At 48.2% G+C, this 71,598-nt stretch overlaps 2 protein-coding genes across 3 annotated transcripts; one reads left to right on the top strand and one right to left on the bottom strand.

Moving 5' to 3' along the window:
- Positions 1 to 5,731: 5,731 nt before the first annotated feature.
- On the bottom strand, positions 5,732 to 23,445 carry LOC114675912 (uncharacterized). Of its 2 annotated transcripts, XM_077958962.1 has the most exons (4): positions 22,746 to 23,445; positions 22,266 to 22,344; positions 17,832 to 17,953; positions 5,732 to 13,594 (listed from the first exon to the last, which is right to left on the bottom strand). In XM_077958962.1, exons 1-4 carry the CDS (start codon positions 22,893 to 22,895, stop codon positions 13,583 to 13,585), a joined length of 363 nt encoding a protein of 120 aa, XP_077815088.1. In that variant the 5' UTR covers positions 22,896 to 23,445; the 3' UTR covers positions 5,732 to 13,582. The 2 variants fall into 2 exon arrangements, with proteins under 2 accessions (XP_077815088.1, XP_077815087.1); XM_077958961.1 differs by lacking the exon at positions 5,732 to 13,594 and having other exon boundaries at positions 15,269 to 17,953.
- A 6,999-nt stretch (positions 23,446 to 30,444) lies between these two features.
- LOC144333635 (uncharacterized) lies at positions 30,445 to 36,572 on the top strand. The gene is made up of 3 exons (XM_077958752.1): positions 30,445 to 34,071; positions 34,678 to 35,492; positions 36,480 to 36,572. The coding sequence occupies exons 1-3, from the start codon at positions 33,216 to 33,218 to the stop codon at positions 36,570 to 36,572; spliced, it is 1,764 nt and encodes a 587-aa protein (XP_077814878.1). The 5' UTR covers positions 30,445 to 33,215.
- Positions 36,573 to 71,598: the final 35,026 nt, after the last annotated feature.

Raw genomic sequence — 71,598 nt, forward strand, 5'->3', positions numbered from 1 at the left:
AGATGGCGCATGGCTCTGGTTGGGCTGCCACAGGCAGTTTTGTGAAAAGACAGAGATGTATTTCTCATAGTTCTGGAGTCTGGAGGTCCAAGGTCAAGGTGAGTTCAGGACTGGCTCCTCCTAAGGCATCTCTCCTTGACTGTCAGATGGCATCTTCTCTTGTGTCCTCGTGCGGTTGTCCCTCTATAGATGTCTGTGTCCTGATCTCTTCTTCTTACAAGGGCATCAGTTCTAATGACTTCGTTACCTTAATCACCTCTTTAAAAGGCCTATCTCCACATACAGACACATTCTGAGGTCCTTGGTTAGGACTACAACCTGGGAATCTTGGGGTATGCAATTAAACCTGAAGCAGATGGGGTCTTATAACCTGTGTCACCCAAGCTCATGCCAGAGCCCCATGAGGGGGCCCCCCCCTTTGATATGGTTTAGCTGTGTCCCCACCAAAATCCTGTCTTAAATTCTCATGTGTTGTGGGAGGATGGAAGTGATAATTTGACAGCAGAGAAGACAATTGCTGCCAGGGAGGGGAGAGGGGACTCCAGACCTCTGAAGGTTGGAGGGTCCCGAGCCCTGGGCAGAGCAGGCAGCCCCACCCCTGTGACATCCCTGCAGATGGCTCAGGAGTTGGAAAAGGTGGAATCATATGTAGAGGCTGGTTGGGGAGATAGGAAGTTGTTGAATGAGTTTTTAAATATTTCCATCAAAATTCTTACTGCATCCTTGGTGTTGGTGGGGACCAGTGGCTTCTCTATGTGCCTGGCTTCTTCCTGGCTCTGACTCTGGGAGCCTGGCCTGGCCTAGGGCTGCTGGTTGGATTCGTTGCTGGCAGCAGGTAGAAGGTGGAGGAGGGAGAGGAACTGTCCTCAGTCCTCTCTTACTCATGCCTGTCCACGTTAGCAGCCCCTCCCCAGGCATCCCTTGCCCATGATCTGGGGAGAGCTATTCTCACTTCCCTTGGGCCCTGCCCACCGATCTCCAAAGAATCCCGTCAGTGACTCCTTTTAATCACCTCTTTGCCTGTGACAAAGTCTTCTGGGACCTCCTGACTGATACAAGGGGAAGCCTGGCTATCTGTGCAACTTGTAAAAGTGAAGTGAGTCATTCGCACTGGCATGTATCTACAAGTCACACAGCTTTGCAACTGGAGTGACTTTAAGCTCATTTAACCAAACCTTCCATGACAGATGAGGACACCCAGAATCATAGGATAGAAGTGAGTTGCTCCCATCTGGGTCGGCCAAGCTGAGACTCAAGTGTAGAGTCTAGCAAAGCACACTTCATCCTTCCTTAGAAGGAAGATCCTACCCGCACGGCTCACCTCCACCTACCCTAGGTCTCCCCCACCCTCCCTTAGAGGGAAGCTCCTGCCAGCATGGCTCACCTCCACCTATTCTAGGTCTCCCCCACCCTCCCTTAGAGGGAAGCTCCTGCCAGCATGGCTCACCTCCACCTATTCTAGGTCTCCCCCACCCTCCCTTAGAAGGAAGGTCCTGCCAGTATGGCTCACCTCCACCTACCCTAGGTCTCCCCACCTTCCCTTAGCAGGAAGGTCTTGCTGGCATGGCTCACCTCCACGTACCCTAGGTCTCCCCACCCTCCCTTAGAAGGAAGGTCCTGCCAACATGGCTCACCTCCACCTATTCTGGGTTTCCCCCACCCTCCCTTAGAAGGAAGGTCTTAGAAGGCAGCACGGTTCACCCTCCCCTAACCTAGGTCTCCCCCACCCTCAGAGGGGAGTCTTTGGGTCAGTCACAAGACTACTCCGGACATCTGTAAGAACAAATGGTTTCCAGCACAGTCCTTTCCTGGGGTCTGCATTTTCCCTCTGGGATGCTTGGAAGTTGAAGGGGTCAGGCAATTCAAGTTCTCCCTGGTATCTCAGGGGCCACTGACACACAGGAAAATGTGCTGCTCTGCTCGCTGTTTGACTTTGATGGATGCAAATTTGTTCTAAATGAGCCTGACAATCATTAGCATGTAAGCATATGTTACTGGTGGTGGCTCGCAGGGCCACATGCTGATGGATTTTGTGGGCTGCCCCCGCCAGACATTACCAGGCTGCCTGGGTCTGTGCTGCTTCTGGCTAAGGCTCTAGATGTTTTCGTGCACTGTGAAGTAGACATTTTAGCTACAGGGTTATGTTTTTTTCCACAAAAGAAACACAGACAAATGTGTGAAAAGAACTTGAGTTTCTGTGCCAATCTACTGGAAGGAGACTCTTAGAATGTCAGCTGTTAAGTATCTGCTTTGACTCCCGGGCAGTTCACTCTGTCCTGTGGCTCAGAGACTCTGTGGGGCTGAATTATACATTTGATTCCAGTTCTGCTCAATATTTCCCCACAAGTAGTGCTGTGGATGCGACTGATGCCTTTGGAGATATCTGCAGCAGGAACAGTGCAGAGAATACAACACGCCATGCTAAAATATTTTGAGCTGAAGGCAGTTAAGCACTCTGGCCTTCCCTCTATTTTCTGAAAAGCATACAACATAATCATATTATACAAAGACAAAGGTGCCCTTTCTCCCCTCTCTGCCAGAAAGGACGCAGGTCAATCTCTGTACACAACTTCAGACTCTTATTATTCAGGAAACAGCACCAGAGGAGTTTACACAAAAATCTATCATTTATTGGCCTTCCCACAATTTGTTGCCCCCAATGACCCAAAGTCCTTTTACTTTGTCTTGGCACTTCTATAAACATTATTATCCTTGTTGAAGATGTTATATAAAAGAAAGGTCTGAGCTGTCTCTTTGAGATTCCCTCATTCCCTGTGTATCTCCCATGTATATATGAAATACACATGCTAATAAGCCTCCGTTTGCTTTTTTGGGGGTTCATCTGTCTTCTGTTATAGGAACCCCAGCCAGTGAAGCTAAGATGGGTGGAAGAAAAGATTACATTTTTCTCCCCTGTAGTAGCATTATTCTAGCAATAGCATTCTTTTTTTTTTTTTTTGTAGATTTCTGTTGAATACACACACACACACACACACACACACACACAGAGCAATGTAAAAAAAAAGAAGTGTGGGGAGTCCTGATGACATTTTAGGTCCCAGAGATACCTAAATATGTTGAGAAGTTGTCTTTCAACATTGATTTTGTTTTCCCACATTTATTCTCATATTTTTGATATTTTTTTCTTCTGAGATATCATTTCTACATTGTTTTCTCTACATTTTCTTGCAAGTCCGAGAGAGTAGGCTGGTTAGTAGTGTGTCCAATGCACCACCTCTGTCCCTGTCAGTAAAGAAATGTAGAAATTGAGAGGGATATGAGAGTCACGCTACACAGAGATAGAAACACAGATAGGAGGTAAATAAAAACACGTGAAAACCCAGCATTTCTGGAACTCTCACCTACTCCTGTGCCGATATTCATCCTTCAGCTCTGCCTCCATTCTTCCCTTCTTCCCTTCTTTTCTCATGCTATGGGGTCTGCTTTGGAGATGTTATCTACTTTCATTCTTCCAAAGTCAAGCTTCTAGCTTTGGTTGGAACTGCAGACCCATTTACTCATTCAGCAAATACTTTCTAAGCACATGGATAGTCACTGAGAATACTGTGGTTCACCAACATGACCGTGGCCCCTGCTCTCACGAACCTGCGGCCTGATGGGGAGAATGGGCACTAATGTGACAATCACTCTAATGGGTTTCTGATGAAGAATTGAGAGAAGCACACCAAAGAAAGGGAAGCGGGATTCTCTAAATTTATGCTGTAAACGAATCTGGCGTATCTTGGGATGAGAGGTAGAAAACCGATGCATTCTGGAAGGTATGATCCCCTTGCAGTCTGGAGAGAAGTAGAGGTTGATTGTTGAGGGGGGTGAAGTGTAGGGACAGCACGGTCTAAACAGAGATGGGGGTGCGTGCAGAATGCCTCTTGCAGCAGGAAACAGGCACGTTCAAGGAAGTAAACACGGGAGAAAGTGGCACAAGACAAGAATGAAGGAAGGCAGGCAGGGGCTGGGAGAGGATGGTAGATGCTTTATTCTCTTAATAACAGCAATAGGATGCTGTTGAAAGCACTTGAGGGAGGTGGGGAAGTGGGTATGACATGTTTTGTGTTTGTAAAATTATCACATTGTCTTACCAAACTCTACTCCCTATTTTTTATTTTTAAATTTTACTTTAAGTTCTTGGATACATGTGCAGGTCTGTTACATAGGTATACATGTGCCATGGTGGTTTTCTGCACCTGTCCACCCATCATCTAGGGTTTAAGCCCTGCTTGCATGAAGTATTTGTCCTAATGCTATCCCTCCTCTTGTCCCCACCCCCCAACAGGCCCCCGTGTGTGTCGTTCCCCTCCCCGTGTCCATGTGATCTCATTGTTCAACTCCCACTTATGAGTGAGAACATGTGGTGTTTGGTTTTCTGTTCCTCTTTTAGTTTGCTGAGAATGATGGCTTCCAGCTTCATCCATGTCCCTGTAAAGGACAGGAACCCATTCTTCTTTATGGTTGCATAGTATTCCGTGGTATATACATGCCACATTTTGTGTATCCAGTGTATCATTGATGGGCACGAGATATCCTCTTAATATGTGATCCAGCAATTGCACTCTTCGGTATTTATCCAAAGGAGTTGAAAACTTGTGTTCACAGAAAAACCTGCACATGGACATTTATAGAAGCTTTAATCATAATTGCTCATTTTATTCCAGCTTTATTCATAATTGCTCAAACTTGGAGGCAACGAAGAAACCAAAATGTTCTTCACTAGGTGAGTGGATAAATAAGCTGTGATACATCCAAACAATGGAATATTCTTTAGCACTGAAAGGAAGTGAGCTGTCAAGCCATGAAAAGACACGTAGGAACTTAAAAAATGCACGGCTACACAAAAGAGGCCCATCGGAAAAGACTAAATACTGTAAGCTTCCAACTAAAGGACATTCTGAAATACTGTAAGCTTCCAACTAAAGGACGTTCCGAAAAAGGCCAGACTAGGGAGTGAAAATATCCGTGGTTCCCAGGTGTTGGGAAGAGGGAGAGATGATGAGGTGAAACACGGAGATTTTTAGGATTTTAGTGCAACTGCTCTGTACGATGCTATCACGGTGGATACATGTCATGACATATTTGTTCAAACCCATAGAACCAGCACCAAGACGGAGCCCTCATGTAACCTGTGGACTCTGGGTGACAATATGTCAGCGTAGGTTCTTCAATTATTGCAAATACTCCTTCTGGGCAGGAGTGTTGTTAGTGGGGGAGGCTGTGCACGTGGGGGAAGGGAAGGCGGCATATAGAAGGACTCTCTGCACCTTTCCCTCAATTTTTCTGTGAACACGCTTATTAGAAAATAAGATTTAAAACTATCTGTATCTGCAGGTGACGTGATCACCTGTGTGGAAAATCTCCTGAAATCACAAAAAGCCACTAAAACTAATAATAATAAATTACGTACTAATAAGTGAGTTTGGAAAGTTTGCAAGACACAAGCTAAACACATAAGCAATATTTATTTCTTTACACACTGGCAAAGAAATAATTGGAAATGGAAATTTACCAAGCAATATTTTTTATAGCACATCAAAACATGAAATCCTTCAGACTAAATCTGAGAAAAGATGTGTAAGATCTATACACTGAAAAGCAGGCCGTGATGCTGAGATAAATTAAAGAGCTAAATAAATGAAGTGATATACTGTGTTCATGGATCAGCAGGCTCAATACTGTTAAGATATTGGTTCTGCCCTTGAGGATCAGAGGTTTAATGCAATTCCAATCAAAATCCCAGCATGATTTTATTTATTTATTTTTTTTCAGTAGAAATGAACTAGCGGATTCCAAAAGGTGTCCGGAAATTTAAAGAACCCAAAAGAGCTAAGACAACTTGGAAAAAAACGGTGGAGGACTTACCTGAACTATCAAGATAGTGTGGTATTGCTATAATAAGAGAAAACCGGGTTAATGAAACCTCCTAGAGGGTCTAGTAATAATCTCACAAACATGTTACACATACATAGTGGATTTTTGAATAAAGGTTCAGAGACATTAAATTAGAGAAAGGACGATAATGATGATAGAAGGATTAAATACCATAGGCCAAAAAGAGAAAAAAGAGCTCCTGCTAAAGATCTTCACATTGTTGGTGTCACTCATGCAACTCAATTCACATTTTGTGTGTCTAAAAGTTGAACAGACCTCTTCATTCTCTTTCCCCAATTCACTCCACAGAGATGCTGATGTCTTTCAGTGGAACTTGGAAGTTTGCTCTTCTTTTTAAAATGACTCTCTTAGATCCTGTTTATGCGAGAAGTTGTGGGACTATAACTTACAAATACTGTTCTAAACCTTGGAATCACACGTTCCCCTTTTTCTCTACTTATCGTTTCTAATCAGTTTCCCATTTCCTCTTTCTTCTTCATGTTTACACTGCATTCCTTTTAGTTCAGGCTCTTGTTACCCCACTCGATCTCTTGATGTGGTCACCTGAATGTCCTTCGTGTTCCAGCCTCCTGGAATCCTTCCTTCATGACCCTGCAGAACTTCCCTCCAGACCCGCAGGTGTGACCCGGAATCAAGGATCTCAAAGCCGAGTGGGATCCGAGAGGCTATCTAGACCAATCCTCCATTACAGACGTAAACCTTTTGATGATTTCACTTCAGAGCCCAAAATATTTGCACTGCAGGCAGAATCACCTAAATCACTTAATATGATGTTCAGTCTTCCCGTGGTATTTTCCTCTCTGCATCTCCCTACTTTCGGTCAGCCATTTCTCACTCATGACACCGAACCCTTCATTCACATCACATTATTGTTCTTCTCCACACACACTTATTTGTTTTCTGCCTGAGTTTTTTGTTACATTATTCCCTCTACTGGAAATATCATTTTCCAAGAGCTGACTACAGAATTTTAACGTATTCCTCAGAATGACTCACATATCACATATTCTACCAAATGGCTGCAGATTCTGTCACCTCCTCTCTTATCCTACGGCAACCTGGAGAACGTTCTTCTCTTAGCCAATAGGATTTATCATGGTTCTTCTTTATCTCAACAATAGTTTAGCGGGACTGAGAACTGGGAAGTAGATTTTTCTCCCAGGGGTGACAACTGTCTTAGTTTAGCAGCTCTCCCTGGGTCTCCATTCTGGTTGTAGAAAAGCAGCCCATAGGGCACGGTGGGGAGGAGAAGAAGGGGAACTAAGCTGTGTTACATGAAGATGGACAGTTTTGACCCTTACCTCCGGGGTTGGGAGTTGAGGCCCCTAGGAAGGAGAAGCTGTAAGGATGAAGACGAGGCATAAAAAGTGATGCAGGCCGGGTGCGGTGACTCACGCCTGTAATCCCAGCACATTGGGAAGCCAACGTGGATGAATCACGAGGTCAAGAGTTCAAGACCAGTCTGACCAATATTGTGAAACCCTGTCTCTACCAAAAATACAAAAATTAGCTGGGTGTGGTGGCACATACCTGTAGTCCAGCTACTCGGGAGGCTGAGGCAGGAGAATCACTTGAACCTGGGAGATGGAGGTTGCAGTGAGCCAAGATCATGACACTGCACTCCAGCCTGAGTGACAGAGCGAGACTTCATCTCAAAAAAAAAAAAAAAAAAGTGATGAATAGTAACAAGACTGCCTGAGGAGAAGAGACAATCAGCAACCTTCTCCAGGGTGGGATGGCTGCAGACCCTTTAAGAACAAAGGTGTCCACTTTCCTTCTTTAGGATGCTCTATCGTGATTTAATGAACCCTCCCAATCTACTGTATTCAGTATTTGGCATGAATCAATTTAGGGGAATTCTAGAAAACATAGCTGGCTGTTACCATCAGGTTAATGTAGATTGGGAGGTAGGGAAAAACCCCAGGAGACACGTAGGAAGGACAATACGTGAAAACAGAAGAAACTTGGAGTCAGTTCACCCTTCAAACAAAATCCAGTTTCCAGAAGACATTGTGAGGGCTGCTAGGTCTTCCTCACCTGAAGATGGGGGATTCCAGATAATTATACTTGAATCTCACAGGATGGGGTGATCACCACCAGCTCTCAAATGGGATGAGTTACAATATCTTCTATCGGGAGGTGGTAAATAAGAGGTTAGGTACATGTCTGTAGTCATCACAATTTTGTCAAGATTGCTCTTTTTACTTCCATGTCATAGATGGAGTGCCTGATGTTTGTGGAAGTGATTGGCTCAGGGTCTCACCATCAAAAGTGGCAGAGGAAAGATTCCAACATGTTTTAAAAGCTGCAAACTGACCTGACTCCCATCCATGCTGTCATACCGACTTTGAGATTTCAATCCTCCTGAAGGCAGGAAACTTATTCCATTTGCTTTTATACCCTCCATAACACTAGTGAGCAAGTTTTGCTCAAAGTAACATGGAATATTTTGCTGACTCAAGGTGAAAAAGAAGAGACTTAAATGACACCATCACAAGTCAACATTCAAGGAACAGAGACATATGTAGCATTAGCTGTCTCAGTCAAATCAACATAAACATGCACGTTTATCCTTTACATGGGGGTAAGACAGCAAACAATTGAAAAAATGAGCCAAGTGTAAAAAATTTGTCACAAAGGGATGGATTTAGACAGGAGAGCAGTGAAGTAGGTTATAAAATGGTCAGCATAATCCATTTTAATGAATTATTAGCTGAAACATGCAAAGCATTTAGGATTTCTGGGAGAAGTGTACAAACACACCAAATGTTTGTCCGACATTTTCTTCACTGCTTCTGTCTTTCCACAGGGCTGGAGATGTTGACCAACAGCCTTGGGAGGAGAGGTTGCAGCTGAGCCCACACCCTCTCAAACTCCTTCAGACTGTTTCTGTTTTTGTAGACTACTTTACCATTAACAACAAATCCTAAGATTTACTCAATCAGTACAGCAGTCGTTGGCCAGAGTTCAAATTTCTGATTCGAAGGAATCTGCCCTCTGCCTGCCAGGATCGACTATTAATGGCTTCGTCCGTAGAGGAGCTGTGTCTTTGCTCACTACGGAACAGTATTGAGGCTTCGAAAGGGGTATTTTGCTGGTCACCTCCTGGTCATCCTTCTGCTCACCAAGAACAGATACTGTTCTCAGCCCCTTACATTTACAAGGTCGTTTAATTCTCACATAGCCCTTTCAGATAGATGCGACTATTGCCCCCATTTTACAGAGGAGGAAATCGAGAGGCGGAGGACATAGGTGAATTGTCCCAGATCACAGAGCTGGCCATGGAGCTGGGACTTGCACCCAGCCAGCCTGGCTCCAGAGTTCACTGCCCTCCTCCTGTACAGCACCTGTGACCTGCAGTAATCACCACCCAAACAGGCAGGCACTGCGGATAGCCAAGTACACCTCTTCCGACTTCAGCACGGAGGACGGTTCGTTTTCATTCTGGTGTTCAGCTCAGGACTGTGTTTATCACCACAAGGACGCACAACCCAGAAAGCTCAGTCACGTGCCATTGCCTTCTACGGTCATGGTTTTCTACTTTTTGGCCCCATTTTCCTGCGCACTTGGCCTGCTGGGACGTGAATGATGCGTTACTACTTCTACAGAATGCAGGTGAGCAGGTAGCATGGCAAGGTGGGTGATTGGATAAGATTTCCCGACAGCTGGAAGCTTGGGGGAGACCCACGGTGGCCCCTTGTTATTCTTCCTGGACGAGCCTCCTCTGGGGTCGAGCGTGAGTCCCTCATCGCTGGTGCCAGGCAGTGTCACAGTTTTCAGCACCCAACAGCCAGGGCAGCTTCTCTCTGTCCAGCTCACCCCGCCCCGCCCCTCTCCTTTAGTGAGAGAAGTTCTCTGACTCTTGGGATTTTGCAGTCAGAAGAGTGATCATTACAATTTTCATTCTGAATATTGTGGCCCTGCTGGACTGCGGTGCAACAGGCTCTTTCATGAAGATTGGCAGAGATGCTGACGGCTAGGGCATCGGGACCGAGGGGAGCGAGCAGGACTCATGGGATACAGCTCATAGAGAGAGGGAGCCATAGAAATGTGAGGCTGCTCTTCACATGGCCGCACTCTCTCCTGTGTCCTCCGTGGAACCTGTGGAGGCGGCGTTAGGCGCTGGCGCTCTCCGGGGTGTGAGCTCAGTCAGCAAGAGAACATCTGCCTTCCCACCCCCATCTCTGCAGCTGGTTCCTCTTGCAGTTTTGATTTTTAGAATGAACGCAGTAACCTGCCCCATTCTGCTGATGCTGCAAAAAGGAGCTGGAAAAGAACGTGCACAGCTTCTCCAGTCTTAGCATTTGTTACCTTGTAGTTTGGGAAACTTTGCTGCCCCAGTACAAGAGTGTGCTGAGGATTCTATTATCCTGCTAGATTCTCCCGGGAGGTCAAGTTGAAAACGAGCTAGGTGCGCTCTCTCTCTCTGTTTCTCTTTCTCTTGTCTGTCTCGTCTGCCTGTTTCTCTGTTCCCCTTTTCCTCTCTTCTCTCTCCCTCCCTTCCTCCCTGGCTATTGCTGCAAAGAATATTCTTGTTGAATTTGTTTCTCCATATCTTCTGCCTTTCCTTAGAATACATTCCTAAGAGTCTACTCATTGTGAAAAGCAAACGGCCTTTAGATGTTTTCCAAATCTAACAGATGGGGGTCCTTTCAGACAGAGTTTCATTTTACACTTTTATCAAGAAGCCCGTGGCTCCCTGCTCGCCATGCTGCAGTCGCCCTCAGGAGGTTCATGGAGAGCAGAGGCCTTGGGGCTACATCAAGGGCTGTCTTTTTTCCAATGTCCGGAAGGTATACTTTGGGGGGGGGCAGTTGAAGTACGAAAGTGACATCAGCACTTCATGTATGGGATGGGTCGATCAAGTACAGTGTGCACCAGACCCCCAGACTGGCGCTGGGTGGGGACAAAGGACTCCAGTTATTACAGGGTGGGTTGGGCAGGCGGCTGCCCAGCTCTGGGGACAGATGCATCGGCTCTCAAAGCCCAGGTATCACCTGTCTGAGACTGCACAGCCCTCCTCACCCCTTCAGTTCCTGAAGGGAAAGGCCCCAGGAGACTCTGAGGTGAAGAATGCTCTCCCATTTTTAACTCACCCACCGTTAGGGTTCTGCCCCCTCTACCCTCCAGCCCCCCAACTGTGAAGTTCCCGGGGTCCCTGGCCAGTGACTTGCTGAAGCCTCCATCTCCAGGACCTCTGTAGAGAGGCACCCTACTCGAATGCTTGCTTCTCCAGGAATATTTGCTCTGGTAACAGCTGAGAAGAAAAACCCATCTCTAACAGTTTGATTGCAGGTGGGTGGCCCCGGGGCAAGTGATTTTGGGAAGGTGGGGCTGGCTGGCGCCCTGTGTCCTGACTTTTCTTCTGAGCCTTTGCAAAACCACTTTTGAGAAAATTAATCGGGGTGGGCACTCCTGGGTGGCATTTTCTTCTAAGTGAAAATCTGTAGAATTCCTGTCATTGCGGGAGCTGTGGTTTTCTGTCAAGACCCTGTGGGGTCCTGGCAGTGTGGGGCCTGTTTCTTATCCAGACTCTTCTTATCCAGAAGAGTCAGGTGCCTGGCAAGTGAACTGGCCAACTCAAATTTGTATGTCACTCATATCGACCTAAAATGAAATACAAATAAAACGTCTCATTTCTGGCATGAAAGAGACCTAGGAAGGGCAGGCTTAGGGCTGGCTGCTTCACAATCCAACTGGAAGTAGGGTAGCCGGATCCTGGCATCCATCTCTCCTGCTGGGTGAGGGCCACAGGATCTCAGCACCCAGGTGAGGCAACGATGTTGAAAGAGGCTTCAGAAGAACTGGGCCAGAACAGTGGAATCAAACGGAAAAGACTGTAAATTCAGCCAGCTTCGGGAATGACCAGAAAGCGTCTGTTGCCCCAGCAAGGATTGAAAACAAAGATTCCCAGCAACAGGGCCACAGCAAAGCTCTCTCAGCACACCTGTCCCGGACCGTCAGCTGATGAGAGCTTGTGATTGTACCATCCAAGGAGACGTAGCTATTTGGTCTTCGGCTGGTTCTGGGCACAGAGGGTCTAAGACCCTTGGAATCTTTAGAGTGTCAGAGTGCCTTTGTTTACTCAGGACAGGCCTGGGAGCTGGGGACCCTTAGGCAGCCTCAGGGTGGGTCTGGGGTTCAGAAAGACCAAGGCGGGACTAGAGGGCTGGAGCTGTCAGTCTCCAACCCAATCTCTCACCTGGAGGGAGAGGGCTGGAGCTGAGTCAATCCCCAATAGCCAAAGATGTCATCAACCATGTCTATAGTGACCCCTCTAGAAAACCCTAAATGGTGGGGGTTGGAGAGCTTGCAGGTTGGGGAAAACCTTGATGTTCTGGGAGGGCAGCATTCCCACTCCCCAGGGACAGAAGCACTTGCACTTGGAACCCGCCCCCGCCCCCCAGGCCTGGAGCAATGCACCTCTTCATCTGGCTGTTCACAGGTCCTTCATAGTGAACTGGTGACAGTAGGTAAAGGTGTTGCCCTGGGTGCCATGAGCCAGTCTGGCAAGTTATTGACCTTAAGTAGGAGGACATGGCAAGCCTGATTTTTAGGTGATCGGTCAGAAGCAAGGGAGACTTGAAACTTGCCGTTGGTGAAGCGGGGGCCGTCTCATGGGTCTGAGACCTTGACCTGTGCGGTCTGCCCTAATTTCAGATCTGAATTCAGTTGTAGAATACACAGTTGGTGTCCAGAGAGGGTGAGAGAAACCGTACACTTGGTGCTAGAAGAGGTGGAATAGGTCATAGGACCTTCCGTGTCACAGAGGGTGGCCTCATTTGTATTTGTTTCACCTGCTGTAGTTTATTAATGTGTGAGTACTTTATTCTTTGAAAGGCTGAGAATTAATAGAATAAAAGAAATCAGCTTCCTAGAATCCACACGTCTTGGTTTTTAGAAACCATTTGTTTCTAGTTTGCATTTTAAGTAATTGTAATATTTAATATCACAAATGTACTATTACATTGTAATTATAACTATTTTAAATATTACATATTACAATTACAATATTAATATTTTAGAGAATCTAGGTGTTTGAGCTTCCTGGATCTATGGTTTGGTGTCTGGCATTAATCTGAGGAAATTCAGCTATTACTGTTACAAATATTTCTTCTGTTCCTCTTTCTTCCCCCTTGTATTACCATTATGCATATTTTCTGCCTCTGTGGAAGTCCCATAGTGCTTGGATACTCTGTTCTTTTTTGCTTTTCAGTTCTGGAGGTTGGAGTTGGGTATTTCCCTTTCCCCCAGGTCAGAAGGCTCTGATAAAATCCCACCAGGTGAGTCTCTCTGGAAGGTAGACCTAGTGAAGAGTGCACCCACCTATTGAAAAATGATTCTTCTTCTCTTTCCCCTGTAGTAAGTATGAGGGGATTTTTCTCTGATATTTACACTTCGAGAACCTGGTTGAGCTTCTGATGATACAATTCACAAAAAGCATGAGACCCATAGGCACAGGCCTCCTGGAGGTTTTAACTCTCAGACGTGGCCACAGCTCACTGCAGCAATTTGTCAATTCCAGTTCAGGCTTTCCAATCCCAGCGTTGGTTCCTTGGAGCATTGTGCTCCAGTGTATGGTGATTCATCTGCTTTACCTGTCCAGCCAATCTGGCAACAGTGGCTTGCCGGTGACCTCACGTCTCTTGCAGGTTTAAGAACTGCTGATTTTTCAGTTTGCTCAGATTTTTACCTGTGAGGAAGGAGTGACAATTCTCAAGATTATCGTGTACGGAACCTGAAATTCCCCAACTCCATTATAGTGAAAAGTGTTTGCCCTTCCTCGGGCTCAAGAATTAAAACGTTTTCATTCTCTGACACGTTGTACTTTGATTCCCTAAATATTTATAATTATAGATTTAAAAACTCAGTTTTCTGCTGTATCAGCCATGTAGACTGGCACTTTCCAACAGAATTGAGAGTCCTGTTATAGAACTTGAAACCTTCCTTGTAGCCTCATATAAATATATAAACTAGTATATTTTTAACTCAAAATGCTCATACTATACTTTCGATAAGAAATACAAATAGGCCGGATGCGGTGGCTCAAGTCTGTAATCCCAGCACTTTGGGAGGCCGAGGCGGGTGGACCACGAGATCAGGAGATCGAGACCATCCTGACTAACACGGTGAAACCCCATCTCTACTAAAAATACAAAAAGTTAGCGAGACGTTGTGGCGGGTGCATGTAATCCCAGCTACTTGGGAAGCTGAGGCAGGAGAATGACATGAACGCGGGAGGCGGAGCTTGCAGTGAGCCAAGATCACGCCACTGCACTCCAGCCTGGGCGAAAGAGCAAGACTCCGTCTCAAAAAAAAAAAAAAAAATCTATCTATATATATATATAAAATATACATATATACGCAAATACAGTATTTTCTATTTTTTATAGTAACTGGCATGTCTTTCCACTTCATGTGCTCAGCCGCCGCATGTGGTGAGTGACAGAGACCACCCTGCATGGGTGTGCGCTATTTTACTGCCTTTTTCTTGACCACAGATTCTACCTCCTGTTTGTCTGTGTATGCAGTGATGATTTGCTGAATATTACACATTGTGGGTAATTTGTTGAGCACACTCAGGATCCCTAACCTTCCTCTGAAGCTTTGCAGCTCCTGTTCTAGCAGCTAGCACAGGCACTGCTGGGTCATCGTGACATGGGCAGGCTTGGTTGGATTCGCTGTTGGTGTGAATCTGTGGAGAGCTCCAATCCTGCACCCACTCCAATCTCCCCCTCCTGGACCTGGTAGGATGGCCATGCTCCGCCCACACCTGAGCTCTCGGTGCCACGATCTGCAGGTGTACTCCAGAGGACAAGTGTACTGTGGGTGCGTCTCATTCATTCATTCTGCCCTTGCCCTCAGGTTCTGGCTGGCACAGCTGTGGTCACAGACTAAAAACAGCCACCTCATTCGTTTTATGCAGCTTTACAGTTGTTTATGGCAGATGTGTGACTTCGGTCCCTGTTCCCTCATCATGGCTAGAACAAGTTTTGGCAAATTATTCCTATATCTTTACATTTGAAAACTAAAGGAAAGTTTCACCCATAGAATATTAGTGTTGCCACAATCCTAATGAGTGTTTCTCCAGAAACTACGAGCCAGGTCAGCAGCCAGTCATTTCATAGAAGATAAACTTCAAGAACATTCTCTGAAGGGCAATGAAACTGAGTAAGATCTAACCACTGTTACCAGCAACCAAGAAAACTAGGTAAGAAAATGCAGCTAAGATTTGGACCTAGTAACTACGGTAATAAACATGCAAACTATCGCTAAGCACAAAATAGGCTGGGAGTAAAAAAATTTTATGATATTGACATTTATGATTTTACAAAACTGCCCCATGTGATATCAAGAGGACTCCTGATGAAAATTTACAAAGGATGCTTTATGGTTTATATTAAAATGTTAGTCAAATAAATCCAAACATTTCACAAAAGTAACAATTCAAATATTCTTTTATATTTTGCAGACAATTAAGTTATTCATCATGCATGACCCAGTAACATTTCTCAGCGGTTGGATTCAATACGAGAAATAAGCAAATAACCGCAATGCTTCTTCCATTTCAAAGTCATTTCTCTTATAAAAAGTGGTCAAGAAAAATGCCTGTTGCCTTACATACTGGTTAGTGCCAAAAATTTGGTTTAAAATATTTCAAGTGGGTTATCCTTTTACGTCCATGTTGTTAGTTACACAAAGAACACATACAAATGCAATTTTTTTCCATAAGTTTTTGCCAATTATAAACTAAAGAAACAGGATTAAGCATTTTATTTTTTGAGATAGGGTCTAGCTCTGTTGCCCAGGCTGGAGTGCAGTGGCACGATCATGGCTCCCTGCAGCCTCAACCTCCCCCAGCCCAGGTGATTCTCCCATCCCAGCCTCCCGAGCAGCTGGGACCACAGGCACACACCACCATGCCTGGCTGATTTCTGTATGTTTTGTAGGGATGGGCTTTGGAATGTTGCCCAGGCTAGTCTCAAATGCTGGGACACAAGCAATCTGCCTGCCTTGGCTTCCCAAACTGCTGAGGTTAGAGGCATGAGCCACCATGCCTGGCCTAATCATTTCTAAAGAGTCTGTATTTATTATCGTTATTTTTTTCTAATCGAGATGGGGGTCTTGCTCTGTTGCCCCGGCTGGAGTGCAGTGGTGCCATCTCAGCTGACAGCAACCTCTGCCTCCCGGGCTCAAGTGATTCTCCCACCTCAGCCTCCCAAGTAGCTGGGACTACAGGTGCACACCACCAGGCTCGGCTGATTTTTTGTACTTTTGGTGAAGACAAGATGTACAAAAGGCATTTCTGTACAGTTTGCCATGTTGTCCAGGTTGGCCTTGAACCCTTGGGCTCAAGCCATACACCTGCCCTAGACTCTCAAATTACTGGAGCTATAGGCATGAGCTATCGTGCCCAGCCCTTAATTATGTGCTGTGGCTTCATATTAAAATAAGGAAATGGAGGAGCCCAAGGGAGCACGTTGGCAGAAAGGGCTCCCTTGTCAACAACTTGCTAGCACGGCATTCACTCCCTTGCCTGGCTGGCACTGCGTTCTTTAGATGAAGAACACGTCATGTGTCAATGAAAAACAAAAACAACATAGGAACACCCTGTCTCTACAAACACTTAAAAATTAGTTGGGTGTGGTGGCGAGCACCTGTGGTCCCAGCTGCCTGAGGTTGAAGTGGAAGGACCGCATGAGCCCAGGTGGCCGCAGCTGCAGTGAGCCAAGAGCTGCCATCATGATGCTGAATTCCAACCTTGGTGACAGAGCAAGACCTTGTCTCAAAACAAAAAGCAACGAAAACCCAAAGTGATGCACTCTAAGTTCTGCCCTTTAAATTCCAGTACCTTCATTTGTAAAGGTATGTAAAGGTGAAACTCAGGAGCTGCTTGCAGTCATGTGGACATACACTTGACCTAAGCTCTGATCTGAAGCACGTCCTTCTGTCTCACTGCTTGCCGAGACTAAGCTAAACTTCAGAAGTAAAAATACTCCCCCAAATATTGTATATGTAGCTTCAACGTGGGATGTAAGGTGATTCAGGTCCTTTGAAAGACAAGCTTGCAACAACGGCATGAATAATGTTGGAATCAAAATCACAGAAACTAAACACCAAATGGCATAGGTTCAATCCGTGTCTCTAACAAGTATCTGGATAACTAAACTTTCTGCTTTACTTGGGTGTGAAGATCATGAAATGTAGTTTATAATTATTTGGGCAGAGAAAAGAGAGAATTGGGGTAGTTACATAAAATTCAAGATTAAAGAAAAGCAGTATTATATAGCAGAAATATAAATTGGCTATTACCTTCAGTAATTTAGATCAGGGGTTGGCAGGTCCGTGCACCAAATCTGGTCCGTTTTTCTTGTAAATAAAGTTTTCTGGGTACACAGCCGTACGCATTTGCTATCACCCATGGCTGAGGGCACAGTTGAGTGGTTGTGAGAGACTTTATGGCCTGCAGGAACTAAAATACTAGCTGGCACCTTGCAGGCAAAGCTTATGACCTGATTCGGGTAGCTGCCGAAACTGTCCAATTCACTTGTTCTAAAACAATCCAACAATATAGCACACTTATCTGAAGATATGAGAACACGCATGCACCAGCCTAATCAGAAGAAAAGTCCAATTCCACCCAGAGGGTTACGAACTCTTCCCTTTTCCCTACAAGGAATTAAATGAATAAAACTGTGTGAGATTTTACTGGTATGTATCGTATGTATGAATCTTGAGGAAAACTTAAAAATGTGTATGTATACAGATACATAATGTTACTTTTCATACACTGTTTTCGGACTTCTGGTTCAGAAAATCTGCATTTCTGCACCATGACTTTGAAGGCAGAAACCCGACTACTGGGCTAGTGGTCAATTCTGAGGCACCCAGCATGTTCAGGAGGCAGCGTCGGGGAGCATGTCCCTTACCTGGAGGGGTGTAGGCGTCCATGGAGGTCTGCACGACCAGGGACCTGCGTTTGGAAGGCATAGGCACCGCCATCTTCTGCTCTTTGTGTCTGGAGCCGCCTGGACAGCTTCCGTGTGGACGTCTGAAACGGAGAGAGCTCAGTCAGTGCTCAGCTGAGATCCCAGAGGCCAAGCTGCACCCTCCTCTCTGTCCCCGCAGCACGGTTCATCCACTTTCTGAAACTCACCAACAGATGGGTGGGTGAGGAAAGAAAATCAGTGGTTACAGTTCCAGTAAAGACATTAAAATGTATTCACAGACTTTTTCATTTTAATACTTTAGAATCCATATCCGCAAGCAAACACTGGGTGTAAACTGCACTGAGATTTTTCTTTTTAGGGTGAATGGACCTTGATCTTTGGAGATTCTTTGTAGGTCACACGTTTGAGCCTCCAAATCCTTTCACTGTACCGCTGAGAGGCGTGTGCACGCCTTGCACCCCAACTCACAGCCACGGTCGCAGCTCAGCTTGACACCAGCCATGGGCCAGGACTGTGTTGGCTATGGATATGGCTTGGCTGTGTCCCCACCCAAATCTCAACTTGAATTCTACATCCCAGAATCCCCATGTGTTGTGGGAGGGACTTAGGGAGAGGTAACTGAATCATTGGGTCCCGTCTTTCCTGTGCTATTCTCGTGATAGTGAATAAGTCTCATGAGATCTGATGGTTTATCAGGGGTTTCCGCTTTTGCTTCTACCTCGTTTTCTCTTGCCGCTGACATGTAAGAAGTGCCTTTCGCCTCCCACCATGATTCTGAGGCCTCCCCAGCCATGCGGAACTGCAAGGCCAACTAAATCTTTTTCTTCCCAGTTTCGGGTATGTCTTTATCAGCAGCATGGAAATGGACTAAAACAACCATTAAGACATTTTGTGGCTATTAACCCATTACATTAATTCCACACATTCACTGAATGCCTTCTCTGTAAGTCCCTATGGGCTGGGGTCGCAGTGGTGATAAGGCAGACAGTCTCATGGCATCTCACGCAGGCCACTTGTTAAGGGATGAGACAAGTGATAGATGGGGTAGAGAATTAAAGCAGAGACAGATGCAGCAGCAACTCCAAACTGTGAAGCCAGGGAAGAACCCTCTTAACACAGAATCAGAACAACAGGAATGAAACATACCGGCTGTCAAGACGAGAATCTTCGAGACACAGGCAAAAATCCGCTCAAAGGCCCTAAACTGTCAGTGAGAACGGTGTTAGCAGAATAAAACCACCACCACCAAAAATGGCCAGCGTGAGTGAAGACGGGTTGGGACAGTTTTCTCTGAAGCTGCGAGAATGATCCCACTGAAAGGGAATCGGACGTGGCTTTCTGGCTTAAACCCCCCAAGCTGCCACCTGAGACAGGACCCAGACCCTCAGCATCACGCCCACAAGCAGCTCATCACACTGCTTGGTCTTGGTCAGCCTTTGTGCACACTTCTTTCCCTAACTAGATAAAGAGCCTAGTCATCTGGCCACTATTTCTAATTCCCAGGTCAAAAACCACTGTGTGACTGACTTGGCTCATGGCCGAAAACTGAAGGGATCAATGAGGTGACAGTCCACTCACTTCCACAAATCGCTTTTTGTTTTGCATATTCTCCGTTTTAAACTTTTTGAATGTAATTTCAAAGACACAGAAAATCTGCAAGACCAGTGTAGTGAATTCCCACATAACTTACCAGGCTCAACTTAGGCCCAACTGCTCCTATCTTACATCACTGCTTTCCCCCCTCCCCCATGAATTTTCTAAGTCAAATGAAAATAAATATCAGATACTATGTCCCCTCCATACCTAAATGTTTCAATGTATTTCCTAAACACAAGAATATGCTCTCACATTCATTTTCCTCAAGATCGGGAAATTTAACTGTCATATACGAAGTTCACTTTCAAATGCTGTCAACTGTCTCCATAATTTTCTTACTTTGTCTTCCTCTTTTACGATCCAATCCAGGATCATGAATTGTCATGTGATTTTTACCAGTCCAGCATCCAAGTTTCTCAGCTTTTGTGTTTCTTGAAATTGGAAATGTGAAAGAATACAGGTCAGTTATTTTACAGTTTGTCCTTTATTTTGCTATCTTCCGGACTAGACTCAAGAGTATGCATTTTACCCGGGACACCGCAGAAGTCTGTCCTGTGTGACAATGTTAACATCGGCAACTCAGTGAAGGTGGTGCTTAAGTGCCTCCAAAGCAAAGATGCTACTTCTCGCGTTGAAATTAAGATTTGGGAGGAGACACCCTGACACTATGTGCATATTCTGTTGTCCATGAATTCTTCACTACTAGTTTTAGCAACCACTGATTTCCTGTCATTCCTTCTAAATCATTAGATCTTCCATATTCACTGAAAAATAATTATTTTATCTTTCAGCATTCATTTACATATGTCCATATGTACTCACGGAGTCTGGCTTGGTGGGTTATGATTCATAGTTACAATGGTTTGTTCTGTTGCTCAACTGGTCCCAGATTTGACACCAGATTCCCCAGCCCTTAGGCCAGGGCTCCTTCTAGTGAAGAACGGTGTTTGGAAGCTAAGAGTGGGCACCGGGTACTGCTGGGCATTGCCGGCAAGTAGAACACACACACGCATGTACACGCATGTGCACCCACACCCATCCACAGGCACTTCTATCCCTGTCTACATCTGTCGGGAGCCACCAGCTTATACTTGTACCTCCTGCTGCAACCTAATCCCACGTGATCCATTCCAGGCTTTGGCCTTTTCTTATTTCTACCTCTTACCAAGAAAGAAACCTGGCACCTGTAGCACTCAGTATATTCACTGATTTATTAAGCTTATTTGCTTAAGCCTGGAGATAAAGAAATGCTTTCAGAATTGCTATCTAATACCACTGTGAAAAATCGATCGACTTCAGTGCTCATTTGTAATTATTGTTTTCATTGTTTTTTTGGAAGGTAGGGATTACAAAGTATACACAGTGAAATGTTCAGATCTTGCGTACACTTGGCACATTTCGATAAATGGAAATCTATTACCCTAATCAAATCTTTTGCATCCAAGTTCCCACAAGTCCCCTCCCAGTCAATCCCAGCCCTCAAGAGACAGCCACTGTTCATTCTCGAGGAGTGTTCTTGGCGCTCTTCCGTCACCCGAGACTCGCATAGATTCTCCATTGTCATATGGACTCCACGGCGTGGTGTTCACTCTCTGCTCAGTTCAAGGCACCTGGAACTCATCCCCGTTGTCTGTTTTGGTTTCAGTATTTTGTACGTTTTTCCTGCTGGGAACTAGGACAATGTATGAACATATCAGAATTTGCTCATGTTTCTCCAGATGAGAGAGAATTATGTTGTTTCCAGTTCTTGGCTATGACAATTTACTCTGGAGATAATGTGCATTCTTTTACAAGGACACACATTTTCAGCTCTCCTTGGTGAACGTCTACAGCATACCTGCTGGGCCATATGGTAAGTGTACACATTTTAAAGAAACTGCCATAGTTTGCTGAAGTGGCTGTGCCATTTTAAGTCTCCTTCAGTCTGAGATCCAGTCTGTCATATCTTCACCAACACCTGCTACTGTCCTCCCTTCTCCACTCTTGTGAAGGGGAACCTCGTGGGTTTAAGTTGTACTTACTCAATGACTCCCTGGTGAGCACCTCTCATGGGCCACCGGGCATCTGTATACATCTGTTGCGAAGAGTCCATCTTGCATGCTTGCAAAATTCACATCATTTCTGGTTGTTTGTACATTTCCTAAAATGTTCTAAATAAGGCCCTGTGTCTTCTGTACATCAAGCATCTCCCTGCTTCCAAGTCTTTATGCCTCTTAGTTCTCCTGACTCACTTCACAGACGAGGGCCCCAGTGCGCACCATGCGAACCTGAGGCACGGAGAATGGCCATGCTCCCGACACCCCTGACTGTGGGCAGAGCTCCCCGGCTGCCACCACCGAGGAGGGGGGTCAGCTCTTGTTTCTCAAGAGTGGCCTTTATCAAACGGAGAAAGTTCCCTTCTGTTCCTGATGTGATAGGAAATTCGTATAAGGACTATTAAATTTCAACAGATGTTTTCCAGTGTCTACCGAGAGGATAAAATAATGGGTTTTCTGCTTTTTTGTTAATGTGGTGAATTACATTGATTTTTGAATGATGAGCCAAATGTGCAATGCAAAACTACACATCATGAGAACAAACTCTAAGTGTTCATGGTATTCTTATCCCTTTTACATATTTCTGGGTTTGATTTAGTAAGAATTTGTTCAAAGCTTTGGCATCTGTATGTCAACAAGAGTGAAAGGGGTGAGATTTTGCCTCTCATGCAAACTAACAAAGGGAGCCAACACCAGCCTAATGCACTGATGGAGCCGGCACATTTCCGGGCCAGAAACAAAGGGCTTGTCACACACAGTGGGGGCAGCAGGACCCACTCACCCCTGTCGATATTCAGGATCACACAGTGGGGCAGCGGGACCCACTCGCCCCCGTCAATACTCAGCAACGTCCTGTATCCCTGTACAAAGACAAGATGTTATTTAGGCAAAACAAAATTAACGATCATGTAAAGAACTGCTTACATTTTTCCTTTCTGAGAAAATTTGTTTTTAGCAACCACGGCTCTCAAGGCACTCACTTGCACATTATACCTAATACTGCTCGTGGCCAAAGTCATGGTACCTTCCTATTCTTAAATAATTTACCAAGAGTTCTGAAAGGTGAGTATTTTAAAGAGAAAAGCGGTATGTGGCTTACCCCAGGCTAAGGAGTGAGTTAGTTGGACAATTCTTGTGAAATATGTGCTTTTTCTAATTAGAAAATCTGAGAACAAGGTATCAGTGTGAGTCTGTTATCTCCATGAAGGAGTGAAATGGATGCTGGGAAATTGAAGGAGCTTCAGAACGGGAATCTCACAACCTCAAATGGGGAGACCGGCAATTGGGAAAGCAGTCGCTCTGATTCATGGAGTTTTCGGAGATTCACGTCCACTCCGTGCTGCATTTGAGCGACTTTTCTTCTTGTGATGTGGACCCGATAGAAGAGAGGTCCCACGTAGACATTCGGCATTTGTGAGGGTCTGGCACCGTGACTCACTTCTACAGATTTAACATGTTTATGTATAAATTACAATGGCTCAACTATATAAAAACTGATAGCAGTTATGGATCAATTCCCTCATTTCTCACTTGGGCCACACTTCCTGTTTCTGCAAGAACATATCGCTTGGCTAGAAGACACGATGTTGACATTGAAAGGAAAAAGGACCTTGTATACAAATGATGCAGAGAATTCTTCTCAAAGGCCACTGGGACACACACTGTGTTGGTGACTAGCTGTCTACCAGCGCGGCAGCGAGAGAGACAGAGCTCCACTCGTGAGCAGTCACGGCTCCCGTGACCCACACCAAGACCCCCAGGGTGATGACAGGCCAACCAGCAGCCTTGGAACGGACACCTCCTTCCTGAAATAGCTTCCCGAAACACAACAAACAGTGATAATTGCAGGCATTTCTATGACTGGGAAGCAAGAAACCCTCCCAGTCTTGTTCCTTCTACACCATCCAGAACAGGCGTACACCCGGTGTAGAAAGCTCCCAAGGCCTGAACAGATCATTTGAATCTACCTCAGACTGACCTAATCTCTGCAGTGCAGTCCTACAAACAGACTTTCAAAAAGTTACCGAACCACTACCTCAGACCTCATGCTTTCTCTGTTTGGAAAGAGGACATGTGGCTCGGTTGATACGGCCACCAGAACACACACAGGGTATTATGTTATTGTCCTTCGGTGCCAAGAAGAATCCTGTGGTCTCTCACGGTAAAAACAAAACCACAACCACCACAACCCAGCTTTTCACGTTGCAGGGAGTTTTACAGCCTCTTTCTATGTCGTCTTCCTTTTTGCCCCAAACTGGATATTCTTTTTACTTTCTCCTTATTTCCTGAATATAATTTGATCAATATAATCAAAGTGCTTGTGTTAGAAGCAACTTTACTTAAAAAGAATGGAAAGAACTACATGAAAATATTAAGAGTAGCCATTTCAGGATGACAAGGGAACAATATATTGTTTTTGCTCATTCTTTTCAACATTTGCAAAGTTTTTTGCCTTGAGTGCAGTCACTTTTGCAATCAGAGGTTACAGTGCTTGATGAAATGAGGCCATGAAGCACACACACCACCGAGTTTCTAACACAGAGCAATCTATGAGGAAGGATAGAGACACAGGAAAGGTTCATTTTAAAGCAATGCAGGTGTTTTTTCCATAAAGGCAAAAGACATTCTTAAAAATGTTTGCACCATACACAAGTCTGCTAAATTTAGTCAAAAAACAGAGAAAACAGTAACAGAAGAACACTTTAGCCCACAAGGAGACCAGCACACCCAGCACGAGGCCACTCCAGATGAGTAGAGAGTGGTTTCCTCACAGCTGACCCACAGGATTGGGTAACACGAGCAGGAGGGAAACATGGGGACCACAGAGATGTCAGACTGTGGACTGCACAGCAAGAGACAGCAACACAAACTAGCGGAGTAATTAACAATTATTGTAAAAAGAGGTCCACATTCTATTTTAACCTGAAATCAGTGGCACGGTGACCACCACACCACCCTGCAGTTGCCTCCTCCCTTCCCCACACACAGCAGCCTCCTGGGACAACATCCTACTTCCAACTTGCAGTTGCCTCCCGTCCCACCCCCCCCACAGTGGCCCCCTACAACATCATCCTACTTCCACCCTGCAGCTGCCTCCCATCCCCAACACACAGCATCCTCCTGGGACAACCTCCTACTTGCTGCCCACAGCCTGGAGCCCCCAAAGCATGGAGGGGCTTAGCGAGCCACACAGCATTCCCGCTTCACACCTGGGAAGTCAGCCCCTCACTGAAGTGGGTCCTGCGCCCGCCAGCTGTGCACGATCAGAGGTGTGAGGTTATGGACCTGGTCACCCACTGTGCAGAGAGGCGTCAGGTCATGGACCTGGTCACCCGTTGTGCACGATCAGAGGTGTGCAAGGTTCCAGACCTGGTCACCCGCTATGCACCATCAGAGGTGTGAGGTGATGGACCCAGTCACCCGCTGTGTACGAATAGAGGTGTGTGTGGTTAGTGACCTGGTCACCAGCTCTGCACAATCAGAGCCACGCGAGGTTGCAGACCTAGTCACCAGCTGCACCCAATCAGCAGCTTTTGAGGTTAGGGACCTGTTCACCTGCTGTGCACAGAAGTGTGAGGTTATGGACCTGGTCACCCCGCTGTGCATGATCAGAGGTGTGCGAGGGTTAGGGACCTGGTTACCTGCTGTGTCCAATCAGAGCCAGGCAAGGTTACAGACCTAGTCACCAGCTGCGCCCAATCAGAAGCTTTTGAGGTTACGGACCTGGTCACCCACTGTGCGGGATCAGAGGTGTGCCAGGTTAGGGACCATGTGCGTAGTGATGGACCTGATCAGCAGCCAAGACACCTGACGTTTCCAGTGTCATCCCGGCTTCTTTCAAAACTTGAAAAGTCTTCAGATATTTCCCAAAAGCTCGTCCATCTTTGAAAACGATATGCGTGTGCACAGGTGATACCGATGACTGAAGATTGAAGGTTAGAGCATTCCAGCCCCATGCCCATGTCCCATCCCATCGGTGAAAACTTGAGCACAAACATCTCCCTCTCTGAAGCTCCCTGAACCCGGTGGCAGGCCTGGGACTCAAGGTCCGGTGTCCTGTCAGTTACACTGAACAAAATGTAATTCAACACTGGCCATGGGCCCTATGCTTTAAAAACCACATAGAAACCTCCCGAAGAACTACAATCTATGAAAGTTTTCATGGCTAGTATTTTAGGACGACTGACCAATCTTGACCTAAATCAAAGCCGACACTGCCCAAATTAACTCTGACCCCAGCTTCGTGCAAAGGCAGCCATCCCCTGGCCGTCGGTGTGACCAGCAGCCTGGGCACAGACAGGACCAGCGCCGGTCCCTCCCTGCACCTTAAACAGGCTTCTGAGCTGCTGTTCATGATCAGTGATGGTGATGCCCAGAGCAGCTTTCCAGGAAAGCAGTAAACCTTTCAGGTCCTCACCTCACAAGGATGGCCATGTATAAATCAACCACCTTTGTTACTGTCCTGCCATTCTCAAAGAGGGGATGGGTTAAACTTCTTCCTCCTCCACATGCCCAACACAAGGCACACCTGCCCCAGCATGAGGCTCATCTACTTAATCCCGGGAAACACACAACCCACAATCAGAGGCCGTGCACAATCAGAGGTCGCGCACAATCAGAGACCACATACAATAAGAGGCTGCACAGAGACCACACACAATCAGAGACCACACACAGAGACCCACACAATCAGAGGCCACAAAGAGGCCAGAGGCCACAATCAGAGACTATACACAGTCAGAGGCTGTGCACAAGCAGACGCCACGCACAATCTCTGCAACCTCAACAGAAACTGCTTCTGATCATTCACCTGAGGCCACCAAGTTTAAATGAGAGGCCCAGGTTTTAAAAGACACAAGGAGTTCTCTGAAGGCAGACTCCGTGCATTCCACTATCAGCACCATTTGTGCCTGTCACAGTCAGGAAGAACCACAACCAAGTGTCGGTGCCCTTGCAGTGCAGGGCGCTGCGTTTCTCCCCCTTTCCAAACCCGCGGCGGCTCCTGGCGACCCAGCGTCTCTGCTCAGTCAGGCGCCCCCAAGACCTTCCTCCCTCACCTCACAGGGGAGCTTCTGCAGCCGGGCTATCTGGCTCATCACTCTGATTCAGTCACTTACACCCTCATTCCAGGCTGAAAATCTCTCCTGAAAATATCCAAATCTTACCCACGTCAGGCTCCATCTTTTCCCCAGAGCTCCTCACCCCCTCCAGAGCAGCAGCTCTGGTGCCTGTGCAGCCGGGGCCTGGGGGCGGATCCGTGAGCACCAGAGCTCCAGAGCACCCAGCCCCTCAGCCCCTCTATGTGTCCCCTTACTCCCTGCTCCCTGGCGTTAATGCCCTCCATCCTCTATTTCCTGATAGGCAAAAGAGGGTTAATTCTAAGAGTGCTAACCGAATTGGATCACTTAACACCGCGACTGGCCCAGAATACCCCTTGATCAATGACAGGTATTGCTGCGCTGTTACCATTGCGCTGGGTCCAGGTTTCCTGTGAGCCCTTTAGGCTCTTTGCCGTAAAGGCCACTCAATGGTCCTGTCCAAGCCTGTCTGTGGCAGATGGACAGGCGAGTGGCCGATGCACACGTGTGATGCTGAATGGGATCGTGCAAAGCTGGCCCCGCGTATTTTGGTCAACCTAATAAAAAAGGCGCCCATGCTTGCTTGTTGCCGCCCTGCGGTGTCCAGAAGGAGCCGCTTAAAGGCAACTGCGCCACACCTACCTTCTTGGAAGGAGACAGCAAGACCAGATTGGCTGGAGCTGGGAAGTTGTGCGCTACAGATCAGGGCTGCGTGACCCAGGGAAGGCATCACTCGAAATACCTGCTGGAGGGTGGCCAATCCGACCCGACCGTCCACCTCCAGGGTCAGCCACGGGGCTCCTCTTGATGTGTCATCCTGATCACCCCTCACAGAGCAAATGAGCCTTTGACTTCAGCCTGTCCTAGGTGCAACACCGACTCCCACCTCCCACGTCCTGAACCAGCCTGTCCCGGGGATTGCTGTGGACATAGAGGAGCAGGCCAGAGACATCTAGTGGCATTTCCTGGCAAGGACACTCACCATGCTTGACTATAAAACTCGGGTCAACTGGTTTTTCGGAGGGGCTGTAATTTACTTGTGGCACGCATGGATACTGATTGACCCAGGGAGGGGCATGGAGGAGGCTGAAGGAAAACCCATCGTGACTGCGCCAGGCATTCCCGCACACACCGACATCTTCAGACTTGGGCGGCGTCCTAGTGTTACAATCAAACGGAAGCCCAGAGAAACGAGGGAGCTTGTCCAAGACCAGCAAGAAGTATGTGAGCAGCTGGCATTCAACTAAGTCCTTCCCTGGATCCATCCGCCCTTCTCCCCGCCCCCACTCCCACCACCCTGCCATGGTGCCCGATAGACACAGCAGGTCTGAACATCTGGCACCCCAAAAGCAGAGTAGGGAACAGAGCCGGTTTCTCCAGTGAGAACTCACATGCAGCCCACTCCCCTTCTTGCCAAATGCCTTCGGACTCTGTGCGGTAAGGTCTGCAGATGTGGCCTCACTCTGCGCCAGGAGATCCGGGTGGCAGGCAGCGTTTTGGAGAGTGCACCTCCAGACAGGAGAGAGGCATCTGACAGGGCTCGCCAGCTAATCCATGAGATACAGGACACCTGAGAGAAGGGCCGACAAACCCCACAAAGTCGCTCCTAGCCTGGAGACGACAGGGCCATGGCGGGCTCCTCCCAGCCCACGCTTCCCACAGGTCTTGCTGCAGCCTGTGGTGCTTGTCAGGCGCGAGGAAGTTTCCCAGGGCAGGAGCTCTCGTTGCACAGCAAAAGCGGCACAGGCGATGCAGCAGGGCGTACTTCAGCCCAGGGCTCAAGAACCACGGGGTGCAGCGCGGCCTGCAGCAAACCAGACACATCAGAAGCCAAGCTCCCACCTTTTACATTCAGTGACATTAAACGGAGGGAGTTATCTGTAGCAATGGTCCTCCTGGGGGACCCGTACAGCACGCATGACCACCGACACTGACCACGAGTCCTTCCTAGGTCCTGGGGGCTACCCCACTTTACACGCACGGTTCCATGCACAAATCTATGCAGGGCAGTTGTTAGCCCCAGCTTAGAGATGAGGAAAACGCTGCTGGAAAAGTTAAGTGAGAAAATCAGACTTCAGCACACCTCAAGTCTCCAATACCACTACTACTCTATGTGCTAGGGTCTCAAGGGTTGGGTGTGTGGCATTTTAAGTGACTAATCGTAGGTGGTTTTCTTCTCTCCTACACTTGTTTAGCCTGAACGTGCACGTACATGCTCTGCTGCAGGTGCACTGCCGTATGTGGACCAGCAACGCTCTTTCCTGCCTCGGGTTCTCGTCACTGCCTTCCGGAAAGCTCTCGCCTGCTTTACAGCCAAGCCAGGTAGGCCTGGTCAGCCGCACAGTCAAATTCCTGCAGTGTCAGAGCTAAGTGCTGGCTGAGTCTTTAACAGCGAAGACAGCGGAGTAATGGGGATAAACTGAGCAAAACTGTATTGTAACGCAGATGAATGTCTAGAAGCAAAAGAAGCTGACACCCCTAAGAGAGCAGGCGATTGCCTCTCACTATGATGTTAATAGCAGTTTGCTGTTTCCAGTGCCTCCATGTGCCAGGGTTTCCAGTCAGCGTTTGTGTCTATCTGCTCCTGGGCTACCTGATCAAAGCTCTGCAGAGATCAGGGATATCTAAATTGACCCACTATCTGCAGGCTGGCTGCTCAGAGGCCGTGGTGTGGAACGGCCAGGACATCTCTTAGTCATACGGGGCACAAGCACGTCACTTGCCACTCCTGTCTTTCTATTTCATCAAACCCTCTTTTCTCCTGAATATTGACCATAGCAAAGTCATTAGCCTTCGAGATGCATTTGAAACATCAACTTGCTTTGTTCAAGAGGTTTAAGCCACACTTAAGTCTTTCTTGCCATACTCAACACACATGGCCGGCCGTTTCTGAAGTCAGTGTTTCTGGAACAAAAGCCTTGGCCTGCCCCAGTGAACATTCACAATGAGCACACTGTCGCGAGGCTGCTTGGCCAGCCAGCAGGGGGCAGGAGAGAGCCGCAGGGGCCGCGTGGGGTCTCTGCAAACCCCTCTCACTCCCTCAATCAAGGGCGGTGCCTCCTGCCAATCCAGCGGCTTCCTCCAAGGGGAAGAGGCCTCTTCAGCTGCCACCGCACTGATTTCAGGCGGCTCAGCCAATGGGGCAACAGATTCAACAGAGTCCCATGTTGTTAAAGAAAAACTTCTGTTACCAGGCAACCTTAATGTCAGATTCAACGTAAAATAACCAACAACATTGTTTCCAAAACAACATGCTACTAGTGCCTTATCCTTAAATGCTGCTTAAATACAGAAAAGTATGAGGAAAAAAGAGCATGGCACTCACTCCTTAAAAAATAACCCCTCTTCCAGGTTCATTTTACCCATATCATAAAAACTTAGAACTGTGGATTTCTTACAGGAATGTGGAGTGGGGGTGGATCCCCACGCTGACCCAGCTACCCCCTGGTCAGTCACCCCCCCCCACCACAGGGTTCACACCTCTCCAGGCCCTGTCACCTCATTAAGAAAGGTAGTGTCTCTGAGCTCTCTTCGCAGGAAGCACCGGAACAGGAGCTACAGACACACACCCACAGCTGCTTTGAAATCTTGAATATATTTAAGGATTTCATTATTAGTTTTTTAAAACTGTAAGAACAAACTGAGCCTGGTTTTAACCTCTCTGCCACAATAACACCGTGTACATCTGTCTTTTACTGTTTGTTCCTTCTCCAGCAGCTGCTGCCTGGCTGGCCGACTGCAGAACAAGAGCCTCTGGTACTCCCGGGACGCCTTTGTAAAAGCGTGACCACCACGATCACGTCTCAGGACGCGGCACATGTTAGGGTCGCCCACAGACCACCATTCCCACTGCCTAGAAGGCACTGAACGGGCCTCCTGCTCTTTGTAAATGTGAAACTAGGCCTCATAAAACTTAGAAACTAGGCCTCACATAGAAAAAATTAACACCAGGTGGCTCTGGATAGGGTCCCACCCTGCCTCGATAGGGTCCCACCCTGATAGGGTCCCACCCTGCCAATTCCGGGAAACAACCCCATGGGGTCCCACCCTGCCAATTCCGGGGGTCCCACCCTGCCTCGAAGTTCCCGGAATCAGCAACTCCAAGAAAAAACCTCATAAGGTCCTGCTCTAACCAATTAGAACAAAACACCTTGCTCAGACCATAGCTAGACCCAATTACCACGCGCCTAAAGCTTTGTTTGAATTTCGCGCCTTAAGCTGTGTTTGAACTTGTGTTTGCCTATATAAACAACCTGAAACAAGCACTCGGGGTCCCAGGGCCAACTTAGAGCTTGGGACCCTAGCGCGCTAGTAATAAATAACTCTCTGCTGTGAATCTTGTGTCGGTGGTCCTTCGCGGCGACCCCTGCCCAGGAGGGAATCGACAGTTCGGTTCCAACATTTGGTGCATTGGCCGGGAAGTGGGGTCGTCCGAGGACCCCCAACCCATCCGGCGGAGACCCATCTGGCCCGGGCCACGGACTGCTGACTGAACGGACCTACCAGGTACTCTCGTTTTGTTCTGTCTGTCTTGCCGGCTAACTCTGAACTCTGGGGAGTACTCCTTCTGAATTAAGTGGGGAAGGGGGACAGACGTGTCCCGCACCTTCCCACTTGCACCCTGGGGGACGCCCTGGCGGTAGTCTGGGAGAAGTCTAACGACTCAGTTAGCCTCTTCAAATCTGTAGGCAGGCCGCCCCTGCCGTCTGAATATTTTGTGATCTTGTGGCGCCACTCTCTGGCCGCGCGGCTTCTCCTTACTTGTCTGGTCTTTGTTTTTGTTTCTTTTGTTTTGTCCTTGTTATATGTGGACGAAATGGGACAGACGTTGACGACTCCTTTGTCTCTAACCCTGACTCACTTCCCTGACGTCCGGGCTCGAGCCCACCACCTCTCTGTAGAAGTCCGTAAGGGACGATGGAAAACATTCTGCTCGTCCGAATGGCCAACCCTCAATGGGGAATGGCCCCGGGACGGAACATTTAACCTCTCAATTATCTTGCAGGTTAAAGCAAAAGTGATGGATCCTGGGCCACTCGGACACCCGGACCAGGTGGCCTACATAATTATTTGGGAGGATCTGGTCCGAAATCCTCCCTCTTGGGTGAAACCCTTCCTCCATCCCCCTTCCCCATCCCAATCTACCCTCCTTGCCTTAGAAGCCCCAAAGAATCGGAATCCAGACCCGCCTAAGCCAGTCCTCCCAGATGAACCCCAGAGGGATCTCCTCCTTCTTGACCCCCTGCCTCCTCCACCTCAGAACCCCCTTCTGGGACCTCCACCTTACGCTTCACCCTTGCCCCGTCTTGTCCCCAGCTCTTTCCTCTACCACCTCGGCCCCTACCCTTTCTCCAACTTCTCCCTCGGCCCCTCCCTCCACCCCGTCTCCTTCTCCAGCCCCGCCCAAACTCACCCCTCGGACGCCGCCGCCGACACCTCCTCGTCTCCGCTTGCGGCGGACTGAAGACCCAGAGGGCCCTTCTACTTGGCAATCCTCCCTTTTTCCCCTCCGTACTGTCAATCGCACGGTCCAGTACTGGCCCTTCTCTGCCTCTGACCTCTACAACTGGAAAACCCATAACCCTTCCTTTTCCCAAGACCCCCAGGCCCTAACCTCGTTAATAGAATCCATTCTCCTCACTCACCAGCCCACTTGGGATGATTGCCAGCAACTTTTGCAGGTCCTCCTAACCACTGAAGAAAGGCAGCGAGTCCTCCTGGAGGCCCGGAAAAATGTGCCAGGACCAGGAGGCCTCCCAACCCAACTTCCCAATGAAATAGACGAGGGATTTCCCCTCACCCGCCCAGACTGGGACTATGAAACGGCACCAGGTAGGGAGAGTCTCCGAATCTATCGCCAGGCTCTGTTGGCGGGTCTCAAAGGGGCAGGAAAGCGCCCCACAAATTTGGCCAAGGTAAGGACCATAACTCAGGAAAGGGATGAAAGCCCGGCAGCCTTCATGGAAAGGCTTCTGGAAGGATTCCGAATGTATACTCCATTCGATCCAGAAGCCCTAGAACATAAGGCTACCGTAGCTATGGCATTCATAGACCAAGCTGCATTAGATATAAAAGGAAAACTCCAAAGGCTAGATGGAATCCAAACCTATGGATTACAGGAATTGGTTAGGGAGGCAGAAAAAGTATATAATAAGAGAGAAACACCTGAGGAAAGGGAAGCCAGGTTAGCAAAGGAACAGATGGAGCGAGAGGATCGTAGGGACCGAGTAAGAAATAAGCATTTAACAAAAATCCTGGCGGCAGTTGTGAAAGAGAAAGGACCAGGGAGAGAGGGAGAAAAGCGAAGGCGGCCAAAAGTGGAAAAAGACCAGTGTGCCTACTGCAAAGAACGGGGACATTGGATTAAAGATTGCCCCAAGCGTCCTAAAGACCAAAAGAAACCTGCCGCTGTCCTCACCCTAGGTGAAGATAGCGAATAGGGGTGTCAAGGCTCTGGAGCCCCCCCCGAGCCCCGGCTAACTCTCTCTGTAGGGGGGCAACCCACCACCTTCTTGGTGGACACAGGCGCCCAACATTCAGTTTTGACAAAGGCAGACGGGCCCCTGTCTTCCCGCACATCGTGGGTCCAGGGGGCAACAGGGGGAAAATTGCACAAGTGGACTAACCACCGGACAGTTAATCTTGGACAAGGAATGGTGACACATTCCTTCTTGGTGGTACCTGAATGCCCCTACCCCCTCCTAGGGCGAGATCTTCTGACCAAGCTCGGAGCCCAAATCCATTTCTCCGAGACAGGGGCCCAGGTATTAAATCGGGACGGTCAGCCCATCCAAATCTTAACTGTGTCTCTGCAAGATGAGCATCGGCTTTTCGACGCTCCGGTTATCACTAGCCTCCCTGATATTTGGTTGCAAGATTTTCCCCAAGCTTGGGCGGAAACGGGAGGACTCGGGCTAGCTAAGTATCAAGCCCCAATCATAATTGATCTAAAGCCCACGGCGGTGCCCGTGTCTATCAAGCAATATCCCATGAGCCAAGAGGCTCATATAGGAATTCGGCAGCACATTAACAAATTTCTAGAACTCGGAGTGTTGCGACCTTGTCGCTCGCCCTGGAACACTCCTCTTCTGCCAGTAAAAAAGCCTGGTACTCAGGATTACAGGCCTGTCCAAGACTTGAGAGAAATCAACAAAAGAACAATGGACATCCATCCCACGGTCCCCAATCCTTACAACTTACTCAGCACCTTAAAACCAGGCTATGACTGGTATACAGTATTAGATTTAAAAGATGCTTTCTTTTGTTTACCTCTGGCCCCTCAAAGCCAAGAACTCTTTGCCTTTGAGTGGAAGGATCCTGAGAAAGGAATTTCGGGCCAATTGACCTGGACCCGGCTTCCCCAAGGTTTCAAGAACTCTCCCACTCTCTTCGATGAGGCTCTTCATCGAGACCTGACCGACTTCCGGACCCAAAATCCAGACGTGACTCTACTCCAGTATGTGGATGACCTCCTCTTGGCTGCTCCTACAAAGGAAATCTGTATACAAGGTACCAGGCATCTACTCCAGGCACTGGGTGAAAAAGGATACCGGGCATCCGCCAAGAAGGCACAGCTCTGTCAAACCAAGGTAACATATCTGGGGTATATCCTGAGTGAAGGGAAAAGGTAGCTCACCCCTGGGCGCATAGAGACAGTGGCTCGCCTTCCACCACCACGAAATCCCAGGGAGGTACGTGAATTCTTGGGAACTGCTGGGTTCTGTCGCTTGTGGATACCCGGTTTTGCTGAACTGGCCGCCCCCCTTTATGCACTCACCAAGGAGAGCACCCCTTTCACCTGGCAGACAGAGCATCAATTGGCTTTTGAGGCACTAAAACAAGCACTCTTGTCTGCCCCAGCCCTTGGGTTACCGGACACCTCAAAGCCCTTTACCCTCTTCCTAGATGAAAGGCAAGGAATTGCCAAAGAGGTCTTGACCCAAAAATTAGGGCCTTGGAAAAGACCGGTAGCATACCTGTCTAAGAAGCTAGACCCTGTGGCGGCCGGCTGGCCCCCGTGTCTCCGTATCATGGCAGCCACCGCTATGCTGGTCAAGGACTCTGCTAAGTTAACCCTTGGGCAGCGACTGACTATTATTACCCCACATGCTCTAGAGGCCATAGTGCGGCAGCCCCCGGACCGGTGGATAACCAACGCACGCCTAACCCACTACCAGGCCCTCCTACTGGACACGGACCGCGTCCAGTTTGGCCCTCCGGTCACCCTAAACCCTGCTACGCTGCTGCCGGTACCGGAAGACCAACCAAGCCCACACGATTGTCGGCAAGTACTGGCTGAGACCCATGGAACACGGGAAGACCTTAAAGACCAAGAACTCCCAGACGCGGATCACACCTGGTACACAGATGGCAGCAGTTACCTTGACTCAGGTACCCGGAGGGCGGGAGCGGCGGTAGTAGATGGCCACAACACCATTTGGGCACAATCACTACCTCCTGGCACGTCTGCACAGAAGGCTGAGTTAATAGCACTAACCAAGGCCCTAGAGCTGTCAAAGGGAAAGAAAGCTAACATTTATACTGATAGCCGGTATGCCTTTGCAACGGCTCATACTCATGGAAGTATCTATGAGAGAAGAGGTCTCCTAACCTCAGAAGGAAAGGAAATCAAGAACAAAGCTGAAATAATTGCCTTATTGAAAGCCCTTTTTCTTCCTCAAGAAGTGGCTATAATTCACTGCCCCGGGCATCAGAAAGGACAGGATCCAGTCGCAGTAGGAAACAGACAGGCTGACCAAGTAGCCAGGCAAGCCGCCATGGCGGAAGTACTGACCCTAGCCACAGAACCTGACGAAACCAGCCACATAACTATTGAACATACCTATACCCCAGAAGACCAGGAAGAAGCAAAGGCCATAGGGGCTATAGAAAACAAAGACACTAAAAACTGGGAAAAAGGAGGGAAAATAGTCCTTCCCCAAAAGGAGGCCCTGGCAATGATCCAGCAGATGCATGCCTGGACACACTTGAGTAATCGAAAGCTAAAATTACTGATTGAAAAAACTGACTTTCTAATCCCAAAGGCAAGTACCCTCGTAGAACAAGTGACATCTGCCTGTAAGGTCTGTCAGCAGGTAAACGCTGGGGCTACCCGAGTGCCAGAAGGAAAACGAACTCGTGGTAACCGCCCAGGAGTCTATTGGGAAATAGACTTCACCGAAGTAAAACCTCACTATGCTGGATATAAGTACTTACTGGTGTTTGTAGATACCTTTTCAGGATGGGTAGAAGCCTACCCCACCCGGCAAGAAACGGCACACATAGTAGCCAAGAAAATTTTGGAAGAAATCTTTCCTAGATTCGGACTTCCCAAGGTAATTGGGTCAGATAACGGGCCGGCCTTCGTTTCTCAGGTAAGTCAGGGGCTCGCCAGGATATTGGGGATTAATTGGAAATTACATTGTGCCTATAGACCCCAGAGCTCAGGACAGGTAGAAAGAATGAATAGAACAATAAAAGAGACCCTTACTAAATTGACCTTAGAGACTGGTTTAAAAGATTGGAGACGCCTCCTATCCTTAGCTCTGTTAAGGGCCCGGAATACACCTAACCGTTTTGGGCTCACTCCATATGAAATCCTCTACGGGGGACCTCCCCCTTTGTCAACCTTGCTTAATTCCTTCTCCCCCTCCAATCCTAAGACTGACATACAGGCCCGGCTAAAAGGACTCCAAGCAGTACAGGCCCAAATCTGGGCCCCCTTGGCAGAACTGTACCAACCAGGACATCCACAGACCAGTCACCCCTTCCAGGTGGGAGACTCTGTCTATGTTAGACGGCATCGCACTCAAGGACTAGAGCCTCGGTGGAAAGGACCCTACATTGTTCTCCTGACCACACCCACAGCCATAAAGGTGGACGGAATCTCCACTTGGATCCACGCATCCCACGCCAAGGCTGCTCCAGGGACGCCCGGACCAACACCACCTGAGACATGGAGACTCCGACGCTCCGAGGACCCGCTCAAGATAAGACTCTCTCGTATCTAGCCCCTTGCTTGTTACTAGCCCTCCTTCCCTGCGTCGCTGGCAGTAATAACCCCCACCGGCCATATAACCTGACCTGGCAGGTGATTGATTTTAGTACTCATGAAGTCTTAGATAAAACCTCAAAAATTGCTCCTATAGGGACTTGGTTCCCTGACCTCTATTTCAACCTAGACAAAATAGCAAAAATAGATGACATGGAAGGGGGAGAATGGAGAAAACAGGCTAGAAGGGTGTCCGTAAGCCGGAACGGGTTCTATGCCTGTCCCGGATTCAGGACAGGAGAAATGAAAAAAACTTGTGGAGAAATAGATGCCCTGTTTTGCGCTAGTTGGTCCTGTATAACTACTAATGATGGAGAATGGAAATGGGCCACGAAACCCTGGTACATAACCATGTCCTTTGTCCAGCGCTGCACCAGAACCCGATATTCAAAAACTTGCAATCTGGTTCGCATCAAGTTTGAAGATGCAGCAAAATCTGATAACCGTTGGATATCCGGGTTAATATGGGGCCTATATTTATACCAAAAGCCACTGTACGGAATCCCTATCCAAATCAAATTAATAGTCAACCCTATCACAGCCCCTGTCGCAGTAGGACCAAACCAAGTTTTATCAGAAACAAGGAAGCCCCAGGTTCCTGCACCAAGAGAGCCTCAACCAAGAGCTCCTAAAAGCACTTCCCCGCCTCTAATCTCCACCTCTTCTAAATACACACCTTCAGCCCAAACCGTCACCCGTGGGCCCCTTGACCTAGGAATAGGTGACAGGCTCCTAAATCTCATAAACGGCTCCTACTTCGCTTTAAACCAGACAAAGCCAGAATTTACATCCTCTTGCTGGCTATGTCTGGCAACAGGCCCCCCTTACTATGAAGGCATTGCCTCCACTAATAATTTCACTAACTCCGCCAATCCTACTGGATGCGCATGGGAACAACAAAGAAAACTAACCCTGGCTGAAGTTTCTGGGTCAGGAACCTGCATAGGCCAGGTGCCCCCTAGTCATCAGCATCTTTGTAATGTAACCTTGACAGTACCCAGCTCCAATCACTATCTGGTCCCCTCCGAGACGGACTGGTGGGCTTGCAACACTGGGCTCACCCCCTGTATATCCACAGCCGTTTTTAGCAGTGGCACCCACTATTGCGTGTTGGTACAAGTTGTTCCCCGAGTATACTATCACTCTGGAGACTCCTTTGATCTCCGGTATGAGCAAAAAACTCATACTAGACCAAAGAGAGAACCTATCTCCCTTACCCTCGCCGTAATGTTAGGAATTGGGGTAGCGGCTGGAGTTGGGACCGGGACAGCAGCCCTAGTGCATGGTAACCATCATCTGCAACAACTTAGAGTAGCCATAGATGAAGACCTTAGAGCCATAGAACAATCCATCACAAAACTTGAAGAGTCCTTGACTTCTCTGTCTGAAGTTGTATTACAAAACCGATGAGGACTAGAAATTGTCTTTCTGAAAGAGGACGGGCTCTGTGCAGCCCTGAAAGAGCAATGTTGCTTTTATGCAGATCATTCAGGAGTAGTTAAAGATTCTATGGCAAAACTAAGAGAAAGATTAGACAAGAGAAAAAAAGAGAGAGAATCTCAGCAAAATTGGTTTGAAAATTGGTACAACCAATCCCCTTGGCTTAGCACCCTAATCTCCACCATCTTAGGACCCCTCATCCTGCTTATGCTCATCCTGACTTTCGGGCCATGCATACTCAACCGCTTACTCACCCTTATTAAAAATAGATTAAACATAGTACATGCTATGGTTCTGACCCAACAATACCAGACCCTCAGGACTGAAGAAGAGGCTCAAGATTGAGCCTCTGACACAAAAAGAGGAGGGAATGAAACTAGGCCTCATAAAACTTAGAAACTAGGCCTCACATAGAAAAAATTAACACCAGGTGGCTCTGGATAGGGTCCCACCCTGCCTCGATAGGGTCCCACCCTGATAGGGTCCCACCCTGCCAATTCCGGGAAACAACCCCATGGGGTCCCACCCTGCCAATTCCGGGGGTCCCACCCTGCCTCGAAGTTCCCGGAATCAGCAACTCCAAGAAAAAACCTCATAAGGTCCTGCTCTAACCAATTAGAACAAAACACCTTGCTCAGACCATAGCTAGACCCAATTACCACGCGCCTAAAGCTTTGTTTGAATTTCGCGCCTTAAGCTGTGTTTGAACTTGTGTTTGCCTATATAAACAACCTGAAACAAGCACTCGGGGTCCCAGGGCCAACTTAGAGCTTGGGACCCTAGCGCGCTAGTAATAAATAACTCTCTGCTGTGAATCTTGTGTCGGTGGTCCTTCGCGGCGACCCCTGCCCAGGAGGGAATCGACAGTTCGGTTCCAACAAATGTCAACCTTCCTAAGCTATGTTGTGTTGAAAATTTTTAACTGCAGTCCACACATACTTCTTTGTGTCTTGCTTTTATCGTAGAGGAATATTTTTATGGAAAATTAAGCTTGCAAAGTTGAAGGGTTTTCTGAAAGTCGACTCCTAATCCTGGAAGGAAAAAAAAAATGGGCCAGATGTGGTGCTCACGCCTGTAATCCCAGCAGTTTAGGAGGCTGAGGCGGGCAGATTGCTTGAGCCCAGGAGGTCGAGACCAACCTGGAAAACATGGCAAGACCCTGTCTCTACTAAAAATACCAAAAAAAAAAAAAAAAAAAAAAAAAAAAAAAAAAAAAAAGATGGGCTTGGTGACATGTGTCTAGTCCCAGCTACTCAGGAAGCTGAGGTGGGAGGATCACCTGAGCCCAGGAGGTGAAGGCTGCAGTCAGCCAAGATTTGCATCACTGCACTCCATCTTGGACGACAGAGTGAGACACCGTCTCAAAATAACAAAAAGCAAAAACAACTGTATAAATCATTATAGAAGGGAGCTGGCCGGGCGCGGTGGCTCACACCTGTAATCCCAGCACTTTGAGAGGTCGGGGTGGGCAGATCACCTGAGGTCAAGTGTTTGAGGCCAGCCTGGCCAATATGGCAAAACCTCATCTCTAATAAAAATACAAAAATTAGCGGGGCATGGTGGTGGGTGCCTGTGATCCCAGCTACTGGGGAGGCTGAGGCAGGAGAATCACTTCAACCCGGGAGGCGGAAGTTGCAGTGGGCTGAGATTGCACCACTGCACTCCAGCCTGGGCAACAATAGCGAGAGTCCACTTCAAAAATAAAAATAGGCTAGGCGTGATGGCTCAAGCCTGAAATCCCAGCACTTTGGGAGGCCGAGAAGGGCGGATCACGAGGTCAGGAGCTCAAGACCATCCTGGCTAACATGGTGAAACCCCATCTCTACCAAAAAATATAAAAAACTAGCTGGGCGAGATGGTGGGCACCTGTAGTCCCAGCTACCAGTAGGTTGAGGCAGGAGAATGGCATAAACCCGGGAGGCAGAGCTTGTAGTGAGCTGAGATCCGGCCACTGTACTCCAGCCTGGGCAACAGAGTCAGACTCCATCTCAAAAATAAATTAATAAATAAATAAAAAATAAAAATGAAAGTAAAAATGAAGGGAGCTAATGTTTTTCACTTATGGGAAGGGAGAAGAACATTCAGTATCTGTACCTCTCACGCACACATCTGCAGTGGTGCCCTAAAGTATTCAAGACACACATTCCTACAAATATAGCTCAAAACTACTCACCAAGTTACATGCTAAAAGCACATGCATTGTAAGAATGCTACATTATATTTTTTAAGCATCTGTATCCAATACTTTAGCATACTGGCAGTTTTCCCTTCAGGTGCTGTATGCCTAAATTATTACATGTTTAGTCATTCATTTTAGAATTTATGACTTGCTTTAGACAAAACATATTTTTTAACATAAGCTACTAAATTAATGACTTAGGGGAAAAGTTACTAAGTTAACTTGGAAGTTAAACTTTGCAAACTGAATTTGTTGGACCTCATGCAAGCTAGACGATCAGTTTTTTAAATTGTTTGTTGTGTGTTTCCCTCGAGGATGGAAATCTCTTTACTCTCATCCACTGTGCACACTGCAGCCCCGCCTCTCGTCCACCGCGCCACACTGCAGCCTGCAATTCACCCTGTACCACGCTTTCCACACCTTACCTGAAAGTCACTAAGTATAACCAAGAAGGAAATGAAAAGCAGATAAATGACCTCCACCCACACTTCCAGCATGCAAATGTTAAACATTCATCAAAGTAAAACCAAAAACCCATGTTAGCTCACGATTGTAACTGGTAGTTATGTTCATGGCAATTTTAAAAGTCTAGTTAAGTAAAAGCCTAATTGAGACTCTCAAGAAATACCAAGTTTATACAAAAAGACATCTGCAAACATTGACAGTGAGGAGAGGACTTCACTCTGCATCCAGCCTGTCCTGGAAGCCACAGCCAAATGCCAGGTTGTATGGATCCGAAAAGCTGGAAAAAACAAGTGTTGAAATGTGTACAGTCTCAGCAATGTACAAATTTGATGTAGGATGCCCAGAAACCTTGAATTTCCAATCAGAAAACAGCAACATGGGCAAGTTTCCCAGCAGTGTCCCCCTTCTGCCTACGGCACGTGTAACAAGAACGCTGGCCACCTCCGGGGGAACAGAGGCTTCCTGGTCACATTCGCTCTGGCAGCCCCACAGCTGGCCCCACCACAAACACCTGTCCAATACTGAAGAACCACTCGCTCCCTGGGTTTTGCTCACTCTAGCCGGGAGAGTGTATTTACAGAGTACTTTATTGACTGAGTCCTCGTTCAATGCGTCAAGCTTGTTGAAGGCAGGGCAACCCCATTCCTGGCCCAATTAAGTGAACTGAGCAGTGCAAATGCCCCGACTTGGACAGCACTCAGTCAAAACAGCAGTGGCCACTGTTCACAGGGCTGTGGCTTCGTGCCGGGAACAGTTACAAGCGTCTTCTCTCTGTCCGAGGAATGTGCACTGCAACCCTGTGGGGCCGTTTGCAACGTCCACCAGAGTTCTGAGGCAGCCAAGTCCAGGCTGTCTGTGGGCCTCGCCACGTGGCCGTCCACGTCCCCTGTAGACCAGACCTCACTGCAGGGACCGGGGTTTCCAGGTTTGCCTTGAGGCACATGCTCCCTTCGCCACCTCCTCCTGGCCCCTGACATCAACCCTCACCACTGCTGCCAACACTTGATTTTCTCATGGCTCCTGAGGGGCCTGCTCTACCCTTCCCTGCTGCCTGCATCCGGCTTGGAGGGTGCCCACATCAATGCCAACGCTCACGTAATCACCAACTCTTCCACGGGGCTTGATACCTAGGAGTCTCAATGTCAGAAAGTCAGATTCCTGTGCTTGTTCGATAATTGCTTCCCATTGTAGAAGTGAAGGAGATAAAATTCCAGGTGCCTGCAATAACCTCATTTTCACAGCTAAGCAACTTCAGTAGTAGCACAAACCAAAAAAAAGCTTTATTTTTTTTTAACTTCTTTTATACAAGCTAAATACAATTTAATTTTTACACCCATGTTCTCATCAGCTCCCACCTGGTGAGCAGGCAAATAGTAATTTTCAAAGAAACGAATTTTTCCATAATTTTAACATTTAGCATTATCACTATTAAGCAAGAATTATCCCAAAAATACACGATGATCTTGTTCTCACATTCAAAAATTGATTGTCACACAGTGAAATAGCACTTAATGCAAAGAAAAATATCTTTTCAGGTTACTGTTCTGGAAAAAAAAAAAAGATTTCTGACAAAGAGATAAACATTAATTATGTAACAATCCAAAATGCCTCTGGGAAAAATAATGTCATCCAATTAGTTCTTTAAAGTGTTACAACTACAGCTGAGTTTTAATTGTAATTTGTCCATAATTATCAAAAGAATCTTTAAAAATCTTAATACTGAAAGAATAACCATAAAGGGATATAAAACGCAAAGCAGAAGAGTTAACATTTGGGGCAGATTTTGGTCCGTATTTTTAACGTATGTATAGTGATTTACCTAGCTGAAGCTTATCCGTCTCCTCCTAGGCTCTCCAAGACTGATTTTCAAACATAGACTGGCTTTTGGCACATGAAGTCAGCTTTAAAAGACATCAGGATCGGGCCGGGAACAGGGGTTCAAGCCTGTAATCCCAGCATTTTAGGAGGCCAAGGTGGGCCGATCACTTGAGACAAGGAGTTTGAGACCACCCTGGACAATATGGCAAAACCCAGCCTGTATTAAACATTTTTGTAATTAGCCAAGCGTGGTGACTCACACCTATAATCCCAGCTACTTGGGAGGCTGAGGCAGGGAGAACTGCTTGAACCCAGGAGGCGGAGGTTGCAGTGAGCCAAGATCGCACCGCTGCACTCCAGCTTGGGGAACAAAGTGAGACGGTCTCAAACTAGAACTTAGCCCTCAGGAAAAGCGTTGAGCACCCCCCACCCCAACCAACCCAAGGAATCACATGGCAATGGTTATCATCTGATTTTGACACAATAAAGTTCTATTCTCCTCTCTAAACACAACGGTAAACACCTGCCATCAGTCCACAGAAACTGCCAGGACCCAGTAACACCGGACTAGCAAGATCAAAGGGCCACGTATGCAGGATTCAGCTGCAGAAAGTGATGGCACTAAGAATGGTGTGTGCTCAAACCAGATTCCTTGCTTTCGGGGTGGAAGGGCTTCCCGGGAAGATCTAGTCCAGCGGGATGGTTTCCACTTCCACCATGAGGAGGAAACGGGGGGTTTCCTGAGGGCACTGACAGGACTTGGGTCTCTGCCTCTTTGTCCTCTGTCCTGTTATAAGATGAGGGTGGGCTCAAGGCAGGTTTTCCCTACATCTTCCGGGCAGGAGAGATGGAGCTGACAAGTGGACGATGGCTTTTCCAAAACGTTCCCATGTTTATAACCTGTTATCAACCTGTTTTCCCTGGAGATCAGTGAAGCAGCATCATTGATACTCCTCCGTTATGGACAACCCGGTGTTACGGGAGGCAGGAGACGGCATGCGAGCTGGGTCAGTCTCTGTGCGGGTCTGAGTCAGTCACTTGTGTCTGGTCCTCAGCGTGCTCGTCTATCAAATGCGCAGCCCCACAGACCCAGTGACTTTCAACCAGAGTTCCATGGAGGATGCCCAAGGACACGGAGGGGGAAGAGGAGGAAGGGGAGGAAGGAAGAAGGGAAGAGGAGGAAGGAAGAAGGGAAGAGGAGGAAGGAAGAAGGGAATAGGGGGAAGGAAGAAGGGAATAGGGGGAAGGAAGAAGGGAAGGGGAAGGAAGAAGGGGAGGCGGCGGAAGAGGAGTGTGGAGGGGGGACTGTGGAAGCGGGAGGGGGGAGTGTGGAGGGAGGAGCAGAATAATGGGGGTTCTCTGAGGAGGAAGACCAAGTTTCTGAGGTGTCTTGGAGTCAGAGTTGGCAGTGGCTTGGGCTCTAGGCCCGCTGTTGCATAGTTTTAGACTTTATATTTGTGGACTCTTTAAAAGATTTAATTTGAAGAAAACCGGAGTTGGGGATACCTTGCTTCTAAAACACAATTTCTCAAGCCTGAGACTAAGTACTAGGCATTGCTCATTCTGTTACCGTCATTTCCTCCTATTTAAAATCAGCCGTACACCCCCAATCTCCCTTCAGTGTAAACACCACCTTTTCCGAGAATCTCAAACAGCAGAGCGAGCAGCCCGTGACCCCGGCCGTGGGCACGAGGAGTGAAGAGCAGACGTGCCATGAGGGCTGCGGATGACACGAGAGGCAGAGGCCCAGCACCTCCCTGCAGGGGCTGTGCTCCTCCAGGCCTAAAGGACATCCTCGCCTCTGGGGTGAACAAGCAACACAAGTTATCAACACTTATTCCAAAAGAACAGGAAGAAAATTCAAACGAAGTTAACACAGTTATCCCAACACAACCCTGCAGCAGCCCAGAAACAGGAGGGCCAGTGAGCCTGAGGCGGGCGGTTCCAATAGCTAGACAGCCATGCTGGCATCAGGGCTTTTTGGCAAAAAAAAGACACAAAAGGTAACGTGGGCCACCCATTATTTCCTGCCAGTGGAAAGACACCCACAGGCCCCCATGTTAAATGGCCCCCTGGAAACGAGCCCACGCAGCACCTCAGGTTTTCGCACGAGCAGGCACGTGGTGTCCTCAGCAACCCCGTCCATGACACACACACCACACTTGACTCCCACACTTGAGGGTCCAGGGGAATGGCGGGAAGTCCTCCGAGGACAGGGCATCCTGTGAGGGCACTGCACGAATACGCACCTCAGAGGGGCCCCTGGGCCGGTGCTCTCTCCGCAAAGGATGAGATGGGTCCTGACCACACCCAGATCGCGCTGGCCTCCAAGCCGAACGCCAACATCTCACGTCCAAAGGGATCCGCAGGTGCCTGCTGCGCGAGGAGCCCAAGCCCCTCCCAGAGCTCAGGACGAACCCAGTGTCCAGGCCCGGGACTGTCACCAGCCAGGAGAGGAGTCTGGGGCACTTCCCAGCGATGGCCACAAGAAGAAACAACTCAGGACAAACGCAGTGTCCAGGCCCAGGGCCTTCACCAGCCAGGAGAGGCGTCCGGGACACTTCCCAGCCATGGCCATGGGAAGTAACAACTCAGGCCCATCACGGGCTTCCTCACTATGCGGGTGTTAAAAGTAGAGACAGAGGTTCAGGTCTAGTGGCACAAACAGCGATGGACCCCATGAAAATGTGGGCGCGGCCCCTCCATCTCAACAGCCTGCATGGCTACTCCATTCTGCTCCCATCACACACATCCCCACCCAGCCAAGCCCCTTCTACTTTTCCCCACTGGATTCATCAAATCAAACCTCACTGTCCTTGACAAATGTACCATTAATTTACTTGCTGCGCAGTAAAAAAGCACACTTCCAGTTAACATGACACCCCCGCTACGATACAACAACCTTAATTCAGACATGACGCAGAGGAACAGGGGGAGGAGGGGTCGAGGGCCATCCAGGAATCAGCAGCTGTTTTCTAGGAAAAGCCTCCATCCCACCCGAGCCCGACACTCGTACCACACTGTCCCGATGGTATCTGAAAACTCCATGAAGACAGGGTCACTCTGACCCCTTCACACCCACAAAGCCAAAGAGGAGCAGGTGTTCAGGAAAAGTCTCCTGCTAGTGCTGAAGACAGGAATAATTCCTCGTGGTGCCCAGAATGTCAGGAGAAAACAAGGCACCACGTGGACACCTTCCAGGTGAATTTTGGAATGACTCTACCGAATGCCAGTCATCCTTTTTCAGAACAAAAGAAAATACCAGAAAACATGTGTCGCCAGCAGAGAGATTGTCCCTTTGATGGCTTACAAACACACCTACGTTACACTGAATTTGTCTCAAGCCACCCTCTGTGCTAATGTAAAAAGTCTCCTTTATTAACCAATAGCCTTTTTCATCTGGTGCTTTTTAACAAGCAAGACGGTCCTGTAACACTCAGGCATTGTTGAAAACGTCAAATGGAAGCCTAGAATCCTCTTCCGTGCAGCTTCACTGCAAAGTATTTTGACGTGAGCCAAATCGTGCTATTCCTACATCTCCATAGGAAACTCAAGGCTTCATCAAGGAAACGCAGCATGATTTCTGCTAGGCACAGAAATTGGTGGGGTGAGCATGGGGTTGAGGGAACACTACATAGAAAGAACAGCCCGATAATCACCTGCATGAGAGCCACAGTGGCCGGCAAGCCCCGGTCGGCTCGGTCTCTGCACAATCACAGGCGTGAGGCCTGGAGGGCAGACACCTGGCACTGCTGACCACCCCAAGGTCGTGGCCTCTGCCCCTTCTCTGCTGCCCATCAGTTCCAAGCTTCTGGCAACACCGCCTGCTGCCCCCACTGCCTCATCGACTCTTCGTGGAAAGCAAATGTTGCCAGGATAGCTTATGAGTACATTTGCCAAGAAAGCAGCTCCGATTGACGCTGAAACCCCGTTCTCACACCCCTGGCAGCTCCCTTGCCCCCGATGTGTACATGCTTGCAGCTCTGACCTTGTTCAGTGTCCACACAGGCTCTGTCTCCTGGAGAGCCGAATACAGACTCAATGTTGAGTCAGAAATACACAAAGAGGATGACGGTTACGAACTGCCTGCCTGCCCCCCAAAACACAGGTTGAAATCCTCACCCTCAATGTGATGCTGTCAGGTGGTCTTTGGGAGGTGATGAGTTCACGAGGCTGGAGACCCTTGAATGGGATTTGTGCCTCAGAAAGGGGCCCAGCAAATCCCTCACCCTCCCATTGTGTCAGGGCCAGAGAGAAGGTGTGTGCCAACCAGGAAGGAGCCCACACCAGAACCCACCCGTGTGGCACCCTGATCCTGCCTTCCAGCCGCTAGAACTGTGAGAAACAAATTCCTGTTGTTCATAAGCCTCTCAGTCAATGGTGTTTCGTTACAGCAGCCTGAGCTGCCTGAGATGACGATGCTTACCACCCTACAGAAACGGCTACTCCCCTCTCCCAGAAAGAGGGGTTTAATTAAAATCCCTGTCTCTCCTTGCGGCCACCACAGTTCTCACTCTCCCCCACCCTGTAAGCCAGCAATTGTTAGGATTAAAGGAAAATGAGGATCGTTTTAGACCAGCCCCTCCATATCGGTCTGAAACCTGTAACTTTGCCCACTTCCACGGTGGCCGTGTCACTGCATTGCCCATGTCAGCTCTGTATCTGCACTGGGTCCCAGGCTCTGCACAGACTCCTCTAGCTGCCCACCCAGCACAGCCACTTCCCCTTCTGCTTTGCAAGTTGTCCTTCAATATCCAACCCCCACCCCTCTGCAACCCAAGGCCTTCCGATCCAGGCATTCGGGGTGGGCTCAGCCATGTACTGGAGTCGTTGACTCAAGTAAACAAGGCCCAAGGCGTTGGCACCAACGATCTACTGGCTGTGGGGTCTGCACAGCCACTAGCTGCCCCAGCCACACCAGGGCCCCGGAGGGGAGGCAGAGGAACCTGTGAAGCTGCCAACAGCCATATGGGAACAGGGGCCCCTGGGATGAGGAGGATGCCATGGAAGGAAATTCAGAGAAAGAAAGAGCCCCAAGGCTGGACGGGTCATGCCCAAAGCCTGCACTGCTGAATTGTCCAGGTTTCTGAACTCAATCCCTGACCCACACAGCACATGTTTCCTGAGTGCTGACCCCGCGTGGCATTGGATAGGGCAATAAAGCAAGACTCCCATCTCCCCCTTCCCCGACACATACACAGGGCCTCCGTCCTGGCGGGAAATCAGGCCTGGGGGCCCAGTTGGCACCGCGAGCCAGGGAAGGGGGCCATTTCAGACGGACAGTGGGTGCAGCCTTGCCAAAGCCCAGCAGTCACCTGCACTGCCACGGCCAGGCTGAGTCCAGATCAGCCGCACAGAAACCTGACCCTCTGAAGGGCACGCCTGAGCTCATTAGGGACAGACACCGTCTCCTGCTTATCTCCAACACTTTCTCTGCATGTCTAGTTACAAACGGACGACGCAGTCTCGGAAGCACAGCTGTGACTCTGGAGACAGATCCCAGGCCTCCCCATGCTCCTCTCCGTGGTGCCATTGATGGGGAGGGGCCGCTATGGCCGCGAGGCCGCATACCCACAGCCACCCTGCCACAGAGACACGGGCCTTCGATGGTTACCTTCTGCCAAAGAACCCTGCTGCGTCTTGGAGCACACCATGGTGGGCGGGAAGCCCCACCCGGAGAAAGAGCGATGCTTCTCCCCAGAGCCAACGGAGGGCACCCCCCACCCTGCATTCAGCAGATTACTTACATTCTGGAAAACATCTGAATGAATGGGGAACACTAAAATGAAAAGGTCACGCTAGAAAGTTTAGAAGGTTGTGTGGAGTCTCAGGAGGTCCAAAGATTTGTGAACCAAGACTGCTGCGGTCAACGAGCTTACAGGGAAAGTTTCCACAGGGGCCTTCAACTTGCAACGCTCAGCAGGGAGGAGCCACGTTCTGGGCAGAACCTCAGAACCAGAACATCGGACACCACAAAGTCACAACAGAGCCAACAGCAACTGAAATACAGCGCTCTCCTAAGATGTGTGCGTCACCTGCAGAAAGTCACCACACCTTAAGATGGGGGAAGAAAAGGATAAGGTTAGAAACAAATTTGAAATAATTTCTGCATACGTAAAATTTCTACATCCACTGGTTTTCTTTCTGGGAGTAACAACTTTTACATGAGATGCACATCCCAGTTGGAAGGACTTTGGGTTTTCCGTGGGCAGAGACAAGGGCTCTCCAAGAAATGTGAACCTTTTCTCACTCACTGAGCCGCGTGCCCTGAGGCCGTCCTGACCTGCCTGAGCACACTGCTCCCAGAGCCTGCACTGGACCAGGATCTCCTCTTCTGCTGCTGTCAATCTTCCACTTTAGGGCAAATAAGTTGGAGACTAGAAAGTTATAAGACCCCTTGGCTTTTTAAAAATTTGTCTTCTCAGAAAACAAAGAATATTAATTCTACTTCCATGGTTTAATATGTTGCCCCCATCTGAATGTTCATGGATATGTATTTTTATATATATTCTAATCAGTACTTATAAAAGCATGCACTGTTGGCTACATTCAGTTCAATTATATTTGATGTAAGAAGATTTAATTTCAGTGAATTCAGGCACTCAAAATTTAAGCCCTCTGACATCTATTAATCAAATGGAAAAATGACAGGTAGATACTACAAAAATCAAGAGAAGTGTTTAATATAAATCCTGGACTTTTAGATATTTCCACAAATGTAATGTATACATTAGTACACGACCTTGAGCATTTTCACAACTCTCTGAACTCAAATTCTATTCTTAACTTTTATAGGTAAATCGACATCCATATGTGATTTTAAGCAGCTCAAACATCAGCTCTTAAAAACCACCAGAAATCCTGCGGGCAAATACCACCAAGCAGCAAATAACGGAACAGCACCCAACAACCCAGGTACCTCCCCTGAGGCATCTGAAACGCGAGGATTACGAGCAGCCTTTGGTTTCTGAGGCACCCGAGAGTGGTGACTCCAACTCCCCAAGTCTAAGAAGGCCTCAGCGATAAGGACAACTGATCAAAAAGTCATCCCTGCCGGCCCCCTGCCATGGGCTCCCCCCTGCCGGCCCTCAGCCACGTGCTTACAGATCTCACTTCCTCTCTGTCCCGCAAAGCCTGACTCCTGATTCCACCCCTACTGCTTTCTGGGATGTGGCCATGGACGTCAACTGCACCTGTAAGGGGAGAAGCTGGTCAGGATACAGGATCCTGGCCATCCTGGCAGCGCTCAAGCTGATACTGTCACTTTGTAGTGAGTTACTTAATGCAAAGGTTTAACTTTGAATAATTTAGATATGTGTATTCTAACAGGGAAATTCTGAACGTAGAACACAGGCCACACCCTCACACAGATACTGTCTGGCCAGTACTCTTTTGTTTGCCTTTTCAACAGACGTTTTTAAAAGCAAATTTCGGTTCATAGCAAAATCAAGAGGAAAGTACAGAGAGTCCTCACGTATCTCCTTTCCCAGCACAGGCACAGCCTCCATCATTCTCCTGCCCTCGCCGGACCAGCATGTCTGTACGACCGACAGACCCGCATCAACACGGCACCACCACCCACAGTCCACAGCTCACACGAGGACTCGGCCTGCTGCTGCTCACTCTGTGGGATTCACAGATGTGGAACGGCATGGATCCCCCATGAAAGCCCCACCTGGAGTTGTTTCCCACCCTACACATCCCCTATGCTCCTCCCATTCATCTCTCCCTTCCCCAACCCCTGGCAGCTGCTGACTGTTTTACTGTCTCCACAGCTTTGCCTTTTACAGACTGTGCTGTGGTTGGACTCAGACAGCAGGCAGCCTGTCCAGATTGGAGACTCACTTAGCAACATGTGTTTAAGATCCTTCCGTGTCTTTTCATGGCTTAGGGGTTCAGTTCTTTTCAGTGCTGAATAATATCCCAGTATCTGACATACCACAGTTTATCCATTCACCTACTGAAGGGTATCTTGGTTGCTTTCTAGTTTTGGCAATTACAAAGCTGCTGTCAACATCTGTGTGCACATTTCCGCATGGAAGTAAACTTTCAGCTCCTCCGAGTAAACGTCCAGGACTGTGATTGCTCCTGTGGTCGGAGAGCTTAGTTCCAAGGAAAACCACCACGCTGCCTCCCACAGCCGCTGTCCCACTTCCCCCAGTGATGAGTGAGGGTCCTGATGCTCACACACCCACCAGCACGTGGTGGTGTCGGAGTTCGCATTTTGGTCAGGCTGATGGGTGTACTCTGACACCTCACCCTATGACATAAGACGTGGGCCATCTGTTCACGTGTAGATTTGTCATCTGTATATCTTCCTTGTCGGGGTATCTGTCCAGGTCTTTGGTCCATTTTTAATCAGGTTATTCATTTTCTTGTTGAGTTTTGAGAGTTCCTCGCACGGTTTGGATAACAGCCTTTATCAGATGAGTGTTTTACAGATATGTTCTCCGCGTCTGTGGCCTGCCCTCTCATGCTCCTGGGACACTAGGTTTTTTATCATTAAAAACACTTTAGACAGAAGATGGACCTCCCAGCCCACCACGGTTCTTATTTTGGCCGTGGTCACCACCCTCCCAGCCCTGGTTCCCACCTTTCCACGATCTGCTGGTCCTATGGGTGTCAATCCATACTAAGTCCCTAACATATCTCCAATGATGACAACGTCCAAGCAGGCAGTTTGCAGGTAGGAAGGAGCTGATGGAGGCCGGAGCAGAGTGTGAAGGCCAGTGGATTCATCCCTCGGGGACTGGCAGGCCTCTCAGATGTTCCCCTGGGTCACCTCCCAAATGAAGTACCTGCTTTGGCCGTGGGCAGGAAGCAGGACCTGGCCCAGATCTCAGCATATTTGACCTGGCACGGCATTTACAGGTGAGCCTCTGTAACCAGAAACTCTATTCTCTGGGGAGAATGCATTTTCATTATCAAGGCTTTTAGGCTTTTAATTAAGAAACCAAAGAGCAGTGCCTGGAGTGAGGATGCAGGGACTCTGGGTGACCCACACGCTCATTTCCACCTGGCACAAAGGACCCTGGAGTGAGGGTGCAGTGCCTGCTCTGAGTCACCAGCACACTCATCATTTCTACATAAAGAACCCTGTGAGTCTGTCCCAGGGCTTTTTAGCCTACACCTAAAAATTCACAGCTCAGGAAACCCTAATCACTTTAGGAACCTGAGGGGTGGGCCAAGGGGATCTCACAGAGTTTGGTGCTGGCTGTGGGATCAGCAAAGGGCGACTGGGGCTTCCCGCAAGCACTTCCGGGAGGCCACGCACTGGCCCAAGGCTGGTTCCGCCTGCTATCCTCGGTTCTCATGCCCAGTCGTGAGGGGAGCCCCCTGCTTCAGGAGCAGTCCCTGGCTCCAGGCCCTAACGTCCATGTCCAGGCCCCTGGTAGGGCAGCTTCTACCCCAGGGAGGCTGGGACTGGAGATAACCTGGAGCTCTAGGCAATCCTGGCAACCACGTGCTTCCCGAAGTGACTGCAGACAAACTCCTGCTTCCAAAACGTGGCACGGGCTGTGTGAGGCCTGGAACGCGGGAGGCGCGTTTCTCAGGGTCCCTGCTCACATACAAAAGCAAGACTAAGAGCAGGTAACTTATTTAATTACCCTCTCATGGTTATCAAGTCAAGTCATAGTCGCTTAGACCTATGTGTGACTAGAAGTATACACATTATGCAAGTGTATATAAATGTGAATACAGACACGCTTATTTTTTTATATATACCTTACGTATATGTATACATGTGCATATGTATAAAACATGGATGAAAAAACCATAGTTAATATTTCAAATCTCAGTCACAAAGATCTCAGAAGCAAATTATTATCCTTAAATTCTAAACAAAGACGTAACATTTTACATTCTTACAAACAAAACATTCTCTATTAGCATTTTATTTTAAAAACTAAGAATGCATTGCATTCTCTCAATCTCTATTTTGAACTCAGCTCACAAAGGTCCCTGTACAAAGGCCTATGTACCGCGGCAAGGATGGCGGTGGTCACACCTGTGGCCATTTATCCTCCCTGCATCTAGCTTCTCTTCCTGAGGCAACAGCACCTCTGAAGTCACAGTCTGGCCTCCCAACTCTCCCCGCTCCCGGGCTTCTTGGCGTGTAGCTCTGCTGCACACACCTCAGCAAACACTGCTGATTAGCCAGCATCACCCAAAAATCTCTTAACCTTGATTCTGGCTGCTTTTGTAATTTGTAATATTTGTTCTTCTGGTGTGATTTGAGGAACAACACATTATAAAACTAGAGAAGATGTGGTTTTTATTCTCTCCTTTCTACTTGCAACCTTGAAAATTCAAGTAGCAGCAAGGGTTTGTTGAAAGTAACTTCGACCAAATAGAACCTATTCCAAATGTACTACAGAGCGTCAAATAACCACATAGATGTAAAATAGACATGCAGACACAGATAACAAATCCAATAGTTAAACCAAATTGAGAAATGCTTGCCAGTTTGATAGGACTTCTAAAACTTGACATAAGTGTTGGCTAAGAGATACAAGATATTATGAGATGAGTGAGATGCTTGGCCTAGAACCACAGGCTCTCTCCTCTTTACAGCAGAAAATCCATAAGGAAGTCAAATCTGAAAGAACCAGGTACCGTTGAACGGCATACTCAGCCATGCTTCCCCATCCCTGGGCCAGCTGCGGTGAGTGCAGCCAGTGGTTCAACAACATCCTTTACCCTTTACTCCCAGGCTCCCTGCCATTATGTAGATTAGGTAAACCATGGCCACTCTCACCTTAAGCCTCCCCCGCCAGCATGGCAATCACCCATTCCCAACCACAACAAGGACAGCCGTGTCCCTGGGAATGCAGAGCAGGGGTCGGTAAGGAACCTGGATCCCTCAATACCTCATGGAGCAGTCACTAGCCTGGAACATCCTCCCTAATGGGTTTGCAAGAGAGAAAAACTCATTGGTTCCTCAAGCAACAATATTAGAGTCTCAGGTCACAGCATCATTACCTACCCTTGTCAGGAACCGTTTATGCACATCAAGACATTAGAACAAAACTGCAGTGGCACAGTCACGCTCACCCAGAATGCAGACCACCTGCTGTTCACATTCATGAGTTGTGAGCCAGCCACGTGGCCTGGACAGCTCACGTAGCCACTGAAATTACATCATCTAAGATTCTGTGGCAGTTACTTTGATAAATTATCCCTCCTGCTATGAAGAGTAAGGTTTGGCTTTTTTTTTTTTTTTTTTTTTTTTTTGAGTCGGAGTCTCCTGTGTCACCCAGGCCAGAGTGCAGTATTACAATCATGGCTTATCGCGGCCTTGACCTTCTGGCTCAAGCAATCCTCCCGCCTCAGCCTTCCAAGTAGCTGGGACCCACAGGCGAGTTTGATTTCTTTGCTAACGAATTCCTAATTCACCTTGCAGCGGGCCTGTCAGGGCCATATGCCCGGACATCCACCTTGCCGACCGGCCCTGTGGTCTCTAAGGTGGATGCACTCCGGTTGCCCGGGCTCTGCACGCGATGCTGAGGCTCCAAGTCTGCCGCTGTATAAGGGACTGACAGCCCTGAGAGTCTCGACGTGCCACCGTGAGCTGGGCTTTATTCCACAGGGCGACTCTGCTTCCCATGACGAGATGCAGCACGTGAGCACAGATCAAAGGGTATCAGCAACTAACCCATTCCCCAGGTGCTAAGCAGAGGACCAAGAGTTTAGTTCCTTACTTACTTGCTCCGAGCTTGATTCAAAACAGCTTTCTGGGATCCTGGGGACAAACATCTCTAACTGGTGAGAATTCTGGCTTTAGTAACGGAAGAATCACCTAAAGCCCATTTTGTAACTGCTGTTCTCATCAGAACTTGAGGTCGAAGGGTAAAATAAAAGGGGAGCCAAGATCTTGACACCCCAGTTTGCACAAGGCTAAGCAGCGTGCTTGAGGGGGTGAAAGGAGTAGGATTTTTAAAGTGCTGAGTTTTAAAAACATGGCTGTAGGCTGGGAGCACTGCCTCATATATATAAGCCCAGCACTTTGGGAGGCCGAGGTGGGAGGATTGCTTGAGGCCACGAGTTCAAGACTAGCTTGAGTAACACAGCAACACTCTATCTCTTTCAAAAGAAAAAAAAGTTATTAAAATAGTAATAAAAAGGTTAATACAATAAATTACTGTATCAACATGGCACCCCCTGCTTTCAGACGAGGTGCACTCTCTGTGGCTACGATGAGGTCCGGAGAGAAATGTAACCGGCATCATAGGGAAGGTGGACCCCAAAGCTCCACGGCACTACTCCTATACAGTCTGTTAACCAGCATGAAGTCTCCTCCATAATCAGAAGCCCCACCCTGGGACCCTGCCGGCAGCCCCAACTGGACAGAATGGCCTCGTGAATGTCCCTTCCTGCAACAAGCTGCAGACCCTGAGCCAGTCCTGGCTGTGACTGAGGCTGCGCATAAACGTCTGCGCCCAACAGCTCACCTTTGTACATGACACGCCCAGTCCACCTCATTTCAAATGTTACGCTTGCCCCAAGGCGAACATGGATGTTACAGGTTAACTCACTGCATGTGTGCTAGACTTTCCCTATAAGTGTTCAGACATTGCACGAACCAGATGAACAAACCCCACTTTCCCTGTAAACGTTCCGACATTCCATGAGCCCGATGAACACACACAGCCAACAAACCCCAGAACGTGTAACGCCGCGGCCTCCTCCCCTCCTGAGAGGCACGTGCTTACAGCTCCCCCGAGACCACATTTCCCAAAGCACAGAGTGTTACTCGGAAAAGAAAACCTCCTTTTTCCTTCCTCTGTACATCTCGTGGTCATGTTAACAACTATTGCTACAAATGCAGAGAAACGAGGTATCATCCGTGCCGGTCACCGAATTCCTAGCACCAAAGCTTCAGGGTTCAAGTGAAGTTTCTATCACCCTAAAGCCAACTCTGGAGATGAAGGCCGAACTGGGGAAAGGCTGTGTCACCGCAAATCCACACCACGGGGCCCTCTGCAGTTGTGTGTAAGGAACTCTTGGCCTGTCCTGGGGTTTGGGGAGATCAGGATGCAAGCAGATACTGTACGCTCTGCCACGGGACCGTGAAGTCTGCGAAACCTCAGAGGAACACAGAGACAAATGGCTGCATGAGTCCCACAGGCCGAGTCTCGATGGGCACCAGTGTCAAGAACATAGACACGCCAGGAGGGGCAGCTGATGCAGGCAACGCCTGCAACCCCAGCACGCGGCAGCGTACGAGAGTGGGGTCTCCACCACTCTCGAGTGGCCAGGCTCCACCACAACTGCCATATTCTGTAGCAAAATTTTAATCATAGGTTGTAAGTAGTTATAACTCTAACTTGTTTTACAGATAAACAGAACACAGGGTACCAACAGACTCCAAAGTACTTCGCCTAGAACCAAGTCTAGAATGCAGATGGCTGCTGCTCCGAGTGTGATGAGTCCCCTGTAGTGCCATAAATCCTAGATCTAGGTGACTAAGTGCTTTGCCTAAACCAGATGGCACCCTGAGGCTCTGAGGGCACCCTCTCTCCCCAGGCCAGTCCATCAGCCCCGGCAGAAGCTTCTAGAGTAAGAAATTGTGGATTTGTATTGGACAGATGTAAACCAGGCCAAGTCACAGGGACTCATCCTGGAAGCCCATCCGTTTACCCACTCATGCCCTGGAGAGCCCTGCCCCCGGCTCCACATCCGCAGTCACGCTGAACCACAAGAACTGGCTTCCAGGCCCTCAAGCCACTCCCTCTCGCCCCCAGACAGACCCTTCTAAAACTGTGAGGCCCAGAGGAGCCTTAACAGGTGGTCCCAGCAGAACTGGCCTCTGCATGTATTGATACTTTGCGTGTGTGTGTGTGGGGGGGGGGGGTGGTGGTTCTTGTTCTGTCACTCAGGCACAGTGCACCATAAGTACAGTGGTGCTATCAGGGTTCACTGCAGCCTCAACCTGCCAGGCTTGGGTGATCCTCCAGCCTCAGCTTCCCGAGTAGCTGGGACCACAGGTGCACATCACCACCCCTATTTAATTTTTTGTAGAGTCAGGGTCTCGCTATGTTGCCCAGGCTGGTCTCGAATTCCTGGGCTCAAAAGTGAACTGCCCACCTCAGCCTCCCAAGGTGCTGGGATGACAGGTGTGAGCCACTATGCCCAGCCTAGAATTGGTTTTTCTTAAACCTGAGTTTGACACATGAACCCCACTTACATAGATATCAGCACACTCTCACAGCTCAAGGGTTTTTCTGAATCCCGATTCTGTCCGTTCAAAGGTCAATATCTAAGATAGGGTCAGAACTGACCCTCCCTCAGTGAAGCCTAAGGGCAAATGCAGCAGCATCTCAGTGTATGAGGACACAAAGTAAGAAGGGTGGAAAATACACACTGAAATTCTAGTGTTAGAATCATAATCACCAACACTTTAAGAAGCAATCTGCTTTCCAAAACATGTAGCTGCTGGATTAACTCCAAAGTCACCAGATTCCACAGGCAGGAGCTCAGAGGGGCACAGCTTTCTAAGGCCGCACAGCCCAGGGCAGAGTAACAGCCTCGGGGCAAAGCAAACTAAACAAAGGCTTGGTTCTCTCAAGGATGAAGGTGCTCAAGTCCTTCCAAATAGATTCTTCTTCTAAGTTAGTTAGATGCCTCCTACAACACTGTTTAGAGTGCCAGTGTGTTCAGAAACATGCCGTTGAAAATACATCTCAAGACCCCAAAATCACTAAGCTAAAGGGACGTCAACGTGAGGAACAGCTTAGGGCAAACCTACCTCCCATGCTCTTCCGAACAGAGACAGCTACTGGGGGAGAAGAAAAAAAGCCATGTACCTCCCTCACAACCGATCCACAAGGAAATTCCTCATGACAGAGGAGAGAACCCAAAGTCACCATCTGCACACGGAGATAAATGCGGATCTGACTGCTTCCTCTGGAAAGGTTCACCAGAAACGCTTTTGTCTGATCTACCTGTGACCTGGAAACCCCTCCCCGCTTCGAGCCGTCCCTCCCTTCCTGGACCAAACCAACGTACATCTCACATATATTGTTGTCTCACATCTCCCTAAAATGTGTAAGACCAAGTTGTGCCCCAAACACCTTGGGCACGTGTCCAGGACCTCCTGAGGCTGTCGCAGTGTGTCCTCAACCCCTCGTGAGGCTGTGTCTTTAACCTTGGGAAAAGGAACTCTCTATGGGCCGAGAACCATCTCAGAGATCCTTCTGGTTTACAGGAAGCATTCTCTCCTGCGAGTATAACGATGAAATCATGTGGAATTACAAAGTGCCACTTTAGTAAAGGCCAAAGGAATTAGGGTTCGATGTGCTTAAAAAACAAACAAAAACAAGTAACGTTCTGTCAATGGACCATGACGGCCACACCCCCTTTTGCAGTGAAGATGTCAACTGGGACGAGAGGCCCCTCCTGCGGATGCAGCAAAGGCTACCCTCTGACCCCACTTCTCAGAGTCTAGGTTCCCACTGCTCAGGGAAAAGCAACCCCAGCTTCACGGGGCTCAGGCCTCCAAACCCAACTCCCACCCATGCTGGAGAATCACCCCAGGGACTAGCGAAATGGCAGGTGCAACTCTCACCTCACCCCTTAAAGGGGAAAAGGCACCTTCCCGCTCCTCTTCCTGCTGGTGGGAACAGGGGCAAGAGCTGGAGGGGCAGGAGCTGGACGGGCAAGAGCTGGAGGGGCAGGAGCTGGACGGGCAAGAGCTGGAGGGGCAGGAGCTGGAGGGGCAGGAGTCGGGCAGCAGGAGGGAAGCAGCCTGGGTCCCTGCTAGTCACAGATGGCAAATGCCAACCATCCCCGACCTTCACTTTGAAAAGAAATCCTTCTCTTTTGTCAGGTCCCTGGTTAGAAGTTTGCACCCATTCCTTTAAAACAAAACAAAAACAAAAACAAAAACAAACATGAAAAAAACCTCAGATACAAAATGGGTGTCTTCCTGACAATATTTCAATTATCTGGAGGCCGTGGGTCAAATGACGGCAAAACAGGAATCTGAACACTTATTCAGGAAACTATCTTCCACAGCCCCATCTACCCTCCCAGGCTCTCACCTTATGGTGTTTGTCTGCTGGATGATTAACAATAATTGGTTTTAAAAACTAGGTGTACAGAACAGACAAAAGTCAGCTCGGGTTGAGGGGAAGCAGGATAAGACCCCCTTCCCCGCAGGACGGTGGAGGAGGAACCTTCAGCACCTGGGTTTTCAGGATGCTGGATGTCTGAGAGCATCTCTCACAGCTCAAGTACGGCCAGACCCTCCTCTGACACAGCCTATTCAGGCGAAGGTGGCACCTGCCCTAGAGATCCACAGCCCTGCGCGGGGCTCAACTGGAGCTGAACTTTCCTCCCTTGGTAAGAGTCAGGGCCAGGGGTGGGGAGAGGAGAGAAGTAGCAGGTCTGAGGGGCACTGTGGAAACTCCATGCCACGCTAACTCTCGTCTGACGTGCTCCGGCCTAAGCCACGCTTCTCGGAGGGCATTTCCCTTCACACATCCGGAAATCATCAACGTCTAGTCTCCCCACAGAACAGATCCTTCCCCAGGAGGCAGACACTTGGCTGTAACACGGGGTAATGAGGGACGCGCCTTCGTGCCCATTCTGTAATGTTTCCCGTTACCTATTTTACCTTAAGCGACAAATGATTCCCATTTACACGGGACACAGTGACACAGACAGCAAAACACATGAGATTCAGTGTGATCCCACACCCGTCACTGCTGACCTCAAGTTCTTTGTTCGTTTTGCTTCTAGAGTTTGTACTCTCTCCCGGGGTTCCAGGCCTGTGGATTCAACCAATCATGGATCAAGAATATTTTTTAATGTGTTTGTACTAAGCATTCAGAATTTATTATTCATTAAACAACTACTCCCATGGCATGTCCATGGTATGGCTGTTACGAGCAACCCTGACATGACTGTCTGCAGGAGGATGTGCGTATGTCATATGCAAACACCATGCCATTTTAGAGCAGGGACCTCAACACCCACAGACCTCGGATTCCATAGGCAGTCCTGCAGCCCACCCCCATGGGCACTGTGGAATGCCTATAATAGAAAATGTGGAGGTTTTAAATAGTTATACACTAAATCTAATCTTTTATAAAGAAATTACTGTGTATCATGTGTATTATTTGGAAGTCCTTCATGGCCCAAAGACTTGACATGTTCTTATCTTTTTGTCCACTGATCATTTCAGTAAGCTTATTGAACACAAATCAATTTTACAATTAAATTCTTACAGGAATCACACTCAATCTGTAAGTTGCTTTGGTTTTTAAAGGGAAATAACCAATAGTTTTGCAAACCAGCTATATCATAGAATAACAGGACAAAGCAGCCCCATGACATGCCAAAACATGAGGTTTCAAAGCTAACCAGTATAAAACACGTTACAAACCCCTCAATATGAAAACGTTTCACACCACAACAGATATTCCAGAAAAAAAACAAGATATTCAAAAAAGGCCTTTGCAGAAAAGCACTTTCCCCTTCATTTTTCACACGGTTTCCAGAAGCTTGTGTTTGGCAATGACCATGAACCAGAAGTAGCGTCCGCTGCAACTACTGCTACAGCAACACAGAATATTAAGGCAAAAAAAGAGAACACATTGATGAGAACAGGTAGAGTGTTATACAAATAAGCGTGTTCTAAAGTCAACAATGTTCAAATTCTAGGTCTCCCGCAGACACTAGACGGTAACCGCCAAAGCTTATGTACTTGACAACGTTCAAGGAGACCAAGTTCAGAGCTGTCACAAGGCAGCACCATCCTCATGCAATTATCTCAGGCGGGTTTGAGGACAAGTGCCCCCGTCACAGCAGGAAAGCTGCCCAGCCCAGCACTTCCTGAGGTCACAGACCTTCGCCCTCCCATGTCTTCAATACGTCCTTCACACTGGGAACCAGACAGCAAAAATTAAAACACTTCCTCAAATCTCAAGACAGTCTTTAGAGCTCTTTTCCTTGCCCTTTCTCTTACTGAAAAAGCCTATTATGTAAGCATTCTGTAGTGCTTACCAGAGCTGGGGCAGAAAGAGAGCTAGTGTTTGGTAGATCGAGTTTCAAGCATGAGGAGACCAGGAAGTTCTGGAGATGGATGGCGGTGATCGCGGCACGACAGTGTGAACACACTTAATGCCACCAAACCATACACTTAAAAATAGAGTGCTATGTAATTTTACCACAATCAAAAGACTGAGAAAAGCCATCTATAATTACTGTCACTTCTAATATCTTACATCCTGTAAGTTTCATTTGCTTTTGGAAATCCTCAGAGCAATCATGAAAAACTAGTACCCTGTCATCTCTGAAACGCAGGCAAAGTCGTTCAAGGGTTTTGATTATAGGAAAGTAGCTGGAAAGCAAAGCGCCCGTTAGACACGGCAGCTGTGGTAGGACAAACACATGGTAGGAAGGTGGTGGTCATGCTACACACAGATGGGAAGGGTTTGGGGAGCCAGAGCACCCGATGCTCGGGAGGCACCTGGGCAGGAGCTGAGAATGAACCAAACACGTTCGATCACGCAACATTCACGGACCCTGAGTCCAGCCACCACCGCTGACATCCACTGTGGCTGGGGTGTCCTCTGCCACAGAGATACACACCCTGCCAAGGATACTGTACAGATTAAATGTCAAAGCACAGACACGCTCAGGTCCAGCTGTTCAGATAGAAGCAAACACAACACATTTCCCAGATACCAGCAGCAAGACTCTCCACCTGACTGCGTTCGGAATAACGATCTTCTTTGCCAGGGCTGAGCCATGCTTCCCTCTCGCCTGTCCTCTGCCTTCACCAGCTTCGTGCGCGTTTCCGGGCAAGTGTTTGTGCAGGTGCTATCACTTATTTCTACAGCGAGAATATACACAGACACCACACAGAAATGGGCGACCCCGTTAGGAGCTGTGCAGGGATATCTAACTCATCAGATGTGCCAAATTCCTGTTGCCATGGAAATTAAACTAACTAAACTAACGTTGCTATGACCTCATCTCTTACTGCACCACTAAAGATCATCCGGGGAAGAGGAATGTGTCTCTGCATAGCCTTCAGCTCATGTTTACATGTCGTTTTTCCCTGAACATGGTTATGTGAGATAGAAATCAGTAAGATGGGGTGTAACATCTAGTATAGGATCGTTGTGTCTCCTAGGCTCACACACTTCCTTTAAGATCCTCAGAAAATGAAGTTTAACTCTGGGGACGTGAGTTACATAGTAACTTGTTTTGGATACTGTCTCTTTCACAATCCAAATATCAACACCAAAGAAGTTCTTGAGTTCCTTTTGAAATTGAAAGGAATTTACAAACCATAAAAGCCCCAATACGAAAGGATACAATTCAGTCTTTTTAGTATATTCTCAAAGCTGTACATCAACCACTAGTATGTAATTTCGGGACTTTTTCACCACGGGCCGAAGAAACCTTGAACCCATTAAGAGTCAGCGCCTGCTCCTTCCTTCCACCAGCCCCTGGCAATCGCCAGCCCACTTCCGTTTCTCTGGATTTGCCCATTCTGGACACCTGTTGTGAGGAGAATCGTACAGTGCGTGACCTTCGGTGCTGACATCTTTCACGTCCAAGGAGAGTGGAATCTCACAGTGAGTGACCTGTTGACAGATACGTGGACTCTTTCTACTACTACGAATAATGCAGCTATGAAGACTCTTGCATAAGATTTTTTTGGCAAAAATATTTTCAATTTTCTTGGGCGTATGCCTAGGAGTGAAATTGCTGGGTTGTACGGTGATTTCATGCTTCACTTTTCTGAGAAACTGCCAGACTTTTCCAAATCAACTGTACCATTTTACTTCCCCTCCCACTAGCAATATATCAAGATTTCAGTTTTCCCAAATTCACCACCATGTCACTGTCCAATACTGGGGTTTTACCCATCCCGGTGGTTGTGAAGTGGTGTCTCACGGTAGTTTTGATTTCCATTTCTAAGATGATGAATTCTGCTAAACATCTCATGTGCTTTTTAAGGCATTTATATGTCTTTCTTTGGAGAATGTCTATTCAAATCCCTTGTCCATTTTTAAATTGGATTTTTACTAAGAGCTTTTAAATATATTCATGATATCAGGTCCTTATCATGATAATGTATCCTGTTCTGTGGGTTGTCTTTTTACATTAAGAGTATCCTCTGAAATGAACATTTTTAATTTTGTCTTTTTCCCTTCAGTTGCTTCTTACAGCTTTAGACGTCTCAGCCAAGGAAACATTGCCTAATCCAACGTTAGCAGTTTCACCAGGATTCTTCCCTAAAGGTGTCATGGGCTGAACTGTCCCCCCTTCTCAAGATTCCCATGTTAAAGTCACAACCCCGGAAACTCAAAATGTCACTGTACCTAAGTGTACAGGGCCTTTAACTTGGAAATTTAGGTCACATAAGATCTTGAGAGTAGGCCCTGATCCAGTATGACTGGTATTCTTTTGAGAGAATTTAGACACAGTCCTCAGTGCTACATGCACATAAGAGAAACCTGTGAGGACACAGAGAGGACGCCGTCTACACAGCACGGGGTGAGGCCCCAGAGAATCCAACACTGGCCGCACCTTGATCCCAGGCTTCCAGTCTCCAGATAAAAGGAAATAAGGTGCTGTTGTTTAAGCCGCACGGTCTGTGGTGTCCATTATGGTACCCAGCAGACTGACAGAATGGGTCTCACAGTCGACTCCTTACGCTGAATCCATTTTGAGCTTTGCGTGTAGGGTGAGGAAGGGTCCAGTCCATCCTTTTCCATGTGGATACCCTAGTTGTCCCAGCACCATTGAGTTGTGAAAGGAAAAAAGTAAAGCAACCCTTACCGTCCTTTCTCCATCAACAGATTAGAAGATACACTGAAAAATCGTGGACAATTTTCTCAGTTTAAGCCAGTAGTTTTCAAATTTTGGGGTCTCAGGAACCCTTTGCACTTTATTCAAGATCACAAAAAAGCTTTCTCATCAGGCCGGGAGTGGTGGCTGCTCATGCCTGTAATCCCAGCACTTATGGGAGGCAGAGGCAAGTGGATCACTTGAGGTCAGGAGTTCAAGACTGGGCTGGCCAACATGGCGAAACCCCATCTCTACTAAAATACAAAAATTAGCCTGGCATGGTGGCGAACACCTGTAGTACCAGCTACTAGGGAGGCTGAGGCACAAGAATCACTTGAACTCAGGAGGCAGAGGTTGAAGTGAGCTAAGGTCACGCCACTACACTCCAGCCTGGGTGGCAGAGTAAGAATCTGTCTCAAAAAAAAAAAAAAAAAAGATAACAATTTAGTTTATTTTACAACGATAAAGTCATTACATCTTAACACAGTCTTCAAGAAGAAACCATTTTCCAAAATAAGTAGCAGCGTGGCAACAGTTTGTACTGCTGTGAAAACACCTAACATCTCTGCACCTCAGACAGCAGGGTTCTCACGCCTGCATCTACGTTCAGTGGGCTAGAGAGCCGTGGCTGAAGTTTATGAAAGAAGTCTGACCCCACGCTGATACACAAGTAGGAAGCAGTATTTTCATTGTGTTTTCAGATCATTTTAGGTATTCTCTGTTGCCAAATGTAACAAGTGGCACTTCCGTACAGGCCGTCTACAACGCAGAGACTGCGCTCTGGTCGACGGGCCTTTCTGCCCCAATTCCTTCTGAGTCGACTGGTCCGTCCTGCACTTGAATGGCTTTTACCAGCACACGATTTTGTAATCACACATTGGTTAGAAAACACTGGTTCAGAATTATGAGCAACTTCCACATTTCGTTCTATATCAAAAAACAAACAAAAACACGTCAATATCACCATTGATCACATGAGAAAGTGGTGGACACAAGATTTTTATATTTTAATACTCATTGGAAAGCTCAAATGTCTATCATTGGGAAAAATGTAAGGTACTTTCCTTGAGATGAAAGTCCTTTTGTTCATTTTTCAGGCCACACCTGCAAATACCTCCATCTGAAGTGGCATCGTTTGCAAGTCATTCTTTCTATAAAGGCGGCCGTTAGTGGAGGAAGTGGTTCTGCAGGTTCATAGCTCAGAGGCACCAGTGCTCTCTCAAGATAACCATAAAATCCGCAGAAGACGCACCTGTGCACACTTCCTGTTTCTCACTCAGAACATTCCAGAAGGAACCCTGAATCCCGATGCCGCAGTGGGACTGAAGTTTGCTCTCACCCACACAATAAACCCAGCGAACTCCCCCAGCCCCCACCCTGAGGCCACAGCCTTGGTCCTCTGTCTGGTCTAGGAGGGCTCCTGCAGCTCCAGCCTAACAGGGAAAAGCAGGCACCCACATGTCAGAAAGCCCTCCCAAAGCCCGGCGAGCACTTCTGCTTATGTGCCAGCTAAGTGCGTTTGAGACGGATACAACCAGCTGTACGGCAGGCAGCGAGGTACCCAGCAAATACTCAGGGTTCATGTTACTGAGGAAGGAAGGTGAACAGCGAGATACTCAGCAAGTACTCAGGGCTCACGTTATGGATGAGGAAGCCAGGCAGATAATGAGGTACCCAGCAGGGTTCACGTTTCCGAGGAGGAAAGGAGGGTGAAGACAAGGGGGATGGAACAGCCTGTCATAAGCTTTAGCATTTACAAGGCTCACTGAAGATTATCCGATTTGATCTTAACAGCTCACAAGATAGGCAGAGGCACGGCTCTTTCACTTCATAAAGAGATCCCGAGAACTGATGATGACCGCGTGCTCTTCCCACAGGCTCCCAGAAATCATTCTCAAATCATCTCTCAGTTGTATACATGTGATAGTATGTCAGTCACGTCCCCTCTCTGCAGGGGAATTTTAATGCCGCCCTGCTGTTGCTTCGCACCCCTGCCCTCTCCTGCATGTCAGCCATGCCCACCATCCATGGGGAGTCTGCAACACCCCACCCCCGCTGCTGCTGAGGGCTTGGATCACCCTTATCTTTCATTTCCACTTACAGGGACCTGTTCTTCCTTCAAATGCAGCTCAAACTCTCTCATTGTGTGAAGCCTTTTCCAGCCATCACAACCGTCATGTGTAAAATCAGTCTGTGGAATGCTTCATTCAGGAGGTACTTATGTTGACTCATCAACTGTGATCAGGACCAAATTCTGAGCAAACCAGGTGGTCCCCGCTCCCCAGCTCTGCTCCAGTGCACTTAAAACAAGGATTCCTGGAAGCACCTTTTTAGCCCAATTCACGCATGAGTCTGCCCCACACCCTGCAGAAAAGCCCTGGTGGTCGGCGGTCAGGGCTCGGGGCCCCCAGGTGGGTAAGGAGAGCTTAGTGCCCTCTCTGGACTTGTCGCTCAGAGACCCGTGGCTGGAAGGGAAGAACTTGAATCCTGTGAAACATCCAGGACCCAAGACCCACTCAGGAGCAGAAAATGGGGAAAGAGCCTCGAACACACGCACGGGAGGGCAGACAGCAGGAGCCACGTAGGCCACCAGGAGGGAGGGAGGCAGGCAGTGAGGCCAGAGGTGATGTGGCCAGGAGGGAGTTGATGTCGCCAGAGGTGACGTGCTGTGGGGAGGAGATGTGGCCAGAGGCAACGTGGCCAGGGAAGGAGACACGGCTGGAAGTGACAAGAGGGGTCTCCAGGCCTCAGATTGTGCCTCATTTTTAGATGACATTTTAATTAAGATGTTATATCTAACTTTAACGAAAAATAGCAATTTAGAACCACTGTGTACATTTAAAGCACGATACAAATAGACCACATTTCGCAAACCAAAGAACAGTGCATTAAAGGAAAAAATAGCAGCTCACCAAAAAAAAAAAAAAAAAAAAAAAAAAGGTGAGTAAAAAAAAAATTTATTTAAGATCAGAAATAAAGAGATCCTACAGCTCTTCTAGTCCAATCCCCACCCTAACGTGAATGGGGGGAAAAAGAAAGTAGATCCTAGTCAGTCAGAATTAAAGACAAAACCGATCCAATTTACCTTCCACGTGACAGAAAACAAGAAGCTCATCAAGGAATCCCTACAAACAGTAGCTTTAGTAGTTCCCAAAATGCAAAATTCACCTACAAATTAAATCAACTGCTAAGTGTGTATAGAGTAATTCTTTTCATTATTGCCTTCCTCATCCCCAGGGGCTTTTTTAGACCTTTTTTCGCCAATTGCCTCCAACACCCAGGAAATTTAAACCCCACAAGTAAACCGTGTCTCGATTCATCCACAGCGTCCTTTAGAGCAGACAGTCCGTTGCTCTAAGACGTTCTTGTCACCTAAGCACCGATTACAGCCTGAGAACGCACAACACATACTCACACGAACTCTGACAGACAATAGGTGAGATATGGCACATGAGGAGGAAGACAAGATAAATGAGCTTCACCGACACCCCAGATCCGAGAAGTGAAACAGGCAGCCTGCTCGGGTGCAGGTGACTCCTGGAAAACAGCCAAGGGCAGCATTTGGAGAAGCAGCACCGCAGGCCAGGAGGGTCTGGGGGCTTTAGAAGGGAGGGGCGCCCCAACCAGGTACTGGGGGATTCAGAAGGGAGGGGCGCCCCGACCAGGTTCTGGGGCCTCAGAGGGGAGTGATGTCCCGATCACTTGCTGGGGGCTTCAGAGGGGAGGGCCACCGTGACCTCGTGCTGGGACTTCAGATGAGAAGGCGCCCCGATCGGCTCCTGGGGGCGGCAAGACAAGCCCAGGGTTCCGTCGTCACTTTTCACTCCCTACTTCCGAATCTCGTCCTGAAGTTGCAGCCAGTCCAGGTATTCATTTACCCATAAAATTATGTATCTGCGAGTAACACAAGTCACTAATCCACACAGATCTGAGTCCACAGATACCTCCCAGAGATGCCACCATCTCTTCTGGTAGAAGAGCAGCCCAGGGGCCCACGCTGCTAGGAAGGGAGACTGTCTCCAGCCTGACGCTGCAGAGTCCTCAACACAAAGTCTACCTTCGGGAACATGCCATCTCCTACAGAAGCAACTAGGGGCATGTAGGGTTTTGTAAAATCTTTTTTTTCTTATGACAGAGTCTCCCTTTGTCACCCAGGCTGAAGTGCAGTGGCTCGATCTCGGCTTGCTGCAACCTCTGCCTCTCGAGTTCAAGTGATTCTTCTGCCTCGGCCTCCCGAGTAGCTGGGATTATAGGCGCCTGTCACCACGCCCGACTAATTTTTTATATTTTTAAGTACAGATGGGATTTCACCTTGTTGGTCAGGCTAGTCTTGAACACCTCACCTGACCAGCAGTGAGGGTGGAAGGGGCGCCATGTGAGTGCCCCTGAAAACACACACAAGCCTGGCTGCTTAAAAGGAATGAATATAGCTCAACACTCCTATGTGAACATTGATGTGTCTACTGACTTACAGAATCCTCCTAGCTGAGCTGCAGGAATCTTCCTTGGAGCCTTTTCTCACCTACACTGCCTACAGGTGTCCACTGGGCTCCCTGGGCAGTATCGTGTCTTTGTTTAGAATATCACAGTATTTGGAGGCCTGTTTAATCCCAAGTCAGAGCCTTATCATAACTCAGACACCATCCCTCAGGGCTTGTGGGCCAACTTCGGCTAACGCAGGCTGCTCCACAGTGCCCTGCAGATGGGCTTGGTGCATCCACACGATTTTAAGATTTAGGGCTGCCGTGTTCTGCAGTCACAGATGCGGACTTACATATTCATCATGACTGAAGGCAGCACGTGTTTTTATGTTCCTTCTGTGATGGTAATAATCATGGCAACATTTCCTTGATCCTTAAAAAAGCCTCCTAACAGCAGTTGCATTCCACCCCCTTCCTTAAAATTAATAGAATTTACCAAACTAGGTGAAATCAGTCTTCATGAGAAAGTGACAAATCAGTGTTCACTCAATGGCATAGTAGCTGAGCATAGAGTGTACGTCAACATCCCAAACTAAGCACCCATCACAGTTATTCCTAACTCGCAGGAAAGCTAGAAAAATTAGAGGGCTTAAAACATACTTATAAATGAAAATAACAAGAAACCAACGTTTCTGAGGAGCATTTGTTAGCCCAGCAAGGAAAGCCATTAACCAGTGCTGATTATATTGCATTTGATTACAGCAGCCAAAGACGTGTCCAGAGGAAGAGAGTTTTAAAGATTAGTCTTGCGGTAAGAATGGTTGCTTAACAAGTTCACACTACTGGGCTACACCAATCGTCAATTATAAAGCAAGGCAAACGAGCGTGAGTCTTTTTCCTTAATCCTTAATGCGTCAAAAATTACCACATTGGCCAAGCTGGTCTCCAACTCCTGATCTCAGGTGATCCGCCCGCCCCGGCCTCCCAAAGCGCTGGGATTACAGGCATGAGCCACGACGCCTGGCTGAGAAGTGTTTGACAGAGGCTGAGTGGAGGCTCCTGTCCCTTCCTGGGACATCCACATCCCACCCAGTTTCCCATATCGACTATGACACTCGAAGCATCACAGCAAGGGCAGCTGCATCCCCGCAGTTCTCTGCACTAATGCCACAGTTGCGTGAGCAGCCACAGCCCTGGAGCTGCCACTCAGCCTTATCGTGCTGGCACAAGCACAGCAGAAACTACCAAGCCCCCAAAAGAGGGAGGAGTGGGGACCCAGGGGAGTCAACCAGGAAGGAGGAATGCGGCTCAGGAGAGTAGGGAGGTGTGGGGGCCCAAGGCAGTGAACCAGGAGGGAGGCGTGGGGGCCCAGGGCAGTGAACCAGGAGGGAGGCGTGGGGGCCCAGGGCAGTGAACCAGGAGGGAGGCGTGGGGGCCCAGGGCAGTGAACCAGGAGGGAGGTGTGTGGTCCAGGGGAGTGAGCCAGGAAGGAGGAGGGAGGAATGAGGTCCAGGGAATGAACCACGAGGGAGGAGTACAGTCTATGGGAGTAGGGAGGAGTATGATCCAGGGGAGTGAACAAGGAGCCTCTAGGGGTAGCAAGTTCACACACCACAAATACCTCCCAATCCATCCGCGTGCAGGGAGGGGACGGAAACCACGCAGGACCTGCAGCGCTTTCTCCTCGCAGAAGAGGAGTGAGGATACCGGCTTATGCATGAAATCAGAGCTAAAGTTCTACCACGGTGGGGAGACGCTTCACAGCCCAAATGGGTGCAAAAAGAAACCAATCATACAAGATCAGTGGATGGAACGGGATCAGAAATTTAAGCCTGTAACAAGCTTTCAGAAAAATCTTCACTTGATCTGCAAGATGACTCCAGCTCTGCTTGATCATTTCTGCAAGTGTCTAACTTGTGATGAGCCATCTCAGAGCCGTTCAAGAGAAGTAACAAAATCAAAACGCCAAGGCATGCTCCATATTTTAGATAGCCTGCAACAGTATGGAAATGAGCAGCGGTGCCAGAGCTTTCAAGTTTGTTTGAAGTAAATTCCAGCATGAGAGGCAGCATCTTCCTGGCTGAAGCAATGAGGTGGGCTCCTGCTCACCGCATGGGAGACCAGCTTTCACCTCAGCTGTTGTCAAAGGTCTGCAAACCATGATCCCCGACTGAGCCTTGGCCAGGGAACCAGAAGTGGTTTTTACACTTTGAAGTTTTAACAAAAGAAATATATGCAGAGACTTCTGTGACACACAAAACATAACACGTTGCCTACCCTGCCCTTTACAGGAGCTTCTAGTTTTGGAGTCAGTTACAAAGTGTTTCTATAAAATAATGTCACTGATTCTCAAGCATGTCAGGCAAAGTCACACTTCTCAACATCCCTCAATGGACATGCACCATCCTGTGTGTTTCACACAGATTTTAGTTTTTTAAAAGTCAAAATAAGGGAGGTAATTCAGCTAAGTATTATAGTAACACAATTTGAGATACTTAATGATGTGTGACAACAGAATAATTGGCATTCCTGTGACGCAATAAACTAGCTGAAACAAAAAATAACAAATCAAAGCATGTTTTGGCATCTCAAAGTGATCAGTGAAATTGGCAATAACATTCAGTTAAATGATACTTTAAAAAACAAAAAGCAAAAACAAAACAAATACCACTAAACCATCACTCCTTAAATGTATTTACCTACTGCTGCAAAATAAAGTGGAGAGACTTCTTAGTGCAGGGTAATAATCAGCCATCGTCACCATGAAAGAGACCACTGTGCAGGCTCAGGCCCTCCAGCCCACAAAGGCAGGGGGAGGGAGCAGAAACGATGGCCAGAAAGAAAGGGACAGGGCAACCATGACCTACTCAGCAATTGTACCCTCCCACCTTTCTTCTGGACTTACAATTTTGGAGCCATCTGGGTTTACCTTCCTATGTCCATAAGTCAGCAAGTTCTCGAAGCCAGAAATCTACAATGCTTCTGGCCGCCAAGTCCTCTCGGCCTTCCCCCATGTTTTAGGGCCCCATCAGCTCACCCCTGAATAGTATCAATGGCCACGGAGATCCAGTCAACCTTGCACTCCACAGACTGAAGTATGCCAAGAGCCACTCGAGGCTGCCACTGCCATGATTAAAGGTTTTCAGAGACAGTCGCCAGCACTGCACAAGTCCATGTGGCTTCACCAGGCGCAAAGCGGCTCCAGCATTCCATCCAGTCTGTCGCTGCTACCATAGCTGTGAGTCTAGGATGTGTCAGGAAGGGAAGGAAGACACCATGTAGATCATCTCATTTAAGCTTCACTGTCACAAGGTGGATTTTGTTGTGCCCGTTTTATGGATCGGGAAAGCTTTAAGGAGGGCAAGCACAGGGCCCTGCTGACACAGCAGCAAGCTCCACAGAGGCCTGGGCATGACCCCCGCCCCACGCTCCCTGGGTCCTGATGTCCACTCCTCCCCCGTGGGAGCCTGACCCTGAATCTGCCTGAATTGCTACCATTCCTAAGACACGACTCATGTCTGCCCACCTCCTCATTTATCTGTTTCCCCCAGCCCAGAGGCGTGTGCTCTTCCATCCAGCCAGACATCACACTTCAGCACCTGCACCTGACACCACTTCAGCCAAAAGCTTCTCTCAAACCTCCCCCAACACCTGCCGGTCACACAGGTCTGCACCCATCGCCTTTCTCAGACGAATTCTCACATATTCCTGTGTAGCACCATCCAGCTGATTATAGTCTGAGAGGAGGAAGCTTCGTAGAGAAGTCCACATTCTACTTTGCTCCCAGCATTCCGTCTTGCATGAGGCAACCGATTAACAGCAAATTCATTTCAGCACAACATTTCCATTTG

This window comes from Macaca mulatta, chromosome 13, assembly GCF_049350105.2.
Source record: "Macaca mulatta isolate MMU2019108-1 chromosome 13, T2T-MMU8v2.0, whole genome shotgun sequence".
In the NCBI taxonomy this organism is placed as follows: Eukaryota; Metazoa; Chordata; class Mammalia; order Primates; family Cercopithecidae; genus Macaca; species Macaca mulatta.

Bases quoted from the DNA above. Each gene is read 5' to 3' on its own strand.
- LOC144333635 (XM_077958752.1), top strand. From the start codon at position 33,216: ATGGTGACACATTCCTTCTTGGTGGTACCTGAATGCCCCTACCCCCTC. The intron at 34,072-34,677 runs GTACCAGGCATC...CACATGCTCTAG, and splicing joins AAAGGAAATCTGTATACAAG to AGGCCATAGTGCGGCAGCCC. The intron at 35,493-36,479 runs GTCCTTCCCCAA...TCCCACGCCAAG, and splicing joins GGGAAAAAGGAGGGAAAATA to GCTGCTCCAGGGACGCCCGG.
- LOC114675912 (XM_077958961.1), bottom strand. From the start codon at position 22,895: ATGCCGAATGTCTACGTGGGACCTCTCTTCTATCGGGTCCACATCACA. The intron at 22,345-22,745 runs GTTGTGAGATTC...GTCTTTGTACAG, and splicing joins TGCCGGTCTCCCCATTTGAG to GGATACAGGACGTTGCTGAG. The intron at 17,954-22,265 runs GTGAGTGGGTCC...TCTCCGTTTCAG, and splicing joins GATCCTGAATATCGACAGGG to ACGTCCACACGGAAGCTGTC.